Genomic DNA, 71,620 nt, shown 5'->3' on the forward strand with positions numbered 1-71,620 from the left:
TCCAGCAAAGTGAGAAACTTTTAACATTCAAATGCTTTACAGCAGCAGCAGGATTGAAAGACTGTGTAGCTACATTGCACAAAAGTGCAAAACAACCATACAGTAAATTTGCATCATTAAAATAAAATGAAATTCACACTTCATTTGAACACTACACTAACGATAAACCATTATTAACGGACTAATAACAACTTTCATGCAGGCCAGGACAGATTTGCTTCCAGGATACTCAGAATCAAAACAACTATATTAACCATCAGTTTTATGAATGCAATCATCTACACTCTGTGTAATATGAATATGGTTCATAAACAATTCAGAGTGTTCATTCTAATTTAAACATTTCACCAACACACGCATGAACATCTGTATGTCAACACTGCTATAGCTCTGATGTCTGCAAAGTCTCCTGATATAATCAGATTCAAAAGTAGCCACAGAAAGCTTTTAATGTGAAAGGTTGGTACCAGGAAGGATCCAGCATGAAGAAAAGCAGGTAAATAATAATGGAGAAAATGATTCTTTGTTGGGATACTGTTAGTTGCTTCACCTAAAGCAGTCACTCTGATTTGTTCACCATGTTGAGTTCGTGTTGAGTTCTTGTTAGTACCAATAGTGCCGATAAGTCATGTGACTAAATACAAGATCTCTTGTTCAGTCACGATTAAGATGCAACCTATCTGAGTCTGTTCTGTCCTTATTTTGCTGCAGGGGAACATGTTCGATCCTTAGTTTCAAGGATCCCCTTAAAAACTTTTATGAACATCATATAACTTTAGAGTGAGCGAACACACAGCTGTGAACAGATCAGTTCTGTCTGATGCATCTGAACTGCTTTATAAGTGCACATGTTTAATAAAAGTCTGCCTTTGCTCTCTCTGTGTGCTTTGCTTATTCATGGCTATGTGCTACACTTGCAACACAAAAAATGTTGTGACTGTAATATAGCAATGATTTTTAACTAGCTTCACAAACACACAGACATGGATGCATCAGGAAAACCTAAATCTGTTTCCCAAAATAGGATGATGAATGTTTTATTTAGTGAACTTTAAGGCCATTACTAATTAAACAGTATGTAATAAAGTGAACCAATGAAGGAATGAATCATCTTATTTCTTAGCTTAGATTTACACAGGGACTACACAGACAGAGAAGCCAAACATGGACAGAGTAAGAATAATTGGAACAACCGACCAGAATGTCGCAGCTTTGTATGAGGATAATCAGACAGCTTTAAGCTTGTATACAGTGGGTAAAGCAAAGAATATGAAGCTTTTCTTATCCTGCTTTTGGTGTCATCTTTAATGTCAGCTGTGATAACCTGTTTCATGGGCAGAAACCAGCTTAATTATGTTTTCTATCAAATTCATTCTGATCATAAATATGGGTTGTTGTTGTTTTTTTTTGTTTTGTTTTTTAAGCTTGGGCTGTTGCTTAACAACTTAACAACTAACAGAAACATCAAGAAAAACACTGAAATATTCCTTCCGTGTGCAACAAGACTTAAAAAAAACATTCGATTCCAAACAAACAAAATATGCAAAAGCAGCACTTGCAACAGATCTTTTGTCAAAAAGTTTGGTCCCGATTTTAAACTGTACCTTATTTCTTGGATGTCTTCACTGTAACACAGCAGGTGGATTTCCATGCAGGAGCAGATGATGATGTCACTGTTCCCTCTCTGTTAAAGGGTTAAACGTTCAGATAAATTATTCTCCAAGCACTGAAGTCCTAGTCTTTTGAAGTTGTATAATTGCCATTTTGTTAGTTTTTAAGCAAAGAGACGCGTTTTTGCTCATTGGTACATCGCTGTGGTCCTGCCATACTGCTGATGCTGAGGTTTGTCATCACCCCTCAACCTGCACCTCCTTGTCTTCTTTTTATTTTGCTTAAAGTCTTCCAACTTTCAGCAGATTTAACAAATTTAGCAACCAGAGAGGTGAAAAAATTGCAAATCCACTTTTAATTTAATGAAGAAGAAAAACCTTCCTCAAATTGGCAAGTAGGCTGTGCTCAGAGAAAAGTAATCCTTCCACACCTGTTGCCTGGCCAAGAAAACCCCAGTCAAGCTAATGTTTTTCTAGCAACAAGTCAAAGAAGAGCAAGCCCCAACACCGTCATTTCTCCAACAGAGACAGCAGAGAAACGGGGTAAAGGATGGAGAGAGGAGGCGAGCATCCTGTCGTCTCTCAGCCAGGAGGATGAATGGAAAGCCTGCCTCTCTGCCTCCCTTTATATTCTCTTTCTCTCTTCCCCTGCTGCCTCACTTTGGCTTTTACCCTGGCTTCAGTATATGTGTGTGTGTGTGTGTAGGGAGAGAGAGAGAGAGACCTCTTTCAGAGCAGCAGGAATATATTATAACCCAAACAAAAGGAGTCGGCTTATTGTTTATGAATTACCAGCCTTCCAAGCCAACAAAGGCCCCTATTTTCATAGAAAACTCCATTTTCATTTCAGCTCCATTTGATTACCAGAGCAAAGAAAAATAAAAAGGCCTCTCCGGTCGCAGCGTCCCAAAGGGATTCATTCCTCCTTCTCTCGCTCATTCAACTCCACTGAAAAGGTTTCTTTATTGCTTTCTTTTCAGGATCGACGTCAAATGGGCTTTTAGGAGTAAACCAATGACAAAAATTATTGCTGGGCTATTTTGTACAATAACAGGGCCAGGGGAAGAGAGGAGTCCTGTGTTGTCTTTGTCATCTTTCTTTCCCCCTTTTCTTTCGCTCCTTTCTGCTATTGGAGAGGAAAATTGCAGAGGCTGAAAATTAATGGTGAGGCTTTTGGAAGGAAAGAGTGAGAAAGAAAGAGGGGGACACGATGCAACAATACAAGTCAAATAGAAATTATCACAAGCTATTCAGCACAATGAAGAGACAGAAAGGTACTGTACGGCTCCAGAGGACTTTGCCTGTGTGCATGTGGGAGTACCTTTCACAAAGCAGACACCTGTTGGACGAAAACAATAAAACTCCAGTGATTCCTTTCACTCTTAGTCAGTATCCTGCATGCATGTGTGGACTCACTCTGCAGTCTAGCTCCTGATTATTAGTTTCCTCTGCCACCAGTCGCCTGTCGACTGATCTGTGAACAGTGATGCTTGTTAATGGACTAAATTTAACTAAGTTACATTTGGAGTTAGACAAGTATGGGCAACAAAACCGCTGACACCACTGAAAAAGAAGTCAAAAGTGCTAATGCTGCTGAAGCTTTTCTGTCTAAGTTGTTGTGAAGAAAGAAGAACATTATGTAATATTTCCACAGAACTACCTTTAGTTTAAGATTGCCACTCATACACTAAGTGAATGAAGGGGGCTGCAGTTATTTGGTCATCTTCTTACAAAGCAATGTTCTCTCTGCTGGGTTGTGGTATTACCAACCACCTAATCTTAGTTGAAAACACACACACACACCCAGTGGCAATGGCACGCTCTGACTACAACAGAAGCTAAACTGAAATGTTCTTAGACTTAGACACAAAACAAGTGAACACGCATCAGCTTTATAAAATATCTGCATCAGCCAGTTTTGTTTTTGTCGCGTGCATCAGTGAATGAGATTTGAATCACAGGTCTGTCATGCACCCTTGTTTCTATATAAGTAAATGTTTACTTTGTGGTATGTTAAAGAGATAGTGATGGGGCTGTTGTAAGGGAGAAAAAAAAGCAGACTGAAGGAATTCAAACAATACTGTTCAAGAAGGCAGACAAAAATTAGGCGTGGGTTGAAAAAGCCAAGGTGACGAAAGCTGATTCTAGTGATACGTTTCACTGGCTCACGTAAGTATGACCTGGTCAGTTGGCACAAGATGAGAAACTTACTGCATGAATGAGAAAAAGAAAGACATCCATAAGTGAGCTATTACCGAGAAGGTTGGGTGCAAGTGATGACATGTAGCAAAGATGAACTTGGTGACGATCCTCATACGAACAAGCATCCATGGAGCCCCAAAGCCAGCATCTCACAGGAGGCACAGGCCCAGCTGTCAGCATCTCAGGGCAATAACCAAGCAAGTAAACGAACAAGCAGCCCATGTGATATTAGGCCGTGATTTTAATGTTTTAGATATTAACATTCAGTATTCCTCAACGTCAACATAATTTTGGAAGGCATAGTTTAATGAGGGCAAGTCAGAAGTTTTCTGAACTGACACTTAAGTCAGCACATGAGCACCAAATATTCTGGTATTTTACAAGCTAGACTTGTTGTTTGTTTGTTTTTCAAAGAGAATAGATGAACACTATCCGCACACACTGTGAAACTGAAGATTCTCTTTCATCTTTCACTTTGCCTCCGGCTTTGTCCTGCAGAATGAATATTTGGCTCAAGACAAAAGGTGAGCCGATCAATTATTCCTCTCGCAGAGCCTGGGTGCTGTTGTGAAAAGCGTTGACATTTGAGCTTTCCAGACGACATCTGCAAATTTATATGCCTTCTATTGTGTGAGGCAGCCAGCCTGTATCAAAGGCTGTAAAAGGCCTTGTCAATTTCGTAAGGACAACTCCACAAAGACTCCTTTCTTGTCTGTTGTTATGGGAATAATGCTTTACGCTGGTGTCCTGCCAAAACCTCTTGGCAATCTGGCCATGTGATGTTATTGATTGCATTGATATCAGGTATCTACCATGGAAACCATCACACTGTCAGTAATGTGTTGTGAAACATCAGAAAATGCATATTTGGTGATCAGCTTCAACAAAAATGTCTTCACAGAGGCTCTGCATACAAATTGTGTATGGTAAATATCTTTTCTCTGACTTCCTGAAGTTCAATGAAACTACTGATAATCAGTAAATAAACTCTGTCTGTGCCATGGAGTCTGGAGAGGATGAGGTTAGTTAACTTTTTACCCAGTTGATGTTTCTGGTTTTCATACTCAGGCAGAGATTTTTCCCTAACATCCACACTGAATGCGTCACACCTTGTGTCCAGTTAAGATGTTTGCTTGGGACGCATTTTGATCTTTATCAGGACTCTTTGCTCTTTGATGAAACCTGCTGTAATTAATCTCAAAACATACCTGTGCAGCCCCAGGCTATTCCCACTCCTGTGAAATAAAACTTGGAGATCCCAGAGAGACACAAACCAGGTGTGCTGTGGCACATTGTGTAACAGCTACGTTGAAACAAGTCTCACCCTGTGGTGGAGGCTGGGAAAAGCTGAGTATGAAGGTGAGTCCTTGATGATCATCTATGTCCAATTGCGAGTGAATCCGAGTGAATGAAATTAAATCAATAGCGTCACCTCCACTCTTTGCCTTGGCAGAGGGCAGTGATGTACTGCTGGGACACAATATTTTCACAAGCTTAAGTGAGGCTAAATGCAGGGACGCTTGCATCAGCCACTCTGAGGTTCAGCTTTCCATTTCACCTCAGTCGCTTCCAATTCTTTGTATATCATGTTGGACCAAGCATGAATACCAACGCTAAATGCCCTTTGTGCAAGCACATGTAATGCATATTTAGTGTTTTTATTTTACGTTAAATAATCACTTTAGTAAAGTGTAATTTGACACAGAACCCAAGGATTGACGCTTCAGCTTTGTCGTTTAGCAGTGCCTTTATTGACAGTAGTGATTACTGTGGTTTCGGGCTTCTGCCCAGGACGCCGGCACTCCTCTGCAACTGTCACTCTCTTCTGCTACGTCTCACTGCAAGACAAAAAGAGTTGCCCTTCATCAAACCAGTTCAGCACACCTGCTCTTCCCCGCCTCCACTCCGCTCTGTGAGCTCACTGCATCACCCCTACTCTGCAGCATTCTTGCAAGCAGACTAGCAGTTAAAGTAAACTAAATTCTCTTCTGGGACACCCAGATTATAAACAGATTATAAGAGAAACCCAGGGTTTTTTTCTTCAATAATGAATAGTAAGATGTTCTAGCTTTACGGAGGGCTTTCTCATAAGGCAGCAAACTATTTCTCCATGGCTAAATGATGATCATCTAAATATGTGATATGCTATTCCCTCTCCAGCTTATGAGTTATCTGCCTGAAGTGCGCGTTTGAGAAATATACCTGGGAGTCAAGTACTTCTCATTTGAAACTCTTTTTTTCACAGGAGCTACAATATAAGTACAAGATAGGTACAAGAACAACATTATTGACCTCTGTAGGAGTAGAAGTCAGGCAGCTGCTTTGTGTTGGTACAAGTATGAAATACAAAATCTGGGAAATACTGGAGCCAAGAATAGTTTTGCACTCCTTGCTCTGTGTTCCCAAGTTTATGTACTAGGGAAAACTACGCAGTGCGTAAACTTGGGAACATGGAGCAAGGAGTGCAAAACTATGATGGTAGGAGATGACAAAGGACAGTGGAAGATGGAGACAATAAATGCACACTGGATAACAAGAATTTAGGCACCGAGTGGTACCCAACCCTGCCGGGGAGGTGTCTGAGAAGACTAGCTGGCGATGAGTCACTGGAGTTATTCACTGGAATAATAAAACTAAGTAGACGAACTACATTACAAACTGAAACTACGGAGGATATGATAAATACTAAAGGAAACTCTTAACCAAAGTATGGTCAAACTAAAACACAATAGATTCTCAAAAATACAGGGAATCACAAAAAAAAGTCAGTGAAAAAGAAATCAACTAACAAAACAGTGCAGACATGTAGTGTGAGTTGCAAAGAAGAGTGTGTTGAGTTCCAAGAGGGACAACTACATCAACAAACACAAGATTTTGTCATTTAAGCGAGGGGCTTGAGTGATTTTTCTTCCCCCAGTAGCAGTGCTAGAAATGTGTATGTTTGCAAGGAAAAACAAGAACCTTTAATATGAGATAGTGCTGAGAAATTCTAAAGAAGGTGTTACCTTTCCTTTTTATGTTCGAGTTTTGTTGTATCTGTTTGCAGTTTTGGTTCAAACATAGCTGAACGCCATGGTTTTGTTAGCCACTTCTATAGGGCTGTCTGCAGCTGCAATACGCCTTCTTTTCATTTGTATTGTGTTCTTAATGTTAAGCACCTTAGTCAGAACTTCAAAGGACCATATAAATAAAGTATCTCGGCTGGGCTTGGTGTATCTCTGCTCGTGAATGTGTGTCTTGTACTACAAGCTGGCTGGAATTCAGTGACCTATAAACAACTATTTAGATACTTCTTTCACTTTTCATTAGTGAATGACCTACATTTAAAATAAGTCATTGTATTCAACATGGTAAATATTTGTTGTTGCCACTAACTACAGCATGTCTATAAAGCTGAACCATTAGAACCATTAATACAAAAGCAACTTTGTTTGAAAGTGCTTTATAAATAAAGTTAATAATAATAATAATAATATCATCATCATCATCATCATCATTATTATTACTATTATTACTGTAAAGTACATAAGTTGAGAGACTATCAAAATAAAACAGGAAGCCTACTCAAAAACTGACTAAACACGGGAAACCTAACAGAAACACAGACTAGGCACAAGGAACATACAGTAGAAGAAAAGGAAAAACTTGAGAATAACAAACAAAGACAACTATGAATACTAAATCACAACAGAGCGGAGGTAAAAAGGCTAAAACTGATTGAGCTGTAAAAAACCCAGAATTATGATACAAGTGAGTTTCTGATTTTAAGAAATAGATGTTAGTGACACATACAAACTAAAAAGCTATGCAGCTACATCTAATCTAGCTGCATAGCTAGATTAGACTGCCATCAGATAGATTAGACTGCCATCAGATAGAGGGAATAATAGAAGTCACATGACCCAAAGAGAAAGTGAAACAGCATTTATAGATCCAAACTCATACTTGAAAGTCATACAAATCCATCAGCTGAAACAAAACCAAGACACACCAACTTCACAGCACAGTTGGACATTCAGGTACGGTAACACTGTGTTAATAATCCAATGCAAGAAATACATTTATTAAATTATTAAATTGACTGGACTGAGTCATCTCTACCATTTGGTTCAGATGTGTCAAGTTAAAAGAATTTAGTTTCTAGAAGAATTTAAATAATTTACTGTTTTTTAAATTTACTGTCTTTTCTGTTTGTTTAATTCACAATTAGTTGATGACAAAAAAAAACATGGAGAAAATTAAAAATATCTTTTGGGGTAAGCATTTTTTTTCATATCATATTCATTGTTGGTGGTTTTCTTGCCACCCTTTGCCGTTAATATATTGTCATACTTGTGAAGCCCTCAAGGCTTTCAAGTGTAATATTGAGCTACATGAATAAAACTAGCTTGACTTCACTCAACTGTTTAGAAATGAGGAAATGCTGGAGACTCAAGTGATCTTGATCTGAATTTGTTATAGATGTTAAATTATTTTACAGTGGAATAGTTACTATGATGTCCTTTGATTTGAAAGTGGCAAAAAGTAACATTATATTTGACTTGAAGAAAAAAAAAAAACCTGCCCAGAATATGGAAAAGTGTTGCTAACATGTTTTTACTTTGTCATACTTCAATTGCAGGAAATCGTTCATCTTCTCGTAAGAAATTTAAATTATGATGCAAAATTATTTAGCGCTGAAGACAAAACTTGAGGCTGTTACACACTGGACAAGTAAAATCCGTGCAAATATTTCCTGGGTCACAAATATTTTTCGGACTCATCTGTTCTTTACGCAGCTGTTCACACTGACAGTTTGAGCTGAAGAATTCCAGGAAGTTTTTTAAAAAAAAGGTGGGATTGATTAGAGGCAGAGCAACGTTACTGAAATCCCGAGTAAATAGTGGAATTAATTCTTTGTCCTATTTTTCAGATCCAAATACCTGATCAGGCCACTGGGTTTGACAACAACTGTGATCTTAACCCACATGGCACTCGTACTGAATACACAGATGGAAATAGTCACACGATATTATTTATCTTGGACACACAGTTACACGATGCTCTGGTTCAGTCGGCTCTGTGAAATGATTTCTCTGCCTCCTCAGATCTGGTCCCAACTCTACCAACAACACCTCAAACTGTCCCACTGACATCCTGAACTATGTACGAACACACAGCTTCAGCTCCTGGATCCAATCATGAAATTCTCCCTGCTGCTGCTCTCTTAGTTTCCTACTTTTCTGAGCTTGTCATTGTTTGAAGTCGGCTTCATTTTTAGTTTTCACAGTTCGTTTATTGAGGAGGAATTGTCCTCAAAAGCACAACGTGTTCAGTGTGTAACAGCCTTAACACATAATGATGTGTAGTTGCTCTTCCAGTGTGACTCATACAATTAACATTTTCCATTTACAGTGTTAGAGGTAGAAGCAAGGAGTATACCATGGGGGTGAGTATTAAGGGTTACTGCTGAGGTTACAATGCCACAGAAATTCACAGTTTCACATGGTGATGCAGAAATCTATATTTGGTAATTTCATGCTGCTAAAATTGCAGGGAGTAGAACACAGATGTCAGTCTGTCTCAGTAGTACACCCCTTGAAGGGTTTTGTTTGTTTATTTTATTAATTGGTGTTTGTTCATATTAGTATGGTAAAATGTTAAACTGTAAGTGTAAACTGAATGCTGTTGTAATTTTCTGAATGAACAGTGAAAGAGAGCGAGACCTGCAGCTTGTCAGAGATTACAAGCCCCACAAAGATGTCCAGCATCTCCAAATTCTGCTTTATGGACCACCAGGTGCTGGAAAGTCCAGCTTCATCAACTCTGTGGACAGTGCTTTAAGAGGCAAAGATGCAACTCGAGCTTTGGCAGCAGCAAACTCTGGCGATAGTTTCACCATTGCAGTATGTATCTATTCTTATCACAATTGCTTTTAGATGCATGCATGAAAATACATTCATTTCCTTTGAGGTTTTCAAGGACTACAGGGATGCACTGCAGTGGTAACTCCTCTGTAGACGTTGAACTATAAGTAGTATTCAGAAAACTGTTCTCTGAGACTTTAGTATATGGCACTGTAACACCTACACATTTTGCTATTTACAGTGCAGAACATATAAAATTCAGAGAGAAGAGCAAGGAACATTTTACTCTTTTGTCTTCACTGACACCATGGGCCTTGAGAGGGGAGCTAAGGGAGGAATTCATGTGGAAGACATCAAACTTGCCATGAATGGACATGTCAAAGAAGGTTACAAGGTATGACATCTTTATTCAGATGCTTGTACACAGTCTGTGATACATAAACTATATCATGCAAAAAGGTTTCAGTGAGTTTGATTTTTGTTTACTTCCCCAGTTCAATCCCAAATGTCCCTTGTCTGAAATGGATCCTAACTACAGAGCCTCCTCCACTTTAGATGACAAAGCCCACATTCTGGTTTTAGTCATTCGTGCTGACTCAGTGAGCATAATCGATGATAAAACTGTGATGAAGATGAAAGATGTCAGAGCAGCAGCTTGTGACAAAGGTGAGAGCAGATGTTGTTCTACATGTATGATATCACAATTTGAAATAGTAGAAAAACATGAGACAATTAATGATATTTGAGGAACTTTATAACTCCAGTGTGTTCAGTTAAGTAACTCACAAAAAATAATCAGAATACATAACACATAAAGTTATTTTCAGTTCATCATTTCATTTTTAAGGTCTGCTTTCAAGTCACATTTATTTTCTAAAGCCATCCTTAATTTAATGTGTTAGCTGGCTCTAGCCCTCTGACCCGGAGTTGGATAAGCAGAAGAGAATAGATGGATGGATGTTTTATGACTGAGGTTTTAAACCCATAGACGTATCCAGATATGAAAGTCCAAATCAGGTTAATATTTCATCCTTCTAAGTTTACTTTTTTAGGTGATGGTAGATTGGAACAACTATAGTGCTACCTGTAACTAAAATATCAAATGTATGATTGGTTGAAAAGCCAATCAATTTAACAGTTACTTCTCTCTGTATTCAGACATTGTTGTTGGTGATGAGACCCACCACTGTTGTGTCATATGCAAACTTGATGATGTGATTTAAGCTGCACTGTGCAGTACAGTCATGTGTTGGCAGGATGAACAGCAGTGGAATAAGCACACAGCCCTGCGGCGATCCTGTACTCAGTCTGTGGAGGTTTTATTTCCTACAGAGACAGACTGGGGTCTGTCAGTTAGGAAGTCCAAGATCCAATTGCAGAGAGTGGTGTTTAAGACAAAGGATCTAAAAAATCACCCAAAACACATCAAATCTGAGTATGACATTTTTTTTTTGTTTTTTGTTGTTTTATCTTTTTTTACTGTAAAAGATTTGCAGTTAATATATTGTCATATTTGTGAAGCCAGCAGGGCTTTATTTGTAATATTAAGCTAAAAAAACAAAACTAGCTTGACTTGACAAACAGTTTTGAAATAAGGGAATTCTGGACACTTATAGATCTTTGCTAAATTATTTTATAATGGAATAGTTACCATAATTTACTTAGATTTGAAAGTGGCTAACTTAATATTTCATTTGACGTGAGGAAAAAATCAAATGACTTCTGTTAGAGTGAATTGTTAAATGTTGTCATTTTATGCTTGCCAACTCTGATGAAAGGAATTCCACTGTCCTTCCCCCCAGATTCTCGAGGTTCTGGTTGGGGGGCTGTAATGTTTTATTGCAGATACCTGGCCAGGTCGCAGCCCCAGGAGAGAGGTCTGCTGAATGAGCGAGTGTGTTATTCGCCCAGTTCCTGTAGCAAGATGGCGCCGGTGTATGTGGCTTGCCGTCCTCGGCTACATCTGCTTCGCTGCTTCTTACCCTCTCTACGCTCTTTATGGACCTTGGCATTGTATTTTTTTATCCTTTTAGTTGTATGCGCATCTAATGGCTGTGCACTGATTACATACGACAGGCAAACACTTTTAAATCTAAGACTCTCTCATTCCTCTCGGCCTGATCCTTGCTGGAACCTGAGTGACGCCACCGCGCCCCGACCGGTCCCTCCGACCGGCTTCCTCCATCTATCTATTCCGAATCTACACAAGAAACGCTATAGGAAACGCGGTAGAAGGAGCGGCCGTCGCGTTCGCTTCAGGCTCTACTTTAAAGCCAGAGCCACTGGCTACCCACATGCCAGCCTGGATATCTTATCTTCTTTCCCTCCTTCCCAGGAGCGCTCTGATGCTAAGTTGCTCACCCACCGTTGGATCTGCTTGGCCGACCACGAAGTCTACCCTGCGATTCCTGTGGCATGTTCTCCTGCTCGGGTTTGGATAACATCGCTCCGACGCGGCGTTTGCCGAAACAACCTAAGTGTCCTACGACGCACCACCCGTGGCGACTTAGCCCCTAGGATACGGATGGCATTGCTTAATGTCAGGTCACTGGTCAATAAGACCTTTTTTTTAAATGACTTCATCTCCACTAATGGGATTGATGCCTTATTCCTGACTGAAACCTGGATTCGTCCTGGTGAGTTCATCCCTTTTACTGAACTTCTTCCGTCGGACTGTGTTGCTTTTAGCTCACCAAGGCTTACTGGTAGGGGTGGCGGCGTAGCCTCGGTTTTTAAGAATTCGTATGCAGTTCGGCAGCTACCCTCACCTACCTACTCTAGCTTTGAAGTCTAATTATTGGAGATGACTGCATCCACGACCACACTCTGCGTGGTGGTTTATCGACCGCCTAAATATAGCAAATATTTTATCACGGACTTTGCTGATCTCCTAGGCTCCGTTCTTTTTAAGTATGGTTGTGTTCTCATTGTCGGTGATTTTAACATACACACTTGCTGTAAGGATGACTCATTTGCTAAAGACTTCCTTGCCTTAACGGACTCTTTTAACCTGGCTCAGTGGGTTAATGACCCAACGCATGTTAAAGGACATACTTTGGACTTGGTTTTCTCATATGGTCTGGACATTTGTATCAAGGATATAAGTGACACTGGGATCTCGGATCATTTCCCAGTTATATTTGATACTGGCTTATGCACTAATGAACTACATCCTGCGGCTCCCCTTCGCCCGCTACGTGTAATTAATGCTGAAGCGATGTCAAACTTCTCTATGTCTTTCTTGGATTCTGCATCTGTCACTCTCGACTGTTGTTCTTTTCACTCGGTTGATGACTGTGCTAATTCCTTCCTATCGCTAATTTCTTCAATCCTTGATACTGTTGCCCCCATTAAGATGAAGCGCCCTAGAACCTACTCTCAGTGTTGGCTTAATGACACTACGCGCGCCTTACGTCGCGTGTGTCGGCGCGCTGAGAGAAGGTGGAAAAAAGATAAACTTCAGGTTTCCCATGACATGCTACGGACTAGCCGCTTAAAATTCCAAAGTGCTGCTAAAACGGCCAAAGCGTCCTTCTTGTCCAAAATCATCCTGGACAATGACCATAACTCCCGTACCTTATTTAAAATTTTTAACTCTGTGGTTAACCCTTCTCCGGACATGCCTTTAATTCATTCTCAGAGTCTTTGTGAGCGATTTCAAACTCACTTTTAAAAAAAGGTCTCATCTCTTAAGTCCTCCCTTCCCCCTGCTTTATATCCTCTCCCCATTCCTGAGTGCATTTCAACTTTCCACCAGTTTGAGCCTGTGTCACTTTTGACTCTTAAGCGGCTAGTTGCTCAAATGAATAACACCAATACTGTGCTTGACATTCTTCCATCTTGTTTAGCTAAGGACTGTTTTGATGTAATCGGACCTAGTATCCTATTTCTTATGAACTTTTCCTTGCTCTCAGGCTGTGTTCCTTTGTCCTTTAAGCATGCTGTAGTCCACCCGATTCTAAAAAAAAGAAATTCTGACTGTTATGACCTTTCAAACTATAGACCGATCTCTAAGCTTTCGTTCTTGTCCAAGATCCTGGAGAGACTAGTTCTCTCCCAGCTCCAGGCGTACTTGGACACGAACAATATTGCTGAGAAATTTCAATCTGCCTTTAAGCCATTGCATAGCACTGAAACAGCATTGGTTAGAGTTCTTAATGATATTCTTGTAATCACTGATACTGGACGCTCTATGGTCCTAGTTTTACTGGACCTCTCTTCGGCCTTGGATATGGTAGACCATAACATTTTATTACTAAGACTTGAGCACACTGTGGGTATTAGAGGCACTGCCCTCGACTGGTTTAAATCATACCTCGCTGATAGATCCTTATCAGTTCACTTAGGCACCTTCTCCTCTTCCTCCGCTCCGGTCTGTTGTGGTGTGCCTCAAGGATCAGTTTTAGGCCCTATTCTCTTCTCATTGTATTTGCTCCCTCTAGGTGCAATCTTTGAAAAATACAATATCGCCTTCCACTTTTATGCCGATGACATACAGATCTATTTTGAACTTACTGACGACCTTGCTGTGTCCCTGCACTACTTTCAAGAATGCATGCGGGAGGTCAAAGAATGGTTCCTGAGTAATTCCCTCGTTTTAAATGATAAGAAGACTGAGATTGTGGTGTTCGGGTGGCTGTAGCTCAGGTGGCAGAGCAGGTCAGCCACTAATCAGAAAGTCGGTGGTTCGATCCCAGGCTGCCTCCTAGCTGCATGCCAAATATCCTTGGGCAAGATACTAACCCCATGTTTGCCTACTGGTGGTGGTCAGAGGGCCCGGTGGCGCCAGTGTCCGGCAGCCTCGCCTCTGTCAGTGCGCCCCAGGGCAGCTGTGGCTACAATGTAGCTTGCCATCGCCAGTGTGTGAATGTGTGTGTGAATGGGTGAATGACTGAATGTAGTGTGAAGCGCTTTGGGGTCCTTAGGGACTAGAAAAGCGCTATACAAATGCAGGCCATTTACCATTTACCATTCAACAGTAAAATCCCTCGTGCCCAACTCTGTGCTGCCCTGGGTTCCTTTGCTAGTTTTTCTTGTGACTATGTCAGTAACTTGGGTGTACTGCTGGATAGCTCGCTCAAACTCGATAAGCAAGTGTCTGCTGTAGTGAGATCTAGCTTCCACCAACTGCGCCTTATCTCTAAGGCTAGGCATTATATTCCGCATGAGGACCTGGAGAAGCTTATTCACACTTTTGTGACCTCCAGGTTGGATTATTGTAACTCCTTGTACTATGGTCTTCCCTCTTCTCTTCTTCTTAGACTGCAAACAGTCCAAAATGCAGCAGCCCGCCTTTTAACTGGTACCAGGAAATTTTGCCATATTACCCCTGTCCTAGCTAGCCTGCATTGGCTGCCCATAAAGTACCGTATTCAATTTAAAATATTACTTCTTACTTTCAAAACTATTAATAAATTAGCGCCAAGTTATCTTAGTGAACTTCTCAAACCACATACTCCTGCTAGAACACTCAGATCTGCCACTCAACTACTTCTGACCCAACCCAGATCTCGACTGAAGTCTCGGGGTGACCGTGCGTTTGCTCTGGCTGCCCCGGTACTATGGAACACCCTTCCTCTCGACCTCCGCGCATCTGATTCCATTGCACTGTTCAAATCACGATTAAAAACCCACTTATTCAATCTTGCCTTTCCCTCTAGTTAATATTTCTTTTATGATTTTATATCATGCACTTTTATGCTCATTTAAATTCTTGTTTGCTCTGTACCTGTTGCTTTCCTATGTATTAGTGACAGTTATCTGCTTGCATATTTAGTACTTGCTTTGGTCCTATTTCTATTATCCTCCTCCTATACTCTATTTTACTTGTTAAGCACCTTGGTATACCCTTGGTTTTTAAGTGTGCTTTATAAATAAAGTTTATTATTATTATATTATACATCCTATCTGGAAGATCTGTTTCTTGTGATGTTGCTCCTGCTTTTATGACCCTTTGGTCAGCAGGAGGTAACACACACACACACACACACACACACACACACACACACACACACACACACACACACACACACATTCTTACAGAAGTTCACACATATACATACGATGCCTTGTCTGGGCGTTGCTTTGCTGTGATGTGTTTTGTGTGAACTGTCTCTCAATAAAAGGCAGCTTTGGGGTCATTTTTTTGGTGGACACAGACGAGGCCTCCCTTGCGCGAGTAATCGATCGATCGACTGTCTTGTTTTCTTCATGACGAATAAGTCTCTAGAATTAGCGGGGCTTGTGGAAACACAGACCCAACAACTTCCTACATTGTCTTTTTTGCATGTACCCCCCCTCCACCTGCAGGAAATCGCTCAGTAAGTCCTGCTTCACCTCTTTGTAAGATGTTTAAAATATGGTACAAAATATTTAATCATGAAGACAAAATTAAATGCTTTTACACACTGGATGTGTAAAATCCATACAAATAATCCTGCACAAAGAATATTTTACTGACTTATCTATTCTCTATCCAGCTGTTCACACTAACTGTTGGAGCTGAAGAATTCCAGGAAGTTTGGGAAAAAAAAGTTTCTGTAATGATTGCAACACCCGTCCCACATTCTATTGAGAGGGGCCCTGGGTTCCCGTTGTTACTCTCCTACTGATACTCCCTTTTTAATACTTATAGTATAAAATATGCAATAAAACTACGCTATATGGAAATAAACCACACACAAGCAGGTCAATTAGAACGTTAACTCCACTTTAGTGAACGATTACTTAACAACAACACAAAAGACAATAAGTAAAATTAATAAAGTTCGTTAAACAATGGTAAGGTATCTACCTCAACAGAAACAAAATAATCAAATAATATTGTGGGCCCACACACACTCTCACCAGCACACACACACCTCAAGTGATACAGTCTTTCTGCTAGCAAACCCCTCGTTGCAGGCCTGAGTCGTGGCTCGGGTGCGTTGGGACCTAAAACAATGTGGTCGCTTCACTCATTGCCAAGCAGTAAAATAAAAAGCACGTGCAAACAAAAGTACTCACACCTCCCAGCCCCCCCGCCCCAACAGACAACAGAGAACGGGGGTGTGTGAAGCCTCCAAACCTCCCTCCACCCGCTCATATGTAGTGTTGAGCTCCCCTGCTGACCCCAGTAGGCACCCCCATATTCTGCAACCCACCAGGGAAAGGAGGCCCAGGCCCATCCGGACCAGGGCCCAGTTCAGCAGCACTGCCTGGCTCCACAAAGCCCGGGACAGCCCACCCGCTCCACCACAGAGAAAACTGCACTCACCCCGTCATCCACTCATCTTCCAGACTACACAAGACAATAGACACCCAGACTGAGATCTCCTATATTTCCCCCTCCTGCAGAGTGAGTTTCTGAAGAGAGGAGACCTCCTGCAAGATGTAACAGCCTCCCCCACCAGTCGAAGAGCCCCCCCGGTGGCTCGATGCACTGGCGGCACCCTGCGCCAGGGCTGGGCCACCTTACACCCACCCGCCCACAACCCAGGCGACACTCCAACCAGGACCCAAACTCCCAAGGCCCAGCCAGGGCCCCAGCCCAGAGACGGAGCACCCCCAGACCCACCCATGGGCAGCCAGGCTACCAAGAGAGCATGGATATAATTGTCTGGTGTATTGGTTTGACAGTGTGAGCAGTTGTTGGTAGACGTAAAGCCTATCTTGAACATCCGATGACCTGTAGAGTGTACTCTATGTAGTATTTTGTATTGAATTAATTGAAGACTGGGCTTTCTAATTAAATGAAAGGTTTTTAAGCATGTCTGAGACCAGACGTTTTGTTCTTAGTTAACTGATAAATCTGCTTCCCATTTCGCAATAGGAAGTGATATTGATTCATCTGTTTTAGAAAGTATTCTGTATATTTTGGAAAGTAATTTTGGGGGGGGGGGGGTCTTACTTTTCTCAGCTTGCCATCGTTTGACGTCGACTTCATTTTAGTTTTCACAGTTCATTTATTGAGGAGGAATTGTCCTCAAAAACGCAAGGAGCTCAGTGTGTAACAGCCTTGAAACATAATATTTAATAAATATTAATTTAAAATGTTACCCTTCCAGTGTGACTCATACAATTAACATTTTCACTTTACAGCGTTAGAGGTAGAAAAGAGGAGCATACCATGGGGATGAGTATTAAGGGTGTGGTTAGAGAGAGGTGTACTAGAATTATTAAGACTAACCCTTTAATTTCACCAATTCTATAAATCCTAGAGTCACATTTCTTATTATTACAGTTACTGTTAGAGGCTTGCATGAAAAACACATTTCCTGCAATATTTTCTAGAACTACAGGAGTGCAATGAAGTGTTAACTGCTTTGTAGATGAACTATAAGTACATTTACAGTACAGGACATCTCAAACTCAGAAAGAAATGCCAGGAACTTGAGATGTAGGTTGGATGCTGTACACAAATATGTCCGGCTTTCTGACCCTAGTCAGACTGTTACTCATGAAACTGGTAAGTTTACCTTCTCAGCTTTGTGTTTAATTGTTTCCATTTAAAATAAGTTCAGCCAGCCAGGCTGATACTTTGTTACTACTGCCAGTGTGAGAGTCGCAACATTGTAGCAGTAAATGTCACGGGGTGGAAAGGGACAAGTTATTTAAGTTTTGCATGTTTTGTTGTTTTACCTTTTTAATATTTTAATATGAAGTGTATTTTCTTAGTTTTTATATTGCATGTATTGGTCATGTTTTGTGCAGTGGTTATGTTGTTGCATGTTTTTGTTATACTGTCAAATTGTCCTGGAAAGACTCCGCCCCTACCTGATAGTAAACTGATCACACCTGCGAGAGATCCCAGAGAGGCCAATAAGAGGGCCTGGCAGACCATAGAGCGGGAGGGGAGAAAAAGCTGGAGAAAAAGGCTTGAGAGAAGGCTTGAGAGAAGGCTTGAGAGAAGGCTTGAGAGAAGGCTTGAGAGAAGGCTTGAGAGGAGGAGAGACATGGCATGGTAACCGGTGTGGGCAACGGCCGCGCAGAGCGGCACAGAGGCCCGGCTATAGGCAGCTGGCCAAGGCGTGCGGCAAAGGAGAACGAGACCAGAGATCGCGGACGACCGCGCACTGGAGGGAGTGATCGGAGCTGAGCGGAGAGGTCTGTGCTGGTGTTGACGGGAGGTAGCTCCTCGCCGAGAGAGGCCCACGGCAGGGGATAGAGAGGCAGCGGGATGGCGCCTTATGTCCCTGGGACGGCGAGTCTATGGCTACGCGTGTGAAGCACAGCACAGTGGTGGGCGGAGTTAGGAGCTCTGCCCATCTGGGGTAAGTCCCGATTCATCCCGTCTAAGACGAACCTCCAGTAGAATTTAAGAATGGTGACTGCCGCTGGCCCTCTCTCCTTTTTCTAGTTGGCATCAGAATGAAGAGGCCGACAGGACGGCGACAATCCTGTTGGTTTCTGCACCGTTTGGACTTTTATATCGTGGCGGATGCCACAGGACTTTTAATGTTGTGTGTTATTGATTTTTATTGTGTCTTCCCTTGGCCAAGGTTGTTTTAATTCATTTTATATTTTTACCTATTTAAACATAATAAATTATATTTTTAATTCTACAGTTTGTTTCGTGTGCTTTTCCCTCGGCGGCTCCATTGCTCTGCCCGTTTTGAGGAAGGTTTCCTTCCTTTAAAAAACACAAATCACCTGTGGAAAGAAGATAAGAGAAAGATAAAACTCAGCCTTTCCGCATCGGTGTCACATAAACAGTGTAATAGCATTGCTTTACAGACTGTTTCAGTTGATTGTTGTTATTGTGTAGAGCTTGTTGTGTGTTGTAATTAGTACTGTAATATCTACGCTGTCTTTGCAAAAAGCCACATATGTGAGCCCACGTGTCACATGTATTTAAATGTATTTAAGTGTATTCTTAAGAGGGCAGTTTCTATACAACAATGACAATTTCATCACATTTAACTATGATTGTGGGTTTATACCATATTGTATTATCTGCCTCTGTCTCACAGTTAAGATGATATTTTCTTGTTTTTTTTACCTGAATAATTGAATATATGAATATATTTATATTTGTCACGGTCCTGGGTCGGGTCGACCCAGTATTTTGAGTTTCTTATGTTTTGGTTTATTTTGCATTATGGATTAGTTATTCTCTGGTGATACTGTTTTGATTACAATTATATTCTGATTCTTTAGTTATCTGATGATGATGTTGATGATGATTATTTCTGGTTTAGGTTTTGTTATCTTGCCCTTATGTTTGGTTTAGGTTGCCTGTGCTTAGTCTTCTCTGCCCGTATGTCCCTCTGTTTGTCCATGACGTCATTATGCCTGTTTACGAGTCTGTCTCTGTCTGGCGTGTGCTTCCTGTTTTATTTTGTAGGTCTGTGCCCTTTGTCAGTGCGTTCAGCTTTGTGCTCTCCCTGTCTCGTCAGTGTAATCAACGTCAGCCGTGTCTCCCAGCTGTTTCCTCTTTGCTCCGTTCACCTCTTGTATTTAGTGTCTGTGTCTTCCCCTACTCGGTGTCGCATCGTTAACGTCTGTTTACCCTCGCTTCCTCCGTGTGCTCCGTTTGCCAGCCAGCCTTCCTGCCTACTCATTCCGTTCTTCCAGTTTAGTTAGTGTTTTTCTGTTCTGCTTCTTACCAGCAATAAAGCTGTGTGTTTTGAATTACTTCCGCCTCAGTGAGTCCTGCATTTTGGGTCCTCTCTTCCTGCCTGCCCACACTCAGACATGACAATATTACTATTTCCTACTTATACCAATTTCATATTTCTACTTGCCAGTGATGGTGTGTGCCTAAAGTGTGGCAGTGATAAACACAGTTCTCCAATACCGTGTCATTATATTATGACCGTACATTATTACAATGGGACAGCACTGAACCACGTTCCAGAGACAATGGGTTATATTGGATCTGCTATAATATGAATCAAAAGCATGTTGGGTGATTCCCTGATAAATGTTTTCTGCTTCCATGTATATTATATCCTTATATGAAAAATTAATATATTAAGAAAACCTTACCAGCTTGTACTGTAAGTTGCCAAGTTGAAGAATACGTTGAGTTCTAGAGCCACAAATACATCTTTAGATGGCAAATCGTTGAAGCTAGAATTTAAGCATGTGTATAGCATGTGATTTCCCTCCCAGTAACTTTAGTGTTTGAAATGTGTTGGATTGTTTGCCACAAAAATTAAGGACATTTAAAATGAGATACTGCTGAGAAACTCTAAAGAGGCTTATAACAGATATAACACAACTATGTTATAGCTGTCTCTGCAACTGCAATAAGCATCATATATTGTTTAATACTTTAGATGCTGTTGTTGATTTTCCACAGACTGCACTGAAAACTTTTCAAATGTCTTTGTGGATAAGGTGTCTAATATGAGAACTCAGATATCACCATATGCCATTTACCCATCATCTTCTTTTCCCTGCTCTGCTGCCTTTTATCAGTTTTTTAAGCCTGTGACTTTACCTTTTTTATATGAGGTTGTTGGTCAACAGAAGTCCTCGGGTTCCCCACAGATGCAGTCCCACCCTGACTATTTAAAAGAGGTGATTTCTGCTTTGGGGCCAGTTCTTGTTAGCAACAGCAGCTTGTCCTTGACTGTAACTCCAAAAGACTTTAGGCTTATGTGCAGCACTTTGTGACTCTGTCGAGAAAGGTGCTATATAAATAAAATTGTATTTTCATTATTTTATTTTATCATGTAACCTAATTAGAAAGTCTGGCCTGGCTTCCAACATGATGTCCAATTTTAGAGCAATCTCCAAGCTACCTTATTTCAAACATTTTGGAAAAAAAAAAAGAGTCTATATTATATATTATATTATATTATTATAATATCTTTTTAAGGGATTTTAGTCAGGTTTAAATTTTTTTCATAGGACAGTACCTGTACTACTAAGGGTTTTTAATGACATTCTTTTAGCTACAGATGGTTGGAATTATTTGATCCTAGTTTTTACTAGATTAATAGCCTTTGCTACAGTGGGTCACATTATTCTGATATTTTGTTTGGAACATTTTGCACGCATTAATGGCACTACCCTGAATTGGTGTAAGTCCTACCTGGCTGAAAGAACATTTTGTTATCTTTAATAGATTTAAGTCATCATGTTCTCCTTGTCATGTTGGGTACCTCAGGGCTCAACCCTTGGGCCCCTGCTATTTTTATTAAATCTTCTTCCCCTGTGCTCCATGTTTAGAAAGCATAAATGTGCTTCCCAGTTTTATGCTGGTAACAGTCAGGTGTATATGCCCGTTAACTTAGAAAAACCTTAAATGTCTTGATAAAGTAAAAGTTATTACTGGTGGGTCTCCTCCTTTAGATTTGGGCCTTCTTACACAATACAAAACATTTTGTCACTAACCTGGGTGTCAAAATGGACAGTGATTAAAAGCAATTCAGTGCTGTGGTGAGAGTGAGTGTCTTCTTTTTTATTTACCATATACAATTGGTCAAACACAATCTTCCAGACTTCATTTTAAAATTCTGTAGTTTATTTTTAAGTCTTTAAATGACCTTGCCCCACTCTCTGAGCTCTTACAGGTGCACTCACCCTCCTAGTCACAAATGTCAGCTAAGTTGTGGAATTCACTGCCCTTGCATATTACACATGCTTCTGCACTGACGTTTTTTAAGTAACTATTTAAAGCCCACCTTTTTTCATTGGCCACAGTGAGAGAGTTGACTTTAAAAAATGTTTATTATTATTAATGAATTTGAATTTCTATTGTGAGCTTAATGATGAGCATTTTAGCCAGCATATTGTTTTAAAGCACTTTATAAAAAGTGCTTTGAAGCAAAAAACAGCTAGGCTTGGCTGGGCTTTGCGTGTCTCTGCTAATGAATGTGTGTCCTGTACTACCTGTAGAACAAGTTGGCTGAGTGGCTGGATTTCACTGACGTATAAACAACTCACGCTCACCTACTTCTTTCACTTTTCAGAAAGACCTACATTTAAAAAACATCATTGTATTCAACTTGGTAATCATTTGTTATAGTCATTAACTAAAACATGTCTATGAATCTGTCATTGTTTAGGGGGGATTAGTAGTAATGGCCATATGACACCGATGCTCCAATACAAGCCTCCAACTCCAATTTGTATTTTCCTTGAACCACTGCTTCAAAGCTTACTTTAATGCCGGAGGGCAGACAAACAAACACTTGGCCCGTGATGTCTCCTCACGTCTACTCCACCTTGAATCTGCTTGAAGCAATTGATACTGCTACACGAGATTCTTTGTAACATTTTATTCCCATGTGAATGTGTGTTTTCGAAAGCTGGAGAAGTTGCTAGCAAGAAACTAAAAACCAAAAACAAACCAATGTAAAAATAATTGTGATTAAAAGTCTTTAAATCCCGGTCCCATGTAAGATTAGTCACACCCCGCTTTAGTTACACAAGCACACCCTATCATCCCACCACATCCTGTTTCCAACTGCTTACAACTGCTACAATGCAATTGCTTTGGTTGTATTTGTATCAATCATAAAAACCGTTATTGCACTCAGCACATGATTATTGAGACATTGTTTTGCTTTGTCTTAATTTGCCACTAAAACCTATTTTCAATACAATTCATTAAGTAGTTCAATACTGATTCATTGCTTCATTTGCGCATCACTAGGAATTAAGAGGCAAATGCAGACTCCAAGACTGATTTGAGGAAATGAAAAATAAACCTTTGTGGGGCGATCATGGCTCAAGAGTTGGCTGTTCTTCTTGTAATTGGAAGGTTGCCGGTTTGGTCCCGGCTCCGACAGTCTCGGCTGTTGTTTCCTTGGGCAAGACACGTCATCTGTTGCCTGCTGGTGGTGGTCAGAGGGCCCGGTGGCGCCAGTGTCCGGCAGCCTCGCCTCTGTCAGTGCGCCCCAGGTCGGCTGTGGCTTCAATGTAGCTTGCCATCACCAGTGTGTAAATGTGTGTGTGAATGGGTGAAGGACTGAATGTAGTGTAAAGCACTTTGGGGTCCTTAGGGACTAAGTAAAGTAAAATACAGGCCATTTACCATTTTACAGCGCAAGCATCAAATCCAGGTGGATGAAAAAAACAGGAGACAAAATTACTGAGGCAGACAAACAGTACAACGTGACAGAGAACTAAAGAAAGCTATACAGGTACAACTAGAGTAGACTGCCATCAGATAGAAAGAATAACAGAAGTCACATGACCCAAAGAGAAAGTGAAACGACAATTTAAAACCCAAACTCACACATCATCTTCATCAGTGTGAACAACAACCACGACACACCAACTTCACAGCACAATTGGACATTCAGGTACAGTAACATTGTGTTAATAATCCAATGCAGGAAATCCAGTCATTAAATTATTAATTTGAGCGGATTGAGTCATCTCACATTTGGTTCAGATGTGTTAAGTTAAAAGAGTTTACTTTTCTTTTCCGTTTGTTTTATTTACAGGTAGTTGGTAACAAAAAGACATGAAACTTTTTCAGTGTAAGTCATTGTTGTGACTTTCTTCTTTTTCTTTGTTGATTTGCCCTTAACACAGTTTGTTCAGCCCTCTGGGATTTAACATGTAACATTGAGCTACACAAATAAAACTGGCTTGACTTAACAAATAGTTTTGAAATGAGGAAATGCTGGAGACTCAAGTGATCTTGATCTGAATTTGTTACAGATGTTTGCAATATTTTATATAATGGAATAGTTACCGGGGCAGCACGGTGGCACGGTGGTTAGCACTGTTGCCGCACAGCAAGAAGGTCCTGAGTTCAATTCCACCATCAGGCCGGGGTCTTTCTGTGTGGAGTTTGCATGTTCTCCCCGTGTTTGCGTGGGTTCTCTCCGGGTACTCCGGCTTCCTCCCACCGTCCAAAGACATGCAACTTGTGGGGATAGGTTAATTGGATAATCCAAATTGTCACTAGGTGTGAATGTGCGAGTGAATGTGAGAGCGAATGGTTGTCTGTCCCTGTGTGTTGGCCCTGCGACAGACTGGCGACCTGTCCAGGGTGTACCCTGCCTCTCGCCCCATGACAGCTGGGATAGGCTCCAGCGCCCCCCGCGACCCTGGAAAGGATAAGCGGAAGCGAATGGATGGATGGATGGATGGAATAGTTACCATGATGTCCTTTGATTTGAAAGTGGCAAAAAGTAAAATTTCATTTGCCTGGAAAATCTAATGTAACCGTGCCTGAATATGGAAAAGTGTTGCTAACATGTTTGTAAATTGTCATATTTCAATTGCAGTTAAACGGCCAGCACGCCCTGTTTCACCTCCTCGTAAGATATTTTAAATATTGTACAAAATTCAAACCTGAAGACAAAACAAGAGGCTTTTACACACCGGATCCGTGCAAATACTTCCTGGTTTACAAATATTTTTCGGACTCATCTGTTCTTTATGCAGCTGTTCACACTGACCATTTGAGCAGCAGAACTCCAGGAAGTTTAGAAAAAAAAGATTCAGTAATTGAACTTTGGGCGAGGTGAGACTGATTAGAGTCAGAGCAACGTTACTGAAACCCTGAATAAATCGCGGCATTTTTTTTTTTCAGACCAACCGATTCTTCCGATTTCTTGAATCTAAATAAAAAAGACCTGACCAACAAGCCCACTGCATTTGGCAGCTCTTAACTCACATGACACCTGTACTGAATACACAACCAGATGGAAATAGTCACGTGATATTATTTACATCAGACACACAGTTACATGATAATCCAGTTCAGTTGGCTCTGTGAAATGATTTCGCTGCCTCCTGAGATCTGGTCCCAACTCTACCAACAACACCTCAACAACAGCTGCCCCACTGACATCCTGAACTATGTACGAACACACAGCTTCAGCTCCTGGATGCAACCATGAAATTCTTTCTGCTGCTGTTTTCTTAGTTTCTTACTTTTCTCATCTTGGTATTGTTTGATGTCGGCTTCATTTTTAGTTTTCACAGTCCGTTTATTGAGGAGGAATTGTCCTCAAAAACGCAACGTGTTCAGTGTGTAACAGCCTTAACACATGATGTGTGACTCATTTAAAATGTTGCCCTTCCAGTGTGACTTTTATACAATTTACATTTTCACTTTACAGTGTTAGAGGTAGACGAGAGGATCATACCATGGAGGTGAGTATTAAGGGTGTGGTTCCTTAGAGAGGTGTACCAGAATTATTAAAAAATAACTCTTTAATTTCACCAACTCTCTGTGACTCTGTTAATCCCAGAGTCACAATTTTTATATCACGAAATTGATCTGTTTCAACTTGTTATAACAGCAGTCTGGCGAGGAAGGAGTGGCTAGCAGGTCCACCGAGCATGTTGTTGGGGGAGCCAGTCAGTTAAATCGAACAACAGACCTTTATTTGACATTAGCAACATAAGACCATACAGGCTAGGTCTCCAAGGCTCTACTCCGCCCGTACATACATGTGGGGGCATCGGTGCCAGCCTGTTATGTTATGTTATGAATGGTTTCTCTCGGAACAGACACACTAGCAGCATGAAACGTCTGCCACTATACTCACACACACTAGGAGACTCCCACAACTACTACAATAATAATAATTTTCATTCTTTTACATGGTGATGCAGAAATGCTCATCTTTTTTTTTTTTTACAATTATTATAGATGTTTTAAGGCCTTCGAAAAAAAATAAGTCCAGTATTATAGAATGAAACCAAAGATCAAACCCTGTTTTCAGGTCCAGAACATGGGAATAGAGTAGCTGCGAGAGAATTCAACATTAATGAATCAATGGTACGAAAGTAGAGGAAGCAAGAAGAATGAGTTGAGTAAAGGTTGACTTATCTGTTTTGTTTCGCTTAATGCACCTTATAATCTGGTGCGCCTTATGGTCCGAAAAATACATTAATTTCTACCTTCCTTTGTCCAGAAGTCCAACTTTTGTGCGATGTTAGCATCTTCCTCTGCCTTTTGGGTGCTACCGCAGGTGCCTTTGACGGTGCGAAACGTTTAGTCGACAATGTTGGAGAGAAAACTTACAAACATACAGTACAGCACTTCAGAGTCACACTGCTAGCGATCGAAGATTTAAGTAAATTTGGAAAGCTGAACGCATTCTGTACTGGGACGAGACACGGGACGAGATTGATTGATGATCTAAGCCAATCAGTTCACAGAAAACAAGACGTTGTAAAAAAACAAACAAACAAAAAAAGCATTCAAAATTGCACAAAAACGAAAAGGTAAGCCGCGTTATAGCAAGGTACCACTGTAGTAGAAAACAGATTAGAACACTGATTGGTTTATTTGGATATTTATCACAGAGAATCCATCAATAAAATTAATAAAGCTTTGCTGTGGCTTATGTAATTTAGAGGTTTGCCATTAGATGTTAATGTCAGAACAGATTGCAGCAGATAATGTGTAAATGTATCAATACAAAGATTTAATCCTCCACTGAAGAACTGTGCTAGCAGAAAAATGTGTTGAATTGTGATTTCAAAAGATGAATCATTTTCATTATAGATCCACAGCACCTTTTGCTCTGTCTCCAACAGTCAGGTCAACGAGCTAGATGACATGTCAAATGCCCCTTTTATATAGCATCACACACTGAGACAAAAAGCCTGAGTTATCAATAATAACCACCATCACGATGCTAATTTTCTCTGACTCTGGTTTTTGATATTATCAGACTAGACAATTCAAACCTGCCTATGTCAGTCTGGCTTGGTTGTACACCCCTCAAGTGTTTTGTTTGTTTTATTATTTTGTGTGTGTTCATAACACTGTTGTGTAAACTGTAAGTGTAAACTGAATCCTATTGTAATTTTCTAAATGAACAGTGAAAAAGAGCAAGACCTGCAGCTTGTCAGAGATTACAAGCCTCACAAAGATGTCCAGCATCTCAGAATTATGCTTTATGGACCACCAGGTGCTGGAAAGTCCAGCTTCATCAACTCTGTGGACAGTACTTTAAGAGGCAAAATCGCAACTCGAGCTTCGGCAGACGCAACCTCTGGTGTCAGTTTCACTAATGCAGTATGTATGAGGATGTATCTATTCTTATCATAATTGCTGTTAAATGCTTGCATGAAAACACTCTCATTTCCTTTGAGGTTCTCTAGGACTACAGGAGTGCATTGCAGTGGTAACTGTTTTGTAGACAATAAACTATAAAAAGAGTGAAAAAAGTCGGTACAATTAGTGTGTAAATTATTCTGAAAACTGTTTAGGGTCTTTAGTATATGACATTATAAACACTATTTTTTACATTCACAGTACAGGACATATAAAATTCACAGAGAAAATCCAAGAACCTTTTATCCTTTTGCATTCAATGACACCATGGGCCTGGAGAGGGGTGCTGAGGGAGGAATTCTTGTGGAAGACATCAAACTTGCCATGAGTGGACATGTAAAAGAAGGTTACAGGGTATGACATCTTCATTCAGACACAATCTATGAAACTGTATCGTAAAAAAGGTTTAAGTGATTTTCCGTTTTTTCCCAGTTCAACCCCAAATGTCACTTGTTTGAAACGGATCCTGACTACAACAGTTCTCCTACTTTAGATGACAAAGTCCACATTCTGGTTTTAGTTATTCCAGCTGACACAGTGAGCATAATCAGTGTTGAAACTCGGAGGAAGATGAAAGAAGTCAGAGCAGCAGCTCGTGACAAAGGTGAGAGCAGATGTGGTTCTAAGAGCATTTATTATGTCTTAATTTCAAATACTAGAAAAACATGAGATAAAATGATTGCATTGCTTTCTGTATTGGCAGGGATCCCACAAATAGCTCTCATGACTAAAATTGATGAAGCCTGTCCTGAAGTCAAAAAAGACATAAAGAACGCCTACAAGAGCAAGCACATGAATAAGCTGGTATGTTCAAAGAAGTAACTTTCATGAGCTTGTAGACAGTTTACACATGAATGTAACATCTCTAATTCAGCTGTACATTTCAGTATATTTTTACAGAAACCTCAGCTGGAATCAGTACAAATAATTCAAGACGTAATTTATAATTATGTCACTGCTGCAACAATACGATTTCAGGTTTTTTAAAAATGTAATGTTGTTTAAACTTAGATGGACACAGTGAACGTGGACCTGGGTATTCCACTGAACTGCATCTTCCTCGTGAAGAACTACCACAAAGAAATTTACACGAAGGACAACATGGATTCACTGATACTGTGTGCACTGAAAAAGATCATTGACTATGGAGAGGACTACCTGAATGACCAGAATGATCCAGATGATGTGTGAGGGGGATAGAAAAAGGTGATTTTGCTTCACCATCATTACAATCACAGCCACACAAACAGTTAATTTCACCAGAAACTTTATCAAACTCATTTTTTTCTTGTTCTTATTTTATTAAACTTTTTGTTCTTTTGCAAATTAAATCCAAATAAACTTCAAAGAAAACTAATACATGTACTTTTTGTTATTTACTGTATGAAAAATGACAGCTATATACCTGTAACCTGTTGCCTCCTGTGTAACTCAAATAACTGATTTCAAGTCTCGATGTAAGACTGTCCTCTCTGAGTAAGTGATTTCTTGTTTCCAGAACTGTAATTAAATCTGTTCACTGAAAATAATGACGACTGACCAGAGCGTGTGTGTTTATTTGTTCATTGTATTTATTATATTGAAATAACATTGATAACGTTGGCAGTTAATGATATTTTAATCAGAATCAGAATACTTTATTGATCCCAATTTTTTGTTACAGCGCTTCATTATAAACAAACATTAACAAAGACAGACAATACACTAACTAAGAATAGCACAATATATACATGCATATAAAAGTCACTTATTAATAAATAGCTGAAAAAGGAAGAAGATGTGCAAGAAGGGTGTAGCTATTGCAGTAAACAGTGTGTTAAGTGGATGAGTTGTACAGACAGATGGCCACAGGAATGATTTTCTGTGTCGTTCAGTGGTGCTTTTCAGTAATCTCAGTCTCTCACTGAACGTGCTCCTGTGACTGACCAGCATGTCATGGAATAGGTGGGAGGTGTTATCCAACATTGTCTTTATCTTGGACAACATCCGCCTCTCCGACACCACCTTTAGGACTTCTCCCATCTTTCTAACTCCAATGTGTTCAGGTAAATAAGTTCCTAAATGAATAATCAGAATAAATAGCACATAAATAGTTATTTTCATTTCATCATTTTCATTTTTAGGGTATGCTTTTAAGTCCCATTTATTTTATAAAGCCATCATTGTGAAGCATGTCAGCCGTGTAATAAACCTTTGACCTGTCCACGTTGTTCCCTGCTGTCCACCCTATTACAGCTGGGATAGCACCAGCACCCCCATGACCCTGAGCTGGATAAGCGGAAGAGGATGTATGGATAGATATTTAATGACTTAGGTCAGCGGTCCCCAACCCCCGGGCCTCGGACCGGTACCGGTCCGTGAGTCGTTTGGTACCGGGCTGCGAGAGTTGAGGCTCAGGTGTGAAATGTGTGGTTTTCAGGGGTTTTTTTCGGTTTTGAGCGTTATTTTGTTATCGTTTTTATCGTTGGGTCTTTTCACGTGTGTTATGAATAAATCTTCTTTTTTCGGTACCGGTACTAGTTTTATTTTGTTGTATTTATCCGCGACACCTTAAAGGCCGGTCCGTGAAAATATTGTCGGGCATAAACCGGTCCGTGGCGCAAAAAAGGTTGGGGACCGCTGACTTAGGTTATCAATCCATACATGCATCCAGGTAGATATACAAGTCCAAATAAGGAGTTGATGTTATTGTGTAGAGGTAATGTTTACCAGAGAGTGTTATCTGTAGTAATTACTGCTGTAATATCTACACCTGTTTTTGCAAACATATGTCAACCTACTGTTAGAGTGCCTCTTGAGTATTCGTTGGTCCACTAGAGGACAGTGTTGAGCCTCAAATGATCAATGTGATCCAATAAAGCGTTGATGCTGGAACACAATAAATACAGATGAGACCGGGACAGCAGGGAGCAAATCAGTATTAGACGGGGAAGCATGGGGGTCAATATCAAGCACATGAGACTATCAAAGTAAAGCATGAACTAAAACACACACATGCAGCAAACAGGAAGGGAAATATGACTGAATGGGAAAACAATGGACACAACTACATAGGAAAACAGACAACCAGAGCACAAAGACACAAGACAGATACAGGGACACAAGTAGGAAACAGAACGGGATCATAAAAGAAGGTAACTTGGAATAATAAAATCAAGTAGATGAACTACCTTATAAACAGAAACTACAGAGGATATAATGAGTTCTAAAGGAAATTGAACAAAACTAATATACAAAATGCCAGAACAAAACACAATAAATTCTCAAAACCACCAGGAACATACAGTAGAAGAAAAACTTGAGAATAATTAACAAAGAAAACTATGAATACTAAATCAGAATGAAAACACAACTGGAGTGGAGGTAAAAAAGTCATTAAAACTACATCAGAGGCTAAAACTGAAAACGCTGGTTACAAAACCCAGGATTATGACAGAAGTACGTTTTTAATTTTAAGAAATAGGTGTAAGGGACACATACACATTAAGAAGCTATGCAGCTACAACTACATTAGACTGGCATCAGATAGAGCAAATAATAGAAGTCACATGACCCAAAGAGAAAGTGAAAGGACATTTATAAATCCAAAGTCACACATCATCTACATCAGTGTGAACAACAACCAAGACACGGCAACTTCACAGCACAGTTGGACATTCAGGTAAGGTAACACTGTGTTAATAATCCAATGCAGGAAATCCAGTTATTAAATTATTAAATTGACCTTTATTGAGTCATCTCACATTTGGTTGACATGTGTCAAGTTAAATAATTTAATTTCAAGAAGAATTTCAAGAATTTACTGTTTTATAATTTACTGTCTTTTTTGCTTGTTTAATTCACAGATAGTTGATGACAAAAAAATGTTCAATATTAAAAAAATTTTTTCGGGTAAGCAGTTTTTTTCATTTCATATTCATTGTTGGTGGTTTTCTTCATGCTTCTCTTTTGATTTGCCCTATATTGTCATGTTTGTGAAGCCCTCGTGGGTTTAACATGTAATATTGAGCTACACAAGTAAAACTGGCTTGACTGGACTGAACAGTTTTGAAATCAGGAAATACTGGAGACTCGAGTGATCTTGATCTGAATTTGTTATTTTACAACAGAAAAGTTACCATAATGTCCTTTGGTTTGGCAAAAAGTAACATTTCATTTGACTGGAAATCTAATATAACTGTGCCTGAATATGGAAAAGTGTTGCTAACATGTTTTTACTTTGTCATATTTCAATTGCAGGTAATCGCTCACCACCTTCTCGTAAGATATTTTAAATATGATACAAAATTATTTAGTCCTGAGGAAAAAACTTGAGGCTTTTACACACCGGACACGTAAAATCTGCGCAAATATTTTCTGGTCTCGTCTGTTAGTGCAGCTAATGCAGCTGTTCACACTGACAGTTTGAGCAGCAGAATTCCAGGAAGTGTAATCATGTCATACTATTTACCTCAGACACACAGCTACTCAATGCGGCTTTCTGAAATCATTTCCCTGCCTCGCCTCAAACTGTCCCACTGACATCAAGAACTATGTACGAACACAGCTTCAGCTCCTGGATCCAACCGTTAAATTCTCCCTGCTGCTGTTTTCTTAGTTTCTTACTTTTCTCAGCTCGTCATCCTTTGACGTCGGCTTCATTTTTAGTTTTCACAGTGCTTTTATTGAGGAAGAACTTTCCTCAAAAAAAGCAACACGTTCAGTGTTTAACAGCCTTAATACATAATGTGTAATTAATTTATAACGTTGCCCTTCCAGTGTGACTCATACAATTAACATTTTCACTTTACAGTGTTAGAGGTAGAAGAGAGGAGCATACCATGGGGGTGAGTATTAAGAGTGTGGTTGCTTAGAGAGGTGTACTAGAATTATTAAGATTAACCATTTAATTTCACCTGTGTTAATCCTAGAGTCACAATTTTATATCACAAAATCAATCTCTTTTGACCTGTTTGATCATTGTGGTAACTTATGTTTAATGTTCGTTCAATTTGACTTTAAACCCATCTGTGGGTGTCACATTTTTGCTCATTCTGATGTCACTGTAAGTGATTCTCTGCTGAAGTATTAAATATTTACATTCAAATTGTTACAGCAGCACAAACCTCTGAGTCACAATGTGGAATTCACATAGTTTCACATGGTGACACAGAAATGCATATTTGGTTATTTCAGGCTTCTGAAATTGCAGGTAGTAGAAAACAGATGTCAGCCTGTCTCAGTAGTACAGCCCTCAAGTGTTTTGTTTGTTTGATGTGTTTGTTCATAACACTGTTGTATAAACTGTAAGTGCACACTAAATCCTATTGTAATTTTCTAAATGAACAGTGAAAGAGAGCGAGACCTGCAGCTTGTCAGAGATTACAAGCCTCACAAAGATGTCCAGCATCTCAGAATTATGCTTCATGGACCACCAGGTGCTGGAAAGTCCAGCTTCATCAACTCTGTGGACAGTACTTTACAGTTTTTCTCAAATGTTAAAACACAAAAGCCAATCCTGTAACCCAAATGACCAGTAGTCTAAACACATTTACTAAATGTAGCCACCATATTCCAGTACCATAAACACATGTCACATGAAGACACAATTCACAAAACACAACCCTCTGTACTCATAAATCTAAACACATTTTTCCTTGCTAAAACACATGTTGCAAAACAACTCTGCTCATATCCTCAAATGAAAGCCCATGTGATGCAAAATGCTTGCCACAGTCACCAATCTTTGAACACAGGGAACACACCTGGCGTCATTCACTACACACAATGACTCAAAATTGAAGACACTTGTTGCTAATGCTGTACCCACATGTAAAAGCAAGTTCAGAGTGCACAGTATGCTGAAGGTTCCAAACAAACACAATGGATGAAGGCAGAGTCAGGGGAAGAGGAATTTGATGCAGAGGAGGGAGAAGAGCTGGCCCTGGAAGAAGAGGAGCAGGCCAATGAGGAAGAGGAGTTCAAATGAGAGGAGGAAGAGGAGCGACCAACGAGGAAGAGGAGAAGGCCAACATGGGAGAGGAGAAGGTCCAGGAGGGAGAGCAAGACAACCTCGCACCATCATTACGGACGAGATGCGAGCAACAGCTCAGCGACATGATGCCGCACAGTGATTGTGGTGTGTGTGTGGTGTGAATAACGTAAATAAAAAAACTTCACACCCTGTTCATGTTTTCAAGATTACTGTTGTGTGCAATAGATTCTGTTTTTGCATTGAGTTGTGTTACAGTAGTGTACGTACATGCAGGATTTTCTATAGATTTATACTACTCATATGAAACTCACAAATCTAAATGCCTAATCCTCTGCAGAGATCTACGACGATCCGTTACTGTATAGTTTCTAAAATATGCATTGGCAGTTATGAAACAAAGAACCTTCTCACAAATTGAGCATTGTGTTTTCAATTGTTTTGCTGTAGTGTGTAATGCTGTGTATAGTGTTTACAGTTTTGACAGCTTCGAGCTGCTCTCTTGGTGTGGGAGTTTGAGTTTTGCAGTGGGAAGGTGTGGTTGTGTTTATGTAGCTTTAGAGAAGGGTGTTGTGTTTGGACATTGGGGGACCTGGTGGTAACGTTTGTGACATGTGTTTTAGCATTTGAGAAAAACTGTAAGAGGCAAAATCGCAACTCGAGCATTGGCAGCAGCAACCTCTGGTGACAGTTTCACCATTGCAGTATGTATGAGGATGTATCTATTCTTATGATAGTTGCACACTCATTTCCTTTGAGGTTTTCTATGACTACAGGAGCGCACTGCAGTGGTAGCTGCTTTATAAGCATTAAACTATAAACGAGTGAAAAATAGTCAGCACAACTAGTGTGTAAATTATTCTGAAAACTGTTTAGGGTCTTTAGTATTTGGCACTAATATAACAACACCACATTTTTTTATTTACAGTACAGGACATTTAAAATTCAGAAAGGAAATCCAGAAACGTTTTACCCTTTTGTCTTCACTGACACCAAGGGGCTTCAGAACGGCGATGAGGGATTAATTAATGTAGAAGACATCAAACTTGCCATTAGTGGACATGTCAAAGAAGGTTACACGGTATGATGTTTTCATCCAGATGTTTGAACACAGTCTGTGATACAGAAACTGTATCGTGCAAAAAGGTTTAAGTGATTTTGCTTTTTCCCCCAGTTCAAACCCACAGCTCTCTTGCGTGAATCGGATCCTGACTACAACAGTTCTCCTACTTTAGATGACAAAGTCCACATTCTGGTTTTCGTCATTCCAGCTGACACAGTGAGCATAATCAGTGATGAAACTTGGAAGAAGATGAAAGAAGTCAGACTACATGCTCGTGACAAAGGTGAGAGCAGATGTTCTACATGTATGACATCACGATTTCAAATAGTAGAAAAACATGAGATAAAATGATTGCATTGCTTTCTGTATTGGCAGGGATCCCACAAATAGCTGTTATCACTAAAATTGATGAAGCCTGTCCTGAAGTCAAAAAAGACATAAAGAACGCCTACAGGAGCAAGCACTTAAATCAGCTGGTATGTTCCAGGACTTTCATAACTTTCATGAGTTTGTAGACAGTTTACACATGGATGTCACATCTGAAATTCAGCTGTACATTTCAGTATATTTGAACAGAAACCTCAGCTATAATAAGTACAAATATTTGAATAAGTAATTTATAATTATCGTAATTATATAATTAGTAAGTATAGTAATTATATAGTTGTCACTAGTGCAACAATACAGTTTCAGTTTTTTAAATGTAATATTGTTTAAACTTAGATGGACACAGTGAACAGGGACCTGGGTATTCCACTGAACTGCATCTTCCTCGTGAAGAACTACCACAAAGAAACTGATACGAATAACGATGTGGATTCACTGATACTGAGTGTACTGAAAAAGATCATTGACTATGGAGAGGACTACCTGAATGACGTACAATCCTGACCTGTAATCAATGTGTGAGCGAGCTAGAAAATGAAAATGTTCAGTTACTCTTCAAGTGATTTTGCTCATGTTTCATTTGCCATCGCTACAGTCAAACAAAAAGGGTGTGAAAAGAAACTTCTTTTCTTTTGCAAATTAAATCCAAATAGACTTTAAGGAAAATCAGCACATGTATTTTTTGCTATTTACGGTATATTCAAAATGGTAACTGCATGAAGAATGACACATATATGCTTGTACACTGCTATCTGCCGTGTAACTCAAATAAATCATTTTAACCCTTGATGTAAGACTCTCCTCTGTGAATCAGTGATTTCTTGTTTAAAGAACTGTAATTTAAGTTGGATAAGTGGTAGAGGATCGATGAATAGATATTTAATTACTTAGGTTTTCAACCCATACAAACATCCAGTTAGATATATAAGTCCAAATCAGGATATGTGCTTAGTCCCCCCCTTGGCTATGCATTTGAGAGCTTAATCAGATGGTACAGATCATCTGTCCTCTAGTCACAGTCGGACTACTATTCATGAAACTAGTAAGTTTTCCTACGTAGCTTTTTGTTTAATTATTTCCATTTACAGTAAACTCAGCCATGCTGATACTTTGTTACTACTGTCAGTGTGAGAGTAAGAACATTGTAGGAATAAACAGTGTATATGTATTGCTCGCTGCTGTTTAAAAGTTTGAGAGGAAAGAGTAGATATAAAAACAAACATCAAAGATGGGCTCAGTCTACGTATACATTTGATATCAGGTCAGCAATTACAGTGTCTGTGTCCTGGTTTAAGATCATATCTGTAAAATAGTTTTTAGCCAACATGAGGAAGTTAAATAAAGTTGTGCCTATGACTTTATTACTGATGCTCATCAGGGAAAGACAAAGTGAGCTGTGTGGGAGGCTTGGTTAGGATCCAAATACTGGGCTTTGACACAGAATAATTAATGAAAGGCAGCAGCTTTATTGTTGGAAAATACATGCTAGCACTAAGTACATGAACAGTAAAAAGGAAACAAACATGAAATGAGAACTAAGAATCTTGGGCTAAACCACAAATGGCTAGGCGAGACATAACATGACGTGGCTATAAAACAAGGCGCTTACACAGCAACTGCGGAAGAAGTGACACCAAGCAGGAAAACACAGGGATTTAGTACACAGAGGGGGAACGAGGGAAATGAGGCACAGGAGGAGAGCACAGCTGGGAGTAATCAAAAGTGATGAGACCAAGGGGAACTCAATACATTAGTGATGTGTCGGTCGCGAACGAAATGGCCGGTTCTTTGACGTGAACGACGCAAGCCAGCTCCTTATCTTACCCTCTCTCGCACTTTTTTCCACTTCACTCTGCATGCGAGCCTTGTGCTTTGCGCTGGGCAGAGGGGGGAGGGGCGGAAACACAGGAACAGAGCAGGAGGGAGAGACAGAGAGAAAGAGAGCCAGGGACAACATCACATTAGACAACTATTTTCAGTTGCAGATAATAAAGGATACAGAAAGTTTATTCACTCAGGCCCATATGACAGAGAATGTGCATCTTCTTTTTGTTTTCATATTTTAATTTATATTTAATTGTGTTGTGGTTTGCAGTGTTTTGTGCTGTTTCACTTTAAATTTGTTTAAAAGGAAAAAGATGAACATTTAAATAGTTAAAAGTTGAAATGTGAATAGTTGGTTTTTGTATTATATGATTTATTTATTACATTTTATGTGGAGTGAATAAATGAAAGTATATTTACGGTGGCCCCTAGAAACAAAGCACGTTCAAACTCCAAAACGCGTAAAAACTGAAAAACACGTAAAAATTCCAAAACACGTACAAAACACAACACAAGTGCTCCCGGATGCTAGGCGCAGTGTTGAGCTTTTGTTACCTAGTGGCTACACAAGCCAGCAAGTACCAATGACCGGATTTGGTGTGTGGTAGTAACAGGTAAATGAACATTTTTTTTAAATTATTTGAATATATATTAGTGCTTGTGTATAAATACACAAATAATACACATATGCTTTCAATTGTGTAATTTAAGTGATCTAGGTAGCTCTGTTTTGGAAGTTCAGTTCACGCAAGAAATGTGTTTTGGAGTTGGTTCGTGCTTTTTGGAGTTTGTACATGCTTTGTCTCTAGCGGCCACCGCATATATTTATATATAAACTTATATAAATAAAACCACTTTTTTTACATTACTAATTCCTTTTGTGCATAATTTTATTTTGTTAATAATAAATTAATTAAAGCAACAAAACAACCTAAAGAGCCGGTTCGGAGCCGGAAGAGCCGGCTCTTTTCAGTGAGCCGAACCGAAAGAGCCGGCTCTTTTCAGTGAGCCGAACCGAAAGAGCCGGTTCTCTAAAAAGAGCTGGAAATCCCATCACTACAAGGGGAAGCAAAACTCAATACATTAGTGATGTGTCGGTTGCGAACGAAATGGCTCTTAGAGCCAACTCTTTGTGTCACGCCTGGCGTAGCAGACGTGTGGAATGGAGATAAGGACCCAAGATGCGGACTGCTAAGTAGTGAGTGAGCTTTAACAAAAGGTGAAATAAAGCACAACAGGAAAGAGGGAGAGGAACAGAACAGAAAATACTCTAAATTGGGAAAACTAAAATTTAACACAAAGCCAGAACACAAACGAGGGTACCTTGCAGGGAGAATCACCAGGAAGACGGAGGAACAAATACGGAATAAAGCCGACGAACCAGCAACTAACAGAGGCAGACACGAGGTTTACAGTTTTTCTCGATTGCTTAAACACTATAACCAGGCTTTTAAACTAAAATTTCAAAACCGTAACGCTATTTTTCAAAAAGCTCACCCATTTCCCTGAACTATAAACACTATTCCCTGCTTTGACACATGAGTCAAATTTGGTGAACTGTTACTGCAAAACTCTACACACAAATCCCTACATTTTTCAGTGCTTACACCATGTAGTCATTTAGAAAGCACTAGCATTCAATAATGTTAACTTAAGTCAGCATAGCTTGAGCTCAATTAGCACACAATTAACCAGGTGGAAACACTAGGAGTCAAAATTTATCACACACCAATCAGAACCTTCGATGGATAGATAAAAGGGCCAAAGTCAGCTCATTCAGGTTTGAAACAATGGATCCAAAGAGATGCAAAGGAAGAGGACGTGGTGGAGAAAGAGGATGTGTTGAAGGAGGAGGACGTGGTGGAGGAAGAGGACATGGTGAAAGAGGAGGACGTGGTGAAAGAGGAGGACGTGGTGAAAGAGGAGGACGTGGTGGAGGAAGAGGACGTGGTGAAAGAGGAGGAGGAGGAGGTGGTCTAGGACAACAGGAAGGTGGTGGAGGAGGAGGAGGACGTGGTGAAGGAGGTGGAGGTGGAGAACGACGGCGACAAGGAAGGGGAAGAGCAAGGGCAAGAAGACAGTCAGTCTCGGATGAAATTCGAGCCACTTTAGTTGACCATGTCCTTGTCCATGGGATGACTATGAGGGAGGCTGGGCAACGAGTACAACCAAATTTGAGTCGCTTCACTGTTGCCTCCATCATCAGAACCTTCAGGGTCTTCTTGGGTCCTTATCTGCCTACCTCAGGGATTCCAGGACCGCGGCCACCCACCACCAGTGTTGGGCAAGTTACTTTGAAAAAGTAATTAATCATAGTTACTAGTTACTTGAAAAGCAACTATTGCATTACTTGTTTAACTTTCAAAGGTACAAGGTATAATTGGCCACTTTGACTTTGACTAATTTTGATTTGGCCTCTACATTTAACCTTTAAAAACTATTTACTTTGCCTTGTTTGGTATCATTCTTTTCAGAACAACCTCACGTGTCTGAATTTACAGTTATGTTCTCATTTTGACATACTGCATTAACACAATTGATCTAAAATCAGACAAAAAACATAACATCTGAGTAGAAAGTTATATTTTTTTACTGTAACAACCACAAACATGTTTAATGAATCATATTTCATAAATTTAAATGCAAATATAAATTGTCAGTTTTAAAATCCTATGCACAAGTTTTGCAAACAACAAAGTTATTTGTAGCCATTTACCTTTTACCCTTTTTTTTAAATAACCATTTCAAACTATTTACAGAACAATCAGTTGTTCTGCATTCAATAAGATGCCACACAAATTATTTGTGCCTCTCCACAAAAACAATTTCTGTCCACTATAAAGGAGAACATCACAGCCTGATACCTGCAGGTCCGAGAGCAGCAGGTGTGTCACTCCTGTTTTCTACCTGGAGACAACAGTCGCCTCATTGTTCTTGCACACAAATCAAATCAATTTATTTATATAGCACTTTTCACAAGATAAAAACCACAAAGTGCTTCACAGTAATATAAAACAGAAATACATAAAATACATTAATAATAAAACACACAGAACAAATCTAATTAAAAGCCAATCTAAATAAATGAGTCTTAAGCTGCTTTTTAAAAGAATAAATACAATCAAGGCAACACAAAACTATCCACAACACTACACACTAACTACACAAGACAACACATTAACTACACACTCCAAACATGCTAAACATCACAAATATCTCACATCTCAAAACTCGCGCTCTCTCTCTTTTTCTGTTTTCTTTCTTTCTCTCTCACAGTCGCTCCTAAAACTTCCCAACCAAATGTTATGTTGCCATATCATTTTTTTAGTGGTTGACATGGTGCATTTTTCCACCAAAACAAAAGGGCTGTTTTTTGTTTTGTTTTTTTCATTTTTTGGTGATAAGCAGAGAGTGCTTGCTAGCGCTGTCCTTAGACACTACACATGATGAAAGTATTCAGGAAAAAAACGTATATATATTGTTTATCATGACTCTGGTTTTACTTGGCCTATCAACACAATTTAAAAACTGGTATATATCACCTTGTTGCTTTGTCATCTTAAAGTGGTCATGTGATCAACAAATTGATTTACGCCGCCTTACGGAAACCTGGTTCCAGCAGGATGATTATGTTTGTTTAAATGAATCAACACCCCCGAGTCATTCTAACTACCAGAAACCTCGAAGCACAGGCCGAGGGGGCGGCGTGGCCGCAATTTTTCACACCAGCCTATTACAGTTTTTCTCGATTGCTAAAACACATTTCTTGAAACTATGCCTCATATTCTCACAACAGTAAACACAAATCCATAACATCTCACTCAATTTCCCAAATATCCTATTTTCAGGTCAAAATAAAGCTCTACACTCAAAACTATTCACTCTTGCTGAAAAACCAAACTTTGCCCTCAGACATCAAACACAAGCCCTCAAAAACACACACACTACAACAGAGTTTTGCACACTGGTACAATTAATTCAAAACAATAGTTCCAAAACAATTAGGTTGCTTATGGTTCTCCCCTTCAAAAACCTTTTCACATGATAAACACAAAAGACGCAACCAATGTATGTACAGTGGCACATTTTTATTCATGTACTATACAGTACAACACACACCAAAAAACATTATTCCACCTCAGCATCTTGTCTTTGGTCTGGGTCAGGCCAGAGAATCTCATCCACATCACAGGCTATATTGGCCCTAGCCAGGCAGCGGGGGTAAAATCCTCTTGCATGCCTGATCCACCCCTGGCATGCATCTACTGATATGTCTAGGCAGGCTTCTTCCATGGCCTGAAGGAGGTGAACACGGACATAAGGTTCTCGGTCATACACTTTCCACCGCCATGCCGAAAATAACTCCTCTATCGGGTTTAGAAAGGGAGAGTATGCAGGCAGAAAGATATTAGAAAACCTTGGGTTATTGGTAAACCAGTCACGAACCAGAGCAGCGCGATGGAAGCTGACGTTATCCCACACAACAACGTAGTGAGGCTGCTCTGGCTGTGCTGGTTCCCTGTAGTCCAGCTGGAACATATGTTGTCTTAAACCATCAAGAAAAGCAAGGAGAAGCATAGTGTTATAGGGTCCTAGTACGGCATGGCGGTGGAGTACCCCTCGTTGGCTGATGGCTGCGCACATAGTGACATTCCCTCCACGCTGACCAGGGACATTTACAATAGCCCGATGGCCAATTATGTTCCTCCCCCTTTTCCTTCTTTTGGTCAGGTTAAAACCTGCCTCATCCACAAAGATTATTTCATGGGGAACAGGCCGTCCTTCAATCTCAAAGATTCTCTGCAAAACACATAACACAGTAGAGTCAATCGGTACCCTGAACCACAGTTCAAGAGTGCTGAAATGGCAGCATAAACTGCCATGCTGTGATGGTACACAATACTTTATACAGTATCAAAACTCATACCTGAACATATTCCACACGTTGGTTTTTCACTCTGTCAGAGTTTCGTTCGAAAGGGACTCGGTATGCCTGTTTCATCCGGAATTGATTCTTTCGGAGGATGCGGTCAATTGTGGAGAGGCTGATGGCATGTATGCCTCGAAAAAGATGATCATCCTCAATCACTCTCCTTTGAATCTCTTGCAGGCAGATTACATTATTTGCAATTACCATGTTTACAAGTTCCCTCTCTTGCTCCTCCAACAAAAGCCTTAACCTGCCTCCACCAGGTGGTCGTCTCTGTGTCCTACAAAAATAGAAGCACTCATTACTGTAACTGTCACACATTCTTTTTACAGGAAAATAATGGAAACATACTGAAACTCAAGAAACATAAGTTCAGTAACTTAAAAGTTACTGTACAAAGCAGTCTTACTGCAAGTACACCTACCTGTTTTCCTCCCTGAAGGTTCTGATGATGGAGGCAACAGTGAAGCGACTCAAATTTGGTTGTACTCGTTGCCCAGCCTCCCTCATAGTCATCCCATGGACAAGGACATGGTCAACTAAAGTGGCTCGAATTTCATCCGAGACTGACTGTCTTCTTGCCCTTGCTCTTCCCCTTCCTTGTCGCCGTCGTTCTCCACCTCCACCTCCTTCACCACGTCCTCCTCCTCCTCCACCTCTCCCTCCTCCTCCACCACCTTCCTGTTGTCCTAGACCACCTCCACCTCCACCTCCTTCACCACGTCCTCCTCCTCCTCCACCACCTTCCTGTTGTCCTAGACCACCTCCTCCTCCTCCTCTTTCACCACGTCCTCTTCCTCCACCACGTCCTCCTCTTTCACCACGTCCTCCTCTTTCACCACGTCCTCCTCTTTCACCATGTCCTCTTCCTCCACCACGTCCTCCTCCTTCAACACATCCTCTTTCTCCACCACGTCCTCTTCCTTTGCATCTCTTTGGATCCATTGTTTCAAACCTGAATGAGCTGACTTTGGCCCTTTTATCTATCCATCGAAGGTTCTGATTGGTGTGTGATAAATTTTGACTCCTAGTGTTTCCACCTGGTTAATTGTGTGCTAATTGAGCTCAAGCTATGCTGACTTAAGTTAACATTATTGAATGCTAGTGCTTTCTAAATGACTACATGGTGTAAGCACTGAAAAATGTAGGGATTTGTGTGTAGAGTTTTGCAGTAACAGTTCACCAAATTTGACTCATGTGTCAAAGCAGGGAATAGTGTTTATAGTTCAGGGAAATGGGTGAGCTTTTTGAAAAATAGCGTTACGGTTTTGAAATTTTAGTTTAAAAGCCTGGTTATAGTGTTTAAGCAATCGAGAAAAACTGTAAACCTCGTGTCTGCCTCTGTTAGTTGCTGGTTCGTCGGCTTTATTCCGTATTTGTTCCTCCGTCTTCCTGGTGATTCTCCCTGCAAGGTACCCTCGTTTGTGTTCTGGCTTTGTGTTAAATTTTAGTTTTCCCAATTTAGAGTATTTTCTGTTCTGTTCCTCTCCCTCTTTCCTGTTGTGCTTTATTTCACCTTTTGTTAAAGCTCACTCACTACTTAGCAGTCCGCATCTTGGGTCCTTATCTCCATTCCACACGTCTGCTACGCCAGGCGTGACACAAAGAGTTGGCTCTAAGAGCCATTTCGTTCGCAACCGACACATCACTAATGTATTGAGTTTTGCTTCCCCTTGTAGTGATGGGATTTCCAGCTCTTTTTAGAGAACCGGCTCTTTCGGTTCGGCTCACTGAAAAGAGCCGGCTCTTTCGGCTCCGAACCGGCTCTTTAGGTTGTTTTGTTGCTTTAATTAATTTATTATTAACAAAATAAAATTATGCACAAAAGGAATTAGTAATGTAAAAAAAGTGGTTTTATTTATATAAGTTTATATATAAATATATGCGGTGGCCCCTAGAGACAAAGCATGTACAAACTCCAAAAAGCACGAACCAACTCCAAAACACATTTCTTGCGTCAACTGAACTTCCAAAACAGAGCTACCTAGATCACTTAAATTACACAATTGAAAGCATATGTGTATTATTTGTGTATTTATACACAAGCACTAATATATATTCAAATAATTTAAAAAAAAATGTTCATTTACCTGTTACTACCACACACCAAATCCGGTCATTGGTACTTGCTGGCTTGTGTAGCCACTAGGTAACAAAAGCTCAACACTGCGCCTAGCATCCGGGAGCACTTGTGTTGTGTTTTGTACGTGTTTTGGAATTTTTACGTGTTTTTCAGTTTTTACGCGTTTTGGAGTTTGAACGTGCTTTGTTTCTAGGGGCCACCGTAAATATACTTTCATTTATTCACTCCACATAAAATGTAATAAATAAATCATATAATACAAAAACCAACTATTCACATTTCAACTTTTAACTATTTAAATGTTCATCTTTTTCCTTTTAAACAAATTTAAAGTGAAACAGCACAAAACACTGCAAACCACAACACAATTAAATATAAATTAAAATATGAAAACAAAAAGAAGATGCACATTCTCTGTCATATGGGCCTGAGTGAATAAACTTTCTGTATCCTTTATTATCTGCAACTGAAAATAGTTGTCTAATGTGATGTTGTCCCTGGCTCTCTTTCTCTCTGTCTCTCCCTCCTGCTCTGTTCCTGTGTTTCCGCCCCTCCCCCCTCTGCCCAGCGCAAAGCACAAGGCTCGCATGCAGAGTGAAGTGGAAAAAAGTGCGAGAGAGGGTAAGATAAGGAGCTGGCTTGCGTCGTTCACGTCAAAGAACCGGCCATTTCGTTCGCGACCGACACATCACTAATGTATTGAGTTTTGCTTCCCCTTGGTCTCATCACTTTTGATTACTCCCAGCTGTGCTCTCCTCCTGTGCCTCATTTCCCTCGTTCCCCCTCTGTGTACTAAAGCCCTGTGTTTTCCTGCTTGGTGTCACTTCTTCCGCAGTTGCTGTGTAAGCGCCTTGTTTTATAGCCACGTCATGTTATGTCTCGCCTAGCCATTCGTGGTTTAGCGCAAGATTCTTAGTTCTCATTTCATGTTTGTTTCCTTTTTACTGTTCATGGCAGGACTCACGGCCGACCCAAAGAAGTGTGTGGATGGACAGGAGGAGGTACAGTATTTGTTGTACCACTTGGGCAGCAGGCAGGTGCATCCGCAGATGAATAAAACGACAGCCATCCCATCCTGCCCACGTCCCAAGATGAAAAAAAGGTGAGACGATTCCATCTATGAATGTATCTTTTTAGCTTTTGACCTTGTTTTTTTTTTTTTTTTAGCAAAATTAGGATTTACTGTGTTAACCCACATATTCACAGGGTAAAGTCTCACAATGATTTATTTGAGTTACACAGCAGGTTAGATGCATATATCTATCAATCTTCCTAGAATTAATGTTTTGAATATACAGTAAATAACACAAAAATAAACACCCTGAAGTTTATTTGGATTCTATTTGCAAGACAAAAAAGTGAAATAAAATAAGAATGAGACAAAAATCAGTATGCTAAAGTTTTTGATGAAATTTACATTTTGTGTGACTGTGATTGTAACAATGGAAAAGCAAAATCACCCAAAGAATAACTGAAACTACTGACATTTTTTTTATTTTCTATCTATTTTAAGTCATTCAGGTAGTCCTCTCCATAGTCAATGATCTTTTTCAGTACACTCAGTATCAGTGAATCCACATCGTTCTCCGTCTCAATCTCTGTGTGGTAGTTCTTCACGAGGAAGATGCAGTTCAGTGGAATACCCAGGTTCATGCTCACTGTTTCCATCTAAGTTTAAACAAAATTACATTTTAAGAAAACTGAATCTGTATTGTTGCACTAGTGACATAATTATAAATTACTTCTTGAATTATTTGTATTGATTCCAGCTGAGGTTTCTGTACAAATATACTACAACTGAATTACAGATGTTACATTCATGTGTAAACTGTCTACAAATGCATGAAAGTTACTTCTTTGAACATACCAGCTTATTCATGTGCTTGCTCTTGTAGGCGTTCTTTATGTCTTTTTTGACTTCAGGACAGGCTTCATCAATTTTAGTGATGAGAGCTATTTGTGGGATCCCTGCCAATACAGAAACCAATGCAATCATTTTATGTCATGTTTTTATAGCATCTAAATTGGTGACATCATACATGCTCTTAGAACAACATCTGCTCTCACCTTTGTCATGAGCTGCTGCTCTGACACCTTTCATCTTTGTCACAATTTCAGCATCGATCATGCTCACTGTGTCAGCACGAAGGACTAAAACCAGAATGTGGGCTTTGTCATCTAAAGTGGAGGAGCTTCTGTAGTTAGGATCCGTTTTAGGCAATGGAGATGTGGGATTGAACTGGTAAAAAGAAAAATCACTAAAACCTTTTGCATGATACAGTTTGTGTACAAGCATCTGAATGAAGATGCCATACCCTGTAACCTTCATTTACATGCCCACTCATGGTGAGTTTGATGTCTTCTACATGAATTCCTCCCTTAGCGCCCTTCTCAAGGCCCATGGTGTCAGTGAAGACAAAAGGATAAAAAGTTTCTGGATTTCCTTTCTGAATTTTATATGTTTTGTGCTGTAAATAAAAAATTTGGTGTTGTTATATTAGCGCCACATACTAAAGACTCTAAACAGCTTTCATTTGCATAATAATTTATACACTAGTTGTACTATTTTTTTAATCTTTTTATAGTTAGCTTTATAGTCTACAAAGCAGTTACCACTGCAGTGCGTTCCTGTAGTCCTAGAAAATCTTGTAGGAAAGGTTTTTTTTCATGCAAGCCTCTAACAGCAACTGTCTTTAGAGGAGATGCCTCCTCATACTTACTGCAATGGTGAAACTATCTCTAGAGATTGCGTCTGCCGAAGCTCGAATTGCGATTTTGCCTCTTAAAACACTGTCGACAGAGTTGATGAAGCTGGACTTTCCAGCACCTGGTGGTCCATAAAGCAGGATTCTGAGATGCTGGACATCTTTGTGAGGCTTGTAATCTCTGACAAGCTGCAGGTCTCGCTCTCTTTCACTGTTCATTAGGAAATTACAATAGCAGTTAGTTTGTTACTTACAATTTACACAACAGTGTTATGAACAAACGCAAAATAACACAAACAAACAAAACACTTGAGGGCTGTACTACCAAGCCAGACTGAAAATGGTCAGGTTTGCATTGGCTCGCTTGATAATACCTAAAAACAGAGTCACAAAAAATTAGCATCATGATGGTGGTTATTATTGATAACTCAGGCATCTTTGCACATGTCATTGGCCTGATTTAATTCAATTGAATTCAGTTTTATTTATATAGCGCCAAATCACAACAACAGCCGCCTCAAGGCCCTTTATATTAGAGGAAAATGTGATGGTGATAAATTAAGATTATAAGAAGTATAACAGCAAGAGGCAAGTGAGAAACAACTGCAGAAAATGATTAATCTTAAATCTCTAATTTAATACATTTATTTTAGCATTCAGTGCACATTCAGAACTATGATATTTTGCTAATGAGACAGCTGCACAGTGGAGTTTTGAATCTTTCTATTGATACATTTATATATTATATAATCTGGTCTGACATTGACATCTAATAACAATCATGTATAAATAACACAAGTCACATTGAACTTGTAAAACACAAAGAAGGAACCACAGCCTTAATACTCACGTCCATGGGATGTTCCTTTCTTCTTTCTGTAAAACTGTAAAGTGAACATTGTGTGAATCACAACAGAAGGGAATTGTTTAAATTAATTTTTCATTATTATGTGTCTGTTTTATCTTAATGCTTAAACAATTTTATATTATTTCTTACGAGGAGGTGAAGGAGGAGGTGGAATAGTACCTGCAATTAAAATATGACATGTTCATGTCAACATGCTAGTAACACTTTTCCATATTCAGTGTCAGTTTTATTTTTTATTCCAATATATGAAATTACATCTTAGCAGTGATGGGAATAACGGCGTTACAAGTAACAGCGTTACTAACGGCGTTACTTTTTTCAGTAACGAATAATCTAACTAATTACTTCCTATCGTTACAACGCAGTTACCGTTACTAACAAGAAAATGCGGTCCGTTACTATTTTTCAACAAACAGACGGTTGAAGCTGTCTTCAGCTTACTGCATCTTATATCATTCGCACATAAGAGGCTATAAGTAATCTGGGCGCTACAGCTTTAAGCAGCTGCGCGCTCCCGCAGGCGGTAATCACTTTCTGCCCGACGATCACTTTCTAACACCTGGAGCTAAGGGGGCAAAACAATCGCATGAGTGCTGCTGTTTGACTCAGAAAGAATAAAGTAGTCGTGGTAAGCCAATCTCTCCGATGCTGGATCATTGCGTGGCTTCACGTTAGTCTCTTGACCAGTTCTTAGTTTGAGTCTCCTGCATTATTGTGTGTCTGACAGCTGCCTCTCTCTTATGTCCCCAGGAGTAGCGGGAGACAAGAGGGCAGCGAGCACGGGGTGCTCATCACAGAGAAGCGGAGACAGGAGCACTAACACTGGGAAGAGGACACGTCACGGGAGTCGGGAGAGCACGGGATTTATTGTCATGTTTTTCCATCACTGTAGATAAACGCACTGTTCATACACAGAGCACCGCGCCTGGGTCCTCATTCCCCATATCCCCAGACCGTGACAAAACCAGAGTCATGATAAACAATATATACGCGGCGTTTTTTTTCCGAGTACTTTCCTCAAGTTTACTGTCTAAGGACAGCGCTAGCAAGCACTCTCTGCTTATGACCAAAAAATAAAAAAACAAAAAACAGCCCTTTCGTGTTGGTGGAAAAATGTACCATGTTGACCAATCAAAAAATGTTATGGCAACATGACATTTGGTTAATTAGAAAGAGGGGGTTATTTTAGGAGTGGTGGCGAGAGAGAGAGCAGAAAAAGAGAGAGCAAGTTTTGAGATGTGAGAGATTTGTGATGTTTGGAGTGTGTAGTTAATTTTTTTGTGTTGTGTGTCAGAACAATGAGGTGACTGCTGTCTCCAGGTATCAGGCTGTGATGTTCTCCTTTATAGTGGACAGAAACTGTTTTTTTGGAATGGTACAAACAATTTGTGTAGCATCTTATTGAATGCAGAACAGCTGATTGTTCTGTAAATAGTTTGAAATGGTTGTTTAAAAAAGGGTAAAAGGTAAATGGATGCAAATAACTTTGATTGCAAAACTTGTGCATATGATTTTAAAACTGGCAATTTATATTTGCATTTAAAGTTATGAAATATGATTCAATAAACATGTTTGTGGTTGTTACAGTAAAAACCTTTTCTACTTGGAATTTATATTTTTTGTCTGATTTTAGATCTATTGTGTTAATACAGTTTGTCAAAATGAGAACATAACTGTAAATTCAGACACGCGAGGTTGTGCTGAAAAGGATGATACCAAACAAGGCAAAGTAATTTTTTAACAGTGAAATGTTGAGGTAAAATCAAAAGTAGTGAAAAATGGCCAATTATAACTTGGACCCCAGAGGGTTAAAACTTTTTTAGTAACTTGCCCAACTGCATTTTACCATTTGCCTCATTCAGATCAAAAGTACATGATGTGTGTGTGTTCGTTTCTGTCTCTCTTCCCTGTCTACGAAGCTGTGTTATATACAGGTTTTTGATACGGGCGACACGGGCGGTTGCCCGGGGCAGCATCGTGGTGGGGGCGGCATCACGGGCATCGGCAAAAAAAAAAAAAAAAAAATACTAGTACTCATGCTGCCCCGACGTCATGCCAGCGCATAGTGGGGATGGCATAGGCACCGATCGGTTTTCTATCGCCCATTCGCTGGGAGTAAGGGCGCCCTCCGTTTGCGAGGTGCGCCCTCTCCGGGGGATTCTCTGGCTGGCTGGAGCAGCATCTAATAACCAACTCGCAAAATAAAACAAAATTAAAACAAACCAACAAACACGAAAACACCAGACATTATGATACAGACTTATAATTTGCACCGATGTTCTTTCGAAATTCTATACGCGAAAAGTGAGCGCGAGAGCCCTCGGTGCGCCTGCTCGCTGCTGAAGTCAAAGTAAACGTTATTGTCATCTCCGCTACATACAGTCCAGTATATAGAGAGACGAGACGACGAGGCTCCAGTTACAGCAGTGCAAGTAAACAAACTATAAATATAAGAAGAGTAAGAAAATAAATATACACTTTAGGACTCGGGGTAAAGGGATCAATAACAATTTAAAATTTATAATTTACAGTTTGAGTTTACACACACAACCCATCGAAAGGGGAGTGGGGCCAACTGCTTCTAAATAGAGCAGATTTCATTCATAACGTTGTAAATCCAAGCCCATTATGTATTCATGATTTGAATCCCAGAAATAAACCCTAGACAAAGCAAATCTGTGAACTAAGGTGTAGGTCTGTTAGGTTATGTTGTGGTGATCCTCGGGTTGGGGGATGGGTGTTCATACTGGAATGCAAAATTAAAACCAAGATGGACAAGAAAAGTTCAAAGCCATCAGGTCCTCAGTTTAGAAAAAAGAGAAAAGAAGAGGAGGAGAAACGAGCAAAAGATACAGGTAAGCAGATGTGTCATTGGATAATGGCAGGTCATCCTGAAACAATCAGACTCAGAATACTTTATTAATCCCTAAGGAAATAACTTGAGTTACAGTTGCTCCAAGAAGAAATGGTAAAAATAGTAACAGTAACAGACTAAACTCCAAACAATACATTATGTTACAGATTTTACACATTTAAGAAATAGAACTAATATATACAGATTTACGAATAAATTCTTTACAAATCCTACCATGTGAATTCATGGATTTTTTTTTCACATTCTGTCTCTCACGGTTGAAGTGTACCTCTGGTGCAAATTACTGACCTCTGTCATCATTTTGGGGGGGGAACTTGCACAATCGGTGGCTGACTAAATACTTTTTTGCCCCACTGTATCAAGGTTTAACAGAGGTGATTATAAATAAATATCAAGAAAATTAGTGAGAATATTCCAGAAAAGAGCATGTGTTCAGCACAATATTAATTAGTCATTGTCAGTTCTTTATTTGTCCTGTTCTCATTGTATGGCGAATTATGATGGCTGTTTGGTAGCCGTTTGCATAGTATGCATACTCTCTCTCTTCATGTATGTGTGTGTTTCTCTGGTGAAATTCAGTATGGTTCCAGCAAGTTTTATGTTAATGTACAATCCATAATGTATGTGTGGGTGTGTAGGTGGGGGGAGGGGGTGAGCGCCAGAGGGAGTGTTCGCCCAGGCCGCCAAACAGGCTAGGACCGCCACTGCTTTATGGTAAACACGGCGCGCACTTCCGTAAAAACGGCAATTTACAAATAAAGTTGATATTTTAGCAACTTTTATGAACACCACTCAAAAAGCTACTTGGTAAGTCAAGTCAAGCAGGTTTGATTTGTATAAACCAATAATATGCCAAACAGCCCAAAGAGCTTTACATGCTGGAAAACATAGTGAGAGGAAATGATAAAAATGACATTTATGAACTTATTAAAGCAGAGCTACAAACAAACAACCAAAATATCAAAGCTATTTAATCCATAAAATGTCACATTAAAAACGATATTAGCTTACCCATAACATAGTTATATAATCTCTTCATGTTTCTTTGTACCAACCACCTGTGAATAAAACAAATGGTAAATGGATTGATTCTTACATAGCACTTTTCTACTCCCGGAGTACTCAAAGCGCTGTATATAACACGTTTCATTCACCCAAGCACTTCTAAACACAAGTGCAAACTAAACTACATTCACACTCCGATGAAGGCAACTTGGGGTTAGTATCTTGCCCAAGGATACTTGGCTGTCGGAGGGGCGCTTTACTGAGCTTCCTGTTCCTGGAAAAGTAATACGTTTTGAAGATCTCAAAAGGCTCATATAAGTTAGGTCCTTTAACTTTCAGTGGCTGTTGAAAGGACTAAGTTGTGGTATACCGATGGTCAGAAATTCCATTATAATTTTAGTATTACTTTAACACAAAGTCAGGGGTGACCCAGGAGCAGTGCCTTGAGTCACCCTGCGACTCTTCAAAATGCCACGTCAAGTTAAAACCATTGTGTCTGTGTATCTATATAGATAGATACTTAGGATATTGGACTATATGCCTATATATGCATTAATATAAATTTAATCATACTTTTCCAACAGTATTGAAATGATAACACATGTTAGCATACCTGAATATCCAATTGTGCTCTGAAGATATTGGTTCTCTGGTGTTTCCTGCACTGATGCGGACTGAGTATGACTTTTCTTGTATAAGCATTCTTTCAGTTTCATTTGGGTCATGTGACTTCTATGAATTTCCCCCTAAATAGTCCACACTAGGCGATTTTAACTTCTTTGTTTATATGTGTCATGCACTTGTATTTCTTAGAGTGGAATTATTGATTCAAAAGTGGCTTCTTAGATACATGGTAATTAATGACTAATGCTATAATAATTACCACAGTGTATACGATGCCTGGTTCTAGATGTAAGTTTTGAACTATTGGAAGTGAAAGAAAAAAGTATCTGAGCATGAGCTTTTTTTTTATAGTTCAGCCAACTCGCTCTACATGTATTCTACAGTATCTCCATGTGCTAACAAAACCATGGAGTTTAACTGTATGTTTGAACCAAAAGTGCAAACGTGGTTGTCACTGAGGAGCTAAAGATTGGGTATGTGGGATTAAAAGTGAATACTGCCAGGAACTAATACAGCAAGCTCAAAGTTCTGAACTTGATTGATTGATTGATTGATTGAATCTTTATTTTGAACATGTTGAAAAAGTATAAAAAAAAATAGAATTAAAAGAGACAAATGAACAAAGCAAACAAAAGGAAAACGAGCAACCACAACTCCAAATAACGTCCATGTTCAAAAAGGAGCAGGAAGAAGCATAAGATTATTTAATCCCACCCCTTTTCCACTATCTAGTATCAATAGACTACAGAAATACCTCCTTGCAATTACATTATATGTTATGTGTAATTTTTTATTTATTTATTTATTTTTTAAAATATATACACATATATGTTTCTATCTATCCATACATACGTATATACACACATACGCACATATACACATTTTCACAACTTAAATTAAGTATTACTTAAAATAATACAAATATTCAATTTATAAATAAAAAACAGTTAGAAATTGCAGCAATAAAATGTAAAATTAACTGACATTTACAAAAAATGCCAGAGCAAAATTACAGACCAGCAAAGTCAACATCATCAGACTTATATCCAGGGCCAGATCTGAACAAATTTTCCACAGCTTCACCTCCACCCTACTCTGACCGTGAAAAACAAGCTTCAAGAGCAACCAACCTATCCCAGGCCAAACCACAAATTGCTGGAGCAACTGCATCATCTCTGTCTCCTCAAATCACCAGATTGGGAAAAGAGTTTAACCTCGGAATGCGTGAGCACTATAACCTGTAAAAATAACTTCACCACATTAAGGTGGCAATCCCCTCAGGGGAAAACTGAAAAATAAAGCAACAAAAAATAAAATAAAATATTCCTCATCAGATTATAACGATTAAAAACATTTACCTTAATTGGATTACCTATATCAAATATATTCGAACAGAACAATAACATTTGTCACTATTGCCAATATTAGAAAAACTAAAAAGGGTAGAGCAAGTTATAAAAAAAAGTCAGTTCACCAAGTAGTAGAATTAAAAAAAATAAAATAAAGAATAAAATAAAATATCCATCCAGGTCTTTACAACAAACAACATAAAGTGTGTCTTAACTGGATAGCCTAATTCTCAAATAAATTTGCAAAATAAAGTAAGAATAAAAAAAGATCTTAATATAAGCCAGTATTTACAAAACTATAAAGGGTTGGCATTTATTGGAAAAAAAATCCCACAATTCACCATGTTTTTTTCCTACAATTCTCAAAGTAATTTGTAGAACACCGATTTAGAGAGCAGATAAAGAACAGAACATTTGTCTTGTTTTATGACTGTTTATTTTACAAGAAACTGAACTCTGTGGTTGCAACTAAACAGCTCCACTCTTCCTTCACCTCAATCCGCTCTACAACAACAGTCTCCTGTTTCCCTTTCCAAAACCTCCTACATATTCATCCATATCCAAGTTATTTGTTCTTTCTCTTATGTAACATGGTGTGACAATAGGGGGTTAGGACCTGTGACAAAGTGGAGAATAAACTCTCACATGATGTTGAAGACACACCAATCACCAGGGCTGTTACACACAATTTATGCAACTCAGGAAAAGCTTCTTGTACTCCTGTAGGACTTTACACACAGTGGACAGGTCTGTTTCCTTTGATCATTGTTTGAGCAGCATCTGTTTTGCCACAAGAACTTCATTTTTCAGATTTACAACATCTGCTACAGTGTCAGCCATCACAGCCAGAGGGTGCAACAGGGTGGGGTCTAGAAATGTGCTAGATTTGGGTGCAAGACTAGATATGGCTCTCATCAGGTCATTATTCTTGTGTGAAAATCTAGTTTCCATTTCTGAAATGGCCCTGTCAAGGATGTTGAGCAGGGATCTTTTCAGAGACTGATGGGGAGAAATGGTAAGTTCACCAGAGTATGTTTGGCCCAAAGTTCAGAGCACAACACTTTGATCCAGGTGTTTGCTCACTGTTTTCCTTCTCTTTGTTGGATGTGACTCATCCTCATCAGGAGAAGACACTCCCCAGCAGTCATCCTCACGGAAAAACCTCACGTTTTTTCTAGGAGTCAGGTGCTGCACTAACAGCCTCAGAAACATTGCACAGACCAACTGACTGAGAGGTCATATTTTTTCCTGACCTCTCCAGCCACTGTTTGGATAATTTCATTTCGGACGTCCTTATCCAAAATTGTGTATTTTGCTTTTTTTTTGGGATACCCTTAGTAGTGCTTGCCAGCTCCTCATCCTTCTCTAAGGTATATTCCATCACTTTAAGAAAAATACCTTAAGCAATGTCATTATCGTTAACCCCTGCATCATATCTCAAGGGTTCTGCAGTCCCACAGAGCCCCAACTCATTTACACAGAGAAACGTTATAGCACTACCAATACTCAAGACATAGTAATGTTTTTTTTCCTCCAGGTTATAGTTTACCAACCAACACTGAATCCAAAGCAGCCCCTGTGGCCTCTCTGCTTTTATGCTCAGTCCAGATGGTTGAAGCATGCACATAGTTGTGGCTGGACACATGACTCAGCAGCCCCTTGTCTCAAGTGCTGCTTTCCAGTTGTTAAAACCAGTTAAGGTAAAAACTAAATCCCTCTCATTAACAGTGCTGCCTTATTTCCGACAGGCAAAACAGAAGCATGCATCCCGCACAACAGAGTACTCCAGCCATGGTCATGTGCGGTACCAGGCAGGATTGAACGATCTTAATTTTGTACTACCAAATACACGCTTGTATTTGGTAGTACAAATGTCACAGCGTGCTGAAGCAGACTGTGTGAATAGTGGACCCAGTATGCAGACACGAAGGAACAAAACTTGAATTAGCAAAAAGCAAGCCGTTTAATGTGGCTGATGGAGAAATGCAGAGTAATGCATAAGGTAAACAAAGACCAATAACCTAAACTGGGGAAACTAAAAATAAACATGAAAAACCCTAAACATGAAACTTGGCGTGGATACAAAGATACTTTGCACATGGAGCCATGGCGCAAAAGACAACAGAAAACCTGACACTGAACAAAGGAGGACAGAAGACTTCGGTACACAGAAAGATAATGAGAGGACGGGGAACAGGTGGGAACATAGCTCGGACAAATTAGGCAGGAGGCAGCCGCAGCGAGGGGCCTGGGCTGGCACCACCTGATCGTGCACCTAATTGTGCATGTAGGCATGTAGGAGTGGTGATTTTGGTGGTGGTGATTGTGATCTGCTAATTTCTTCTTTCTAGAACTGTAATTAAATCTGTTCAGTAATCAATTTATTGTATTAATAAAACGGACATAACATTGCTAATATTAGCAATTTATGGTATTTCAAGTTCTTTCTAACTCCAATGTGTTCAGCTAAATACATTCACAACAAATAATCAGATTACATACAGCTCATCATTTTGATGTTTAAGGTGTGCTTCGAAGTCACATTTATTTTATAAATTATCCTCAATGATGTCTTAGCCCTGCAATCACCTTGTGACCTGTCCGTCCTGTGACAACTGGGTGAGACTCCAGTCCTCTGTGACCCTGAGTTGGATAAGCAGAAGAGGATGGATGGATGAATCAGGCTAATCTTTCATCATTCAAAGTTTACTTTCTTAGGTGATGGCAGAATGTAACAACCACAGCCTCTTAGCATGTAAAATGAAACTGAAATATAGAATGTATGAATTGTTAAAAACCCTCCTGTCAGCACATGCTTTGTCTCTGTGGGATAAGTGTGATCCCCACACAGACCAATCGGAATCGACCAATCAAAGTACTTAGCCGTCCCTTTCTTTGTCTTGGCAATTGAGAGCTATTTTCTTTTGACTTTCAGAAAGAGCCAGACTGTTACTCATGAAACTAGTAAGTTTACCTCCTCAGCTTTGTGTTTAATTGTCTCTATTCAGAGTAAAGTCAGCCGTGCTGATACTTTGTTCCTACTGGCAATGTGAGAGTAACAACAGCAGTAAAGAGTGTAAAAGCATTGCTTCATACACTATATTTCAGTTAAGGAATTGCTTGTTGTTATTGTGTAGAGCTAATGTTTAAGTTGAGTAATTGAGCAGATAACTGGAATATATTGGAATACCTGAAATAACACAAATGACAATAAATAAACAGATAAAAGTTACATGTGAACACAATAAAATACAATCTCAACCATGGGACTGAAGCAGATAATACAATATTATATGAACACTGAATTGTAGCTAAATTGGATGAAATGGCTCATTTGTGGATCAACACTGCCCTCTAGTGGACCAAAGAATTCACTCAAATGCCGCTCTGACACGTTGGTTTACGTATGGAGTTGCTTGCAAAAACAGGTGTAGATAGTACAGCAGTAATTACAACAGGTAACACTCTCTGGTAAACATTAGCCTCGGTCTCTCTGAGGTTCCTGCTCAAAAATGGGATGCTCAAACTGAATAGTGTATTTCTCTGCGATTACAAACTCTTTGTAAGAAGTCGTGGTATCAAAATAAAGTTAACACCTGTGATACTTCATCAGAGGTGTAAATATTACAGCAGATGTTTCTGTGTCAAAGTAAATGAGGCTGCGATATAGAAAAATAATAAGATTTTGGTCAGTTGCCTAATTTATTTTTGGATTTTATTGAAAATATGCTTCACAAAAACAACAATCTGCTCGACTACTCAGCTTAAACGTTAGCTCTACACAATAACAACAGCCAATTCATTAACTGAAATATAGTCTGTGAAACAATGCTTTTACACTCTTTACTGCTATAGTGTTGCTACTCTCACATTGGCAGGAACAAAGTATCAGGATTGCTGACTTTACTCTGAATAGAGACAATTAAACACAAAGCTGAGGAGGTAAACTTACTAGTCTCATGAGTAATAGTCTGACTCTGTCTGAAAGTCAGAAAAACTAGCTCTTAATTGCTGAGAAAAGCAGGGACAGCTAAGTACTTTGAAAGGTGTGGGGATCATACTTATCCCACGGAGATAAAGCATGTGCTGACAGGAGGGTTTTTTCTTTTTAACAATTCATACATTCTATATTTCAGTTTCATTTTACATGCTAAGTTACGGTGCTATGGTTGTTCCAATCTGCCATCTAAGAAAGTAAACTTCAAACGAAGACAGATTAGCCTAATTTCATGATTTATAACCCAAGTGATGAAATATCCATCCATCCTCTTCTGCTAATCCACCTCAGGGTCACAGAGGACTGGAGTCTCTCCCAGTTGTCACAGGATGGAAAGCAGGGTACAGCCTGGACAGGTCACAAGCTGATTGCAGAGCTAACATGTGACACTAAAGATGACTTTGTAAAATAAATGTGACTTCGAAGCACACCTTAAACATCAAAATGATGAGCTGTGTGTAATCTGATTACTTGTTGTTAACGTATTTACCTGAACACACTGGAGTTAGAAAGAACAAAAAAGAAAACTGAAAACGTTTTGCATGATACAGTTTATGTATCACAGACTGTGTACAAACATCTGAATGAAGACATCATACTGTGTAACCTTCTTTTACATGTCCACTGATGGCAAGTCTTTCACGAGAATTCCTTTGTCACTGCACTGAAGGTCCATGGTGTCAGTAAAGACAAAAGGATAAAATGTTTCTGGATTTCTTTTCTTAATTTTCTTGTATTGTAAATAACACTGTAGTGTTGTTTTATTAGTGCCAGATACTAAAGATCCCAAACAGTCTCTCATTTGCAGAATAGTTTACACTTACAGTTGTATCTACTATCCTACTTGTTGTAGTTTAGTGTCTGTAAGGCAGTCACCACTACAGTGCACTCCTGTAGTCCTAGGAATTTTTTTTTTAAATGCAAGCGTGTCATAAGAAGAGACCCATTCTTATACATACTTTAATCTGGAAACAAGAGGATATAGTTTACACTTACAGTTTACAGTGTTATGAACAAATACAAAATAACACTATAAACAAACAAAACACTTGAGGGGTGTACTGCCAAACCAGACTGACACATGGTTGCATTGCCTGGCTTGATACTACCAAAAAACAGAGTTATCAATAATAACCACCATCATGATGCATGATGGTGGTTATTATTGATAACTCAGGCTTTCTGCCTCAGTGTGTGATGTTACATAAAAGGCTCATTTGACATGTCACATAACTCACTGGCCGGATTGTCAGAGACATAAGATGTGACACAAGAAAATGTGATGGGGATCTATAAAGATTATAAGAAGTATAACAGCAAGAGGCAAGTGAGAAGTGGTAGCAGAAAATGATTAATCTTGTAAATTCATAATTTAATACATTTACTTTAGCACTCAGTGCACACTCAGCAATGTGATTTATTGCCAACAAGACAGCTGCACATTGGAGGTTTAAATATTCTTACTGATAGATTTACACATTTTATAATCTGGCCTGACATTGACTTCAAAAGGCAAGCATGAGTCAATAATATAAGTCACATCAATGTTCTAGAACACAAAGAAGGAAACACACCCGTAATACTCACGTCCATGTTATGTTCCTTTCGTGTACCTCGAAAACTGTGAAGTGAACATGTTAATTATGTGAATCACAACAGAAGTGGATTGTTTTAAATTAATTATACATTATTGTGTTGATTTTATCTTAAGGTTTAAACAATTTTGTATCATATTTTACATTTCTTATGAGGAGGTGGAGGGGGAGTACCTGCAATTAAAATGTGACAATGTAGCAACATGTTAGCAACATTTTTCCATATTCAACATCAGTTATATCATTTATTCCCTTATCTCAAATGAAATGTTACCATTTGCACGTTAAGATCAAAAGTGCATAATGATATCTTTCCATTGTGAAATAACTTTGCAAACATCTATGACTGATCCAGATCAAGATAACATGAGAATCCAGAATTTGTATGAGTAATATTATATGAAGAGGTTCAAAGAGCCTCACATGCTTAAAGCATGGTGAGAGCAAATGAAAAACAACAACAACATTTATGAACTTATTACAGCAGAGCTACAAACAAACTAGCAAACCATCACAAATATGCAAGCCATAAAAATGTTACATAAAAACAAATGTGCTTACCCCAAATACTTTTTTTGTTTCCAAACAAACTCATGTTTTTTGTACCAACTACATGTTAATAAAAACAATCTGAAAAAAGTCTTTATATTCTTCTAGAAATTAAATTCTTTTAACTTGAGACATACTAGAATTAATTTTTTTATCCTTAAGGCCAGTATACCCCCATTATACAATTACCTCATAATTTGTATCACACATTTATGTTTCATCCATTATTGTACACAGATATGCATTGTAGAATAGTTTTGGATTTAGACTGCTACACTTAGATACTAACAGACATAAACAGAGAGAATGGTAAATGTATTTGTATAGCGCTTTTACTTAGTCCCTAAGGACCCCAAAGCGCTTTACACATCCAGTCATCCTCACACTGGTGATGGCAGCTACATTGTAGCCACAGCCGCCCTGGGGCGCACTGACAGAGGCGAGGCTGCCGGACACTGGCGCCACCGGGCCCTCTGACCACCACCAGTAGGCAACGGGTGAAGTGTCTTGCCCAGGGACACAATGACTGAGACTGTCCGAGCCAGGGCTCGAACCGGCAACCTTCCGATTACAAGGTGAACTCCCAACTCTTGAGCCACGATCGCCAATAGTCGAGAAGACTTCTTCTCTGAGGAATGTGTGAGGAGGATGATCTGCCTGAATGCGTGATGGCACCTGAAGGTAGAAAACTTTGAAGCTGACTCTCCTAGAGAAAAACAGGGCTGTAAATTCTGGTGTCTTTCCCCCTTCTCTCTATATATAGGCCTGACAGGAGGAAAAGAAATTGTTGCCATAGTGATGTGAGAAGGAAAGTTTCCTCATAGCAAGATGTCTGAAAGGTGCAGAAGACAAAACGTGAGCTGGACGTGGAGTCTGAAGGCTTTCCTTTAACTGTTGAACAGTCATGTTAACATTCTGTTTTTACCACATGCAATATAAGTGTTTACTGCCTAGGTGTGGAAGCCTTTTGTCTCTGAGCTGGAGAAACGGAGGTCCATGGCACCATGCAACACTAATGTAAAATTCTCACCGTTTGATAATAAATTGTGAAAACTGATCATTTGAGTGTATTTATCTTCTCTCTCTGATGTTGGTGTCTCGGTCATGTTACGTTTAACTGTAAATGGTTTGTTAGAAACTACGAAACCTCCCGTCCTCAGCTGCCTCCCTATTCCCGCTCCAGAGGATGGTCGGTGTATTCCAACCCACCTCTGGCGCTGGTGCCCTACTCTCAATTTTAAATGCATATAGACACTAAGGGTTTTCTGGAGGAGCCGTGCTGCTCTCTGATAGGAAGCAGGAACCATGCTCTCCTGTGTTTTAAATGCACTTTAGAACAGCACACAGCAACACTACATATGAGCGGGCGTAGGGAGGTTTGGGGTCTTCACTCACCCCGGTTCTGTTAGCCGTCAGGGCTGGGGGGCTGGGAGGAGGTGCTGGCCGTCAGATTCGGGTCTGGGATGCGGGGCCTCCCTGCTACTGCAGATGAGGAGGTGGTCCGCTTGCCTCCACCCCAGAGAGAAGGGTTACATCTCCTGGGTCTAGGTGCGGCTTGCCCCTCTGGGGGCGGGGATACCTGGACCTGGGATATAGAGTATGTTTGGGGAGTGCGACTGTCTGTGCAGTGTCTATTTGTGTCTGTCTACACGTTGGGTGAGTGCCGAGTATTTGGTTGTGTATATGGGGGTGGGAATGCACGTTTGTGTCCGCGTGCGCCTGTTTGTCCCTGCTGGTGGCTGATGCCCTCAGACGTTGGTGTGTTGGTGGTTCTTGTCGATTGGGGCTGGGCACTCATGTATGTACCGGCTCACTCCTGGTGGCCGATTGGTGGGGCCTAGTGCCTGTGGCCTGGCTGGGCCCCTTCCGGGGGGTGGGACGCCCTCAGGCCTCTGGCCTCGGGGCCTGAAGCTCAATCCTCTCTGGCACAGCTGGGTACGCCACTGCAACCCCCTCTGGCCTCTGCTCCGTAGCTGCTGGGTGACCTCTCGTTTGGGGCTCTCCTCAGCTCTTCCCAGGAGGGTGGCACGGTTCCCCCCCTTTTTGGTGGTCCTCCTCGGGTCCTCGTATTCTTGGGCCTCTGGATGTCTGGGGCCTGGATCTCCTCCATACCTGCTTCATGCCCTGGGGCACGGGGCTCCCCACACTCCCTAGCAGATTGTTACATGGAGAAACCTTTGGAATACAAGCATGCTGATCCACACAGGTATGCACACAGGTGTGTACACACGGGTGTTCACAGACCCGGACTACACCTTTCTTGGCTGCTGCCTCAAAGCACATTGTGCGCTGTCTATCTTGCGTGCTGCACAATATCGTTTAATATTTAGTATCTACTGTTATCTACTGCTAGCTAGTTTATTGTGATGGTGCTGTATTTATTATGTTGCTCTTTTTTTGTTTGCTTTCTCTTCTGTTTTTTTTTCTCTCCATACAGGTGATCCAGGTGTTTTGTCTGTTTTTCTTTCTCTCCCTCTCTTTCTTTCATTCTTTCTCCCTGTCCTGTCCCCCAGTCATGTCTGTCCCGTTTGTAGCAACCAAAAATGAAATAAATACATAATTATAATAAAGGTCAATCAAATGGACCAATATGGCAAGGCCATGATGATCCACTTGGTAAAATAGATCCGCTTGGCATCTTTCTTGGCCTTAAGACAACAATTCTGATGGTTAAAGATCCAAACGGGACAAAAAAAAAAACAAAAAAAAACAAACTACGAAACACATGCAGACTTCTGGATGTTAGAAGACAATTAATAATGCTCATGAATAGGACTAAAGGCAGGAAAGTGTCCTTAAAGCACAAACATTAGAGACTCACAAAGTGACAGACTGGAAAAAAGCTGGTCGGGGCAAATCTGACACTCCTTTTAGGAGTCCACAACCCCTCGTCCAGCTGCTGAGCAACTTTCCCTTCCTTGTCTTTTACTTGGTCCATATTAAATTTGAACTAATAAGTATTTTCTCAACTCTACAAATGTTAATATTACCCCAATTATGGATGTAATATGTTTGTCAATACTTTTCCCCAGGCAGTCGTCAATCCTACCTGTGCTTTGTTCCTTTTTTAATCTCCGACACTTGTGTTACACAACTTTCCGGGTGCTATTCCCAGACCTTGTCATCCATCATTTTTAATTGGGGCCCTTTGAAAGTTTTAAGGCCAAAGTGAGTACAAAAGTCTGCAAAACAACAGGTGCCAGTCCAACTGCAGAGTAAAAACAATTAATCCTCCTGACAACCTTGTCAGGTTTGCTACCAAAGGTAGGCTACTATGCATGCACTATGCAGAAGGGTTTTTCACAACTTTGGGCAGAGAAGCCTAGTTATGGGAAGTTTGGCTCTTTTCAGAGAGCTGGCTCTTCTGGCTGATGTTGTTTGTCTCTCAGCTAGTGTCACAGCCAAGTGGCCAACCCAGGAGAATGGACTCAAATGCAGACAGCACTCAGAGGCATGGAGAATAAGTGTTAGCAAGACTTTATTTACAAGGAGTGAAAATGTGCAACCGAATGTTTCCCAAAACTATGCACTTAGGAGCTTGGTGAGTTAAACTATGAACTATGACTGAAAGTCAATAAAGCCAACTAGAACAATACTATGATGTATAATTAGCTAGAACAGCATCGTGAATGTTATCATAAAAACATACAACTATGAACTATGAGCTGTGAACACACTGCATGCTATGAGAGAGCCCAGAGAACAAACCCTTAAGCTGGTGTAAAATGGTAAATGGTAAATGGCCTGTATTTATATAGCGCTTTACTAGTCCCTAAGGACCCCAAAGCGCTTTACATATCCAGTCATCCACCCATTCACACACACATTCACACACTGGCGATAGCAAGCTACATTGTAGCCACAGCCACCCTGGGGCGCACTGACAGAGGCGAGGCTGCCGGACACTGGCGCCACCGGGCCCTCGGTGTAAGCAGGAGCCAGGGGTAACAGCCAGTACAGGAACCCTGTGGTGTGGGACTAAAGGGGAAGGCTAGACAGGAGAATGGTGCCAGGATTCTCGGAGTCACTGAAACAAGAGAGAAAGGTGTCAAGTGGGATTCCAGGTGTTAGATCCAGAGTGAACAGTCAAATTGTAAAGAGTCTTACTTGTCGCAGGCAGAGGTGAAGCGTGGAAGAGTAAGTGGTCTGGGTGAGCCGTTAGTGATATATGTCCAGAGCAGAGATTCAAGTGTTTACAGGAAGCAGGGCAGGGAGGCAGGCAAGTGAGTAAAGAGGTGAAGCTGCTGAACAGACCAGCACCTGAACAGAGGTTAGTTATGGCAGGATGGAAAATGGCGTCCGGAGAATTACTGTGAGCAGAGAGGGTAAACAGGTGAGTACGAGCAATACTATGATACGTTAAATTAACTACAACAGCAGAGCACTCACAATCACTCCTAGCCAGATCATCTGCTAGCCATTGTTAGTCTGGTCTTAAAAGCCGGCAGCCAAATTACTCACATTACTCACTTCACCCAGAGGTGGACTCACCGGCACAATGGAAAAGTCCGGCACTCACCTGGACCATGTCAGTTAGTATCTGCCCTGTTTTTGAGAAGACTCTCTCCAAAGGAACAGATGTTGCCACTATGCACAGTCTCCCCTCTATCACCTTCACCAGGCATGGAAAGACTGTGGCCTTGGCCTGCCACCAACTCAGCGGGTCTTCTCCACATTGGATGAAGGGGTACTCAAGATCGCATCTCCATTATAACATCAGCTGTATGTTATGAACTTGCATGGTCATGTGTTTGTTTTGTGCAGGTGATATATCTTTTTATGTTAATTCAGCTGTGCCAGGGCCCTGCTCTGATTGGTGCGTGGATACACTGCCCCGACGTGACTGGTTCCAGCTGGAGGACCCGCCCATTAAAAGGAGGCTGGAGTGCTACGCCGGGAGAGGTCCTTGTGTTTCTCCTCATGACCCAGCAGTGTACCTGTGGCAGCCGCTGGCTGCAGTGGGGCTTAAAAGTTGTGGAAGTGGAGTGGGTAGGGGTGAGCTGCGTTTCTTTTGATCACCCGTTTTCTCCTGTTTTGAATTGGTTAAGGAGGTCAGACTCTGTCTTTATTTTTGACTTTGTTTTGGTAAGGTCAGGGGTGCGGGATTTGTGTAGATTTGTTTTGTTTATTATTTTGGCCTTGGCTCACCCTGAAGTGTTGACACTCCCGTTTTGCTGTTCTTCATTTCCCACATTGTAAATAAGTCACATTATAACGAACAAATTTGTTTCCTGTGGCTGCTTGGGTCTTGGGGGGAGTGCCTCACTCATGTTATTGCCTGGCCCTAGACGGGTCGTAACATGTAGTATTTCTCTTTGTAGCATCTCCTGTAGCTCTTTCATTTCTGAATGGAAGCTTTTTAAATCTAGGATCCAGTAATGCAGTTTCTGAGAGGACAGTGTTGAACTCCATACGCAGATATTTTCAATCCATGGTTAAACAAAGATCCGCAACCAATTCCTTTACTTTCTGCACGGTTACTGTCAGTTGGTGTTGGGCTGTCACTGGCTGAAGACCTTTGCTAAGCAGGAGCATTTTGGAGGCTGTGACATAGCTGAAGGAGAGAAAACAGCAACTTTTAAAATTAGTTTTGTTTTTTAATTATGTGGCATATTTAATTTTTCAATTTAGTTTTGTCAATCATATGTGTTGTTTCTGCAATGTATATTAGTGACCGAATAGTAGAGAAAAAAAAACTGTGCAAGGTACCTGTCTGTAGTTATCTCAACAGTCACTTCCTTATGGTTGCAGGACGGTGCAGACGTCTTTCACCAGCTCCCATTCCTCTTGACTTAACGTATCAACAGGTGCACTGATCAGGGCCATGGTGGAGATACTGGCATCTTTTGTTTCAAGAATGCCTCAGTTCAGGTAACTCCATCTGGCGCTGTGTGGACTTTAGCCTCTTTGCAGCTACTGTGCTTCTGTGGAAAAACTCCACATTAGCCTTTACCTTGTCCACGGTTGTTTTCACCACCTTCAGGGAATCTCTTATCAACAGGTTTAATGTATGTGCCAAACATGGGTGGTGGGTCCACTTCAGAATTTTTATGGCCTTGGTGATGTTTGCAGCATTATCACTCACACATCACACTTTGTCCTGTACTTGCCACTCATTTGCCACTTTTAATAGCTCCTCTACCAACATTTCTGCAGTGTGTCTGTCAGTGATGTCAAAGCAGTCCAGCAGACAAAGATGTCATCTTTTAATTTTCAATAAAGTGGCAAGTGACAGACTTGAAAGAGCAGGTGGTTCAAGAGGTCCAGGAGTGAGTTGTCAGGCAAACCGATGGAGCTTTTTTTCACCCTGTCTTGCCATAATGCATGTTCTGTGCCATATACTTTTGGGATTATTGTTAGGGACTGTGTTTTCCTACTAGGTAGAGTGTATGTAGGATTTAAGGCTTTGACAAAACCTTTAAAACCTTTATCCCCCATAATGGAAAAGGGCTGGAAATCAGTGACAATCATGTTAGCCAACCCCTCATCAATACTGTGCTGTTTGGCTGAGGTCATCTGCTTTGGTATAAACTGACTTATTGTGCTTTGAGTTGCAGTAAGATGGGCTGATGCACTAGTAGCTTCTGCAGCAGTTGTTGTTGGTTTGGGACCAGACACCACAGGGTCAGTAGACGTTGAGCCAGCTTGCCCTCTATCCTCCAACTGCACCCATATGGAAAAGAAATAGTAAAAACATATATGATTTACTCAGGAAAGTGGCCACTTTCTCATTACTTTCATATATTTTTTTAGTAAGTATACAAAACATACAAGTTTCATTATATAATTTTTCAAGGGATCTTATATGTGTTTTCACTCTTGTATGCTTTTCATACAAGACAGATAAAAACTTTATAAGATTTATATATATCTTTTCCATATGGGCACTGTGGGATGGACAGTTCTGATCTGTCTGTGCAGGTTTGTGGTGGAACCTGCTCTTACTGTTATTTTCATTTTACAGTAAAAGCACTCTGCTCTGCTATTCACAATATCTTTAAACTGCAGCCAGATGCTGCTTCATTTACGGGTGTCAGTCATATTTATGTGTATTTGCAACGGGCTCGCGCTCTCCTCCTCACCGCTGTCTACCGTCTAACTCACTGACTGAGGGGTTAGTGATGTGTATGGATCAGCAGGTGCTCATACAACAAGTGTTACAGACTTTATTAATATTATTGTAGATAATATTTGTGGGGATAGGTTAATTGGATAATCCAAATTGTCACTAGGTGTGAATGTGCGAGTGAATGTGAGTGTGAATGGTTGTCTGTCCCTGTGTGTTGGCCCTGCGACAGACTGGCGACCTGTCCAGGGTGTACCCCGCCTCTCGCCCTATGACAGCTGGGATAGGCTCCAGCGCCCCCCGCGACCCTGAAAAGGATAAGCGGAAGCGAATGGATGGATGGATAATATTTGACCTAAATATATGGGTCTTGTGATTTGAACAGGTAGGTTAAATGCTTAACATAGTGATTCCAACATATAAAACACTCCAGTGTAGGTGTATATTGTGTATACAAGTATATATGATTACATAGTATATATGTGAGGATATATGATTATATTATATAGTACATATGTCATAAGAATCCCCAACATTAATAGCACCTCTAGATTTATGTCATAGTTTATAATATAGCACGTTTATTTCGGTAATAGACTATTTATTTCAGTATAATGGTGTACAGTTCTTACCAGTTTGTCCTTGGAAAGTCCACACGAGTCCAGATTTATCCACGTTAACTTGAGTTAACCAAGTCAGACAGTTCTTTTGTAATGAAAATGTAAACACTCATTTCGCCGGTAAGTTACTGCAGTGCCAGCTGTTTAATTCACAGGACCTTATGCAGTAACTATGGTAACCACGGACACTGAGCAGCTGGATCGATGCAGGTCAGACTCTGGGAAGTATCCCTCATGTCCCTTTGAAACTAAAAAGTGGTCATTCATCAGCTGTGCAGATAGTTTTCCAGCAGGGTCCTGCTGATAAACTGCAAAACAAATGGAAACGTGTTGATGATGAAAATAGCGTGTCTGCCTCTACAGTCTTTGTGTTTCCCTGATGGGCATCAGTAATAAAATCATAGGCACAAGTTTATTTAATTTTCTCATGTTGGCTGAAAACAATTTTACATACATTTTACATCGATCTTAAAACAGGACACAGACACTGTAGTTACTGACCTCATATCCTGAGCCCATGTTTGACGTTTCTTTTTATGTCTAAACTTTGCTCTCAAATCTTTAAACAGCAGCGAGTCTGCAGCTGAGAGAATACAAACTCAAACTTTCGGAGCAGGTTTGATCGTTTCCATTATAAGCAGTGTTGGGGAGTAACGGAATACATGTACCGCCGTTACGTATTTAAAATACAAAATATGAGTAACTGTATTCCGTTACAGTTACCGTTTAAAAAAAGTGGTATTCAGAATACAGTTACTTTGTTGAAATAAAGGGATTACACGCGGTCTCTTCCTGTTTCAGGAGAGGCTATCCCCTCTCTATTTTGGTAATTCCACGTCGGTGGAAACCCAAACAAAACACGCATTAAGAGGCTCAAATGCCTGTGTCTCAATCTCGCTTCTCATAATGACTTGAAGAAATATTTTTAAAAATGATTTAATATGAAGGAAATAGGCAGAGTGTTACAGGCATCGCCCTAAAGAATGTAGCCTTATGGGCAGAGTAGTGCTGCAGGGAGAATGGACTGCCATACCTGTTATGTGTCTGTGAGCGCCAGGGAGGGAGAAAAAGGAGAGTCGAAAAGTATGAGCTGTCGCCGAGCAGAAACGGGAGCTGGAAGCATGTAAATAATAACCACTGCAGCTAAAAAGAGTGCCTGACGAGCCCAGTTGTAAGTAAGCTATTAAGACTCGGCATTTTTCGTGCTTTCCTCCGAAACAATAAGTTCCATTGGAGCAGCTTTTCAACGCCTCTCTCTGTCTCTCGCTAGCAAAGTTGACCCAGACAACAAAGTAAAGCTAGTTTTTGGCTACGAGCCCAACATATTAGCCAGAGGTCCCTTTACTACGGTTCGGAGCCGTGGACCTGTTTTAAAAACGAGCGAAATAGTTTGCAATACGAGATCACTGCAAAACGTGCAGCCTTACCTAATGTCCTCCTTACTGTTACTCATTTTATATTAAGATTTAAATATCTAGTTGGTATTGGTATGGCGAGTAACCTTCAGTAATACTAATAAATCACACGGTAATAGTACATTCATATAGTTGTAAAAAAGCATGATAATATGTTAAGTAATCCAAGGTATTCAGAATACGTTGCTCTCATTGAGTAACGTAATGGAATACGTTACACAATACATTTTGGGGCATGTATTCTGTAATCTGTAGTGGAATACATTTTAAAAGTAACCTTCCCAACACTGATTATAAGTCAGCTGGAAGTGCCATGTTTTCACTCAGCCTTTTATTTACCGCATGTTTTGAGTGTTTAAAACTTGGGAATGTGTTTAAAATGAGCAGCATGCAGCCTGCTGTACTAAAATCACTGATTGAAGGGCAAACAGTGCGTAGCATTGTCACAGATGCGTGTATTAATTTGGTGATTTATTAAATGTGGCCAATAGATGTTCTGTTTGATTCTAATCTGCTGCTGAGTTTTTTACGCTGATGGAAGTGCAGATAACTCAGAACAGACATCATGAACACCGGTTCAACCAATCACTTTCATTCCACTTTAGAGTAGGAACATACACCTTATGATTTATGACAAAAAAAAGTTTAATTTTTTGACAAAAAGTTCACTTTTTTGACCAAACATTCCACCTTTTTAGTTTTTGGGGGGACTGTGTGTGTGTGTGTGTGTGTGTGTGTGTGTGTGTGTGTGTGTGTGTGTGTGTGTGTGTGTGTGTGTGTGTCTGCGTGCATGTGAAAATGGGTCAAGCCATAATAAAATTCTTAGTTGAACTGTTGCTTTTGTAACAGTGAAAATGGGGAGATTTGGAGGCTGCTTGCCCTGATGGACAGCTTTATTACATTGTATTTGCTTTTGTTTAGGCCAGAAAAAGGAAATCAGAATCAAAGTTGGCCTTACAAACGAGTAAAAATGCGTCTTCACACATTGGGCTGTGCAGATAAATTGACATTCGCTCTGACCCCATGTTGGGTTTGTGGATTTGACACTTAAAGGTTTTGAAAGTGGGATTACATGCTTCTGGTGAGCATAAGATTTCTGATAAGAGCTTGTGTCGAGGAGGGAAATTATTTTACTGCTATTGTTAAATAATTGTCATTGCATTAATAATATAATCTGCAGCATGGATATTGCATTCCAAGGTTTAAACAGTGTCTCTTTCAGAAAGACTGAGTTGCAGGCTGACAGGAAGTTGTATGCAGAAAGAAGCAGGAAGTTATTTTGAGCCGCAGGCTAAGACGAGGCTTTAACAATGTAACAGATAGCTTTTTAGTAGAGGTTCTTGATTAAAACATTTATTTAGTAGAAGACATACACATAGTCTCAGTGAGCTTCTGGTCTGGTAAAAGGTCAGAAGTGCAACAGGTGAATTGAGAAAGAGCATTTGAGGACGAGACACAGACAGTAGGTGAAGAGGTGACACAAAGAGCATGTGAGGTCAACACACACACACACACACACACACACACACGTTAAATTAGATTTATTTAGAGGAGAGGTTAGTTATGTTTGGCTGTAACTGCAAAATTGTCTTGGTAAAAGAGGAACCGTTTCTTGGTGTCTCGGCAAGAAAGAGGAACAAGACAAGAACTGAAAGGTAGACAGGAAGGGCTAGCCATGAAAATAGAAGATGATTTTCTAGGTAAAAAGTCATGATGATGTTGATCTGATCTATGTATAAAATGTATCTGTGACGCATGAAGGGGCGTCAGTAAACAAACCCTGATGCTATAAAATATCTGTTCATGCTTTGATTAAGTCGAAGACTACTTCCTGTCTGCGTACAGAGTTCTCTTCCCACGCGTGTATTCATTAAAATCATCGTTTGACTTCACCCGGCCGGATCGGTGTGGTTATTCTTCGATCACCTCTTGTACCCTTCCTCAATATTGAATCTTAACATTTGGGGGCTTCGTCCGGTTATTGAGGAAGGAGAGTTGGAGGTTTGGACGGAGAAATCCGGGGTCTTAGGTGGTCTGACGGGCAGACATGAATTCCAGTGGTCTAAGTGAGTGGGCATAAGCCGGCTTATCCAAAAGGTAAGGCACTACCTGTTGAATTATTTCCAAAGTGTGCCAAATTGGACATGATAAAATTTAAGTCTACTCACTGAAGTTACTGGTGGATGTCTGTTTTGATTTTGATGAAAATTTCATGAGTTGAAGCAGTTAGAGTTCTGCTAAGAAGAATGAAGAAATGAAAGCAGTAAAGTCTGCTAAAGCAGTAAAGTCTGCTAAAGTAGTTAAGAGTCTGATAAGAAAAGTTTAAATAATGGGTTGAAGTCCCAAAGAAATTGAGTTAGAGTCTCAAGTAGTTTGGTAGGGTATTTGGTCATTTTGTGGGTTAAAGTCCCGGTTGGTCATTAGGTCAGACCTTTGTCGGTCAATTTGTGGGTTAGAGTCCCCATTGTCCATCAGGGTCGATCTGCCTCAGTTATACACTTGTTTTGGGTGTTGATTGTTGTTTCAAAGTATTATAAATTATTCTAGAACGGCAGTTAGAGTCTGCTAGGAAGCGCAGAGCCCGGAGGTTACGCTCCCTCCTTGTCGTGGACGCGCGACATTGACCTCTCGGCGAAGAGGGTTAGTTCAGTGTGGTTTAGCTGTGGGGTACAGGGCATCCCGGAATTAAGCTAGGAGTTAGAGTCTCCTTACCGTTTGCAACGGTATCTGCGCTTTTTTGGACAGGAGAAGTTGGTCTTCGGGCGTGTAACTTTAACTTAACACTTCGAGGTAAGCCTTGGCTGTGAAATGCCAAAAATAGAGCTTCAGGCAAAGTTTGGGTTGGTTGACGCTTTTAAATTGAGTTAGGGATTTTAGAAATGAGGCCAGAAACAGTTAAAGTCTTGATACTGGTTAATTGGTGGGCGGTTATTTTAAATTTGTCGAAATTGGTTAGGCGCTAAAGCTGACAGATCTGACAGTAGTTGTAAATATAAGACGTCTTTGTAATAAGAGATCTCTGTGTGAAAGGAGTCTGAGGCAATGCTGCTGCTATTTTTAGACGGTGT

General features: G+C 40.1%; 4 protein-coding genes and 3 long non-coding RNA genes across 7 annotated transcripts; 5 read left to right on the forward strand and 2 right to left on the reverse strand.

Moving 5' to 3' along the window:
- Positions 1–14,605: 14,605 nt before the first annotated feature.
- LOC143415132 (uncharacterized) lies at positions 14,606–15,464 on the forward strand. The gene has a single exon (XM_076880575.1). It carries the CDS (start codon positions 14,606–14,608, stop codon positions 15,320–15,322), a length of 717 nt encoding a protein of 238 aa, XP_076736690.1. The 3' UTR covers positions 15,323–15,464.
- A 2,759-nt stretch (positions 15,465–18,223) lies between these two features.
- On the forward strand, positions 18,224–19,200 carry LOC143415048 (uncharacterized). Its single transcript, XR_013095657.1, has 2 exons — positions 18,224–18,512; positions 18,561–19,200. It is a non-coding gene; the product is annotated as an uncharacterized LOC143415048 (long non-coding RNA).
- A 4,648-nt stretch (positions 19,201–23,848) lies between these two features.
- LOC101474864 (interferon-induced protein 44) lies at positions 23,849–29,155 on the forward strand. Its single transcript, XM_076880305.1, has 9 exons — positions 23,849–23,898; positions 24,043–24,078; positions 24,835–24,867; positions 25,675–25,708; positions 27,392–27,587; positions 27,828–27,980; positions 28,059–28,230; positions 28,330–28,430; positions 28,638–29,155. Exons 2-9 carry the CDS (start codon positions 24,063–24,065, stop codon positions 28,815–28,817), a joined length of 885 nt encoding a protein of 294 aa, XP_076736420.1. The 5' UTR covers positions 23,849–23,898; positions 24,043–24,062; the 3' UTR covers positions 28,818–29,155.
- Positions 29,156–31,248: 2,093 nt separating this feature from the next.
- On the forward strand, positions 31,249–34,529 carry LOC143415150 (uncharacterized). Its single transcript, XR_013095764.1, has 5 exons — positions 31,249–31,287; positions 31,472–31,517; positions 31,866–31,886; positions 32,419–32,452; positions 32,955–34,529. It is a non-coding gene; the product is annotated as an uncharacterized LOC143415150 (long non-coding RNA).
- Positions 33,726–35,834, forward strand: LOC143415133 (interferon-induced protein 44-like). The gene is made up of 6 exons (XM_076880576.1): positions 33,726–33,755; positions 34,221–34,301; positions 34,526–34,678; positions 34,772–34,943; positions 35,036–35,136; positions 35,384–35,834. The coding sequence occupies exons 1-6, from the start codon at positions 33,726–33,728 to the stop codon at positions 35,549–35,551; spliced, it is 705 nt and encodes a 234-aa protein (XP_076736691.1). The 3' UTR covers positions 35,552–35,834.
- Positions 35,835–40,944: 5,110 nt separating this feature from the next.
- Positions 40,945–41,927, reverse strand: LOC143415037 (uncharacterized). Its single transcript, XR_013095643.1, has 2 exons — positions 41,799–41,927; positions 40,945–41,671 (listed from the first exon to the last, which is right to left on the reverse strand). It is a non-coding gene; the product is annotated as an uncharacterized LOC143415037 (long non-coding RNA).
- Positions 41,928–45,080: 3,153 nt separating this feature from the next.
- On the reverse strand, positions 45,081–52,003 carry LOC101486779 (interferon-induced protein 44). The gene is made up of 9 exons (XM_004573629.5): positions 51,951–52,003; positions 51,344–51,390; positions 47,587–47,616; positions 47,440–47,473; positions 46,605–46,800; positions 46,200–46,352; positions 45,952–46,123; positions 45,752–45,852; positions 45,081–45,552 (listed from the first exon to the last, which is right to left on the reverse strand). Exons 2-9 carry the CDS (start codon positions 51,369–51,371, stop codon positions 45,388–45,390), a joined length of 879 nt encoding a protein of 292 aa, XP_004573686.4. The 5' UTR covers positions 51,372–51,390; positions 51,951–52,003; the 3' UTR covers positions 45,081–45,387.
- Between the last annotated feature and the right edge of the window lie 19,617 nt (positions 52,004–71,620).

Source organism: Maylandia zebra, linkage group LG23 (genome assembly GCF_041146795.1).
Source record: "Maylandia zebra isolate NMK-2024a linkage group LG23, Mzebra_GT3a, whole genome shotgun sequence".
NCBI lineage: Eukaryota > Metazoa > Chordata > Actinopteri > Cichliformes > Cichlidae > Maylandia > Maylandia zebra.

Bases quoted from the DNA above. Each gene is read 5' to 3' on its own strand.
- LOC143415133 (XM_076880576.1), top strand. From the start codon at position 33,726: ATGCCGCACAGTGATTGTGGTGTGTGTGTG. The intron at 34,302-34,525 runs GTATGTATGAGG...TTTTATTTACAG, and splicing joins GTGACAGTTTCACCATTGCA to TACAGGACATTTAAAATTCA. The intron at 34,679-34,771 runs GTATGATGTTTT...TTTTTCCCCCAG, and splicing joins ATGTCAAAGAAGGTTACACG to TTCAAACCCACAGCTCTCTT.
- LOC143415132 (XM_076880575.1), top strand. From the start codon at position 14,606: ATGCAGGCCATTTACCATTTACCATTCAACAGTAAAATCCCTCGTGCC.
- LOC101474864 (XM_076880305.1), top strand. The intron at 25,709-27,391 runs GTGAGTATTAAG...CTAAATGAACAG, and splicing joins GAGAGGATCATACCATGGAG to TGAAAAAGAGCAAGACCTGC. The intron at 28,231-28,329 runs GTGAGAGCAGAT...CTGTATTGGCAG, and splicing joins AGCAGCAGCTCGTGACAAAG to GGATCCCACAAATAGCTCTC.
- LOC101486779 (XM_004573629.5), bottom strand. From the start codon at position 51,371: ATGAAGAGATTATATAACTATGTTATGG. The intron at 46,353-46,604 runs GTAAGTATGAGG...TTTTATTTACAG, and splicing joins GAGATAGTTTCACCATTGCA to CACAAAACATATAAAATTCA. The intron at 45,553-45,751 runs GTATGTTCAAAG...GTTTAAACTTAG, and splicing joins GCAAGCACATGAATAAGCTG to ATGGAAACAGTGAGCATGAA.